The sequence below is a fragment of the Taudactylus pleione genome, unplaced genomic scaffold (genome assembly GCF_031769625.1).
Source record: "Taudactylus pleione unplaced genomic scaffold, aTauple2 ptg000487l, whole genome shotgun sequence".
NCBI lineage: Eukaryota > Metazoa > Chordata > Amphibia > Anura > Myobatrachidae > Taudactylus > Taudactylus pleione.
The window spans coordinates 492,309-564,397 of NW_028284889.1; positions in this window are offsets into that span (position 1 = coordinate 492,309).

Genomic DNA, 72,089 nt, shown 5'->3' on the forward strand with positions numbered 1-72,089 from the left:
AAGCAAGATAGGACTATGAGGGGGGGCGAGTTCAGCAACTCTCCAACTCTCTATGTGTCAAATATGAAATCTATATGCAGTCAATCTCATTCCCTGGTAGCAAGCCAATGTTAGTATTGCCATTTTCGCTTATCATATTGTCATTGGTCTGTAAGACTGTATAAAACCTTTATCTATTACCTTTTTAATACACATAGATAGAATATGGTCTCCATATATTGAGGAGGCATTCTATAGACTGGAACCTAATTTCATCAGAACTGCTAATATTGCCTTGCTCATTGTCAGTTGACAATTCAGAAGACTATTTAGTCTGCTATACAGAGAGACTCTGAAATACTGGCATTATAAAACCCGTAAAGTCCTGAACAGCCCAGGGACACAGATGTTTTAAAATTGGATTTATCCTGACCTCTGAATGGGTTAATACGTTGTGTCTCTTTGTTATGTTTAATCAATTTATTTGTGTCATATTGTATCATTGTATTTAGTCAAATATATTATGGGAATGTCTTATATTGATACTATTGTATCGTAATGTTATTTTAGGCTGGTTATGGTTCAGATATTAGGATCACATTTTCTGCTATATCGCCATCATCTCATTAGCACACTGAGGTTATAGATTGGTTGTTTGGACATTATATATGTCACCTTTATTTCTGCGAAGATATATTCATTATGTGTATTAATTAAAATTTTTATTAAATACTGATTTAAATTTTATAAACATTGGGACAGCGCTTCATTGTTCTATTTCTTCTGCTTCATCTTAATTAACTGCATTGGTGTGAGTGGTGAGTGAAGACGTTACTGCCGCCAGCCTGTATGGCACTGCTGGTCACGTGGGTCACTCCTGTGACAGGGCCCCTATGCAAAGCAATACAACTCAAACACCTCCAAAAAAAAAATTGTCAGATGCGATTTCATTGTGGATGAAGCCGCTGGCTACAGACAGTTCTTAATATTACCTTCCCTCAACTATGCCTCAAACAATAGACAAAGATGGGTGCAGGGTAGAAAGTAAAACAATTAATGCTAAATACTGTTGCTATGCTGCCATTAATGAGTAAATATCAGTTATTCATACATTTATATACCATACATTAGTATTGTCTTTGTATTGTATACCAGTCACCAGATCTGAGATATGACAGGTTCTGGTAACATCTGGGTACAAATTATGCAGCGCTTTCTAGGTATATACTTTGTGGTCAAAGCTTCGAGTAATATGTTTAAGCCCAGGGTTTATGCATAATGATAAAAGGGTAGGTTTTATATCTGAGACCTGTATTCAATTAGAGGTGAAAAGCTGTGATCGGCGAAAAAGTTTTGCCGGTGCGATGTTTTCAACACAAGTATCGCCCTATTCAATTCTGGAACGTTTTTGCATAGGCTAAAACAGGCGAAAAAGTTTCTTCACCCAAAGGTAGGAGAAAAGATGTCAAAATCTCTATTTTGGGCTAAAAAAGAGGGGACTTGGTTTAAAACCCTTTGGACACCCCACCTATTAACTATTAAGGCAAAAAAATGTAAAAAAAAAAATTGAATTACCCCTAAAAATATCATGTCAATTTTGGCGTGAAAAAGTAAAAAGTGATGGAAAATGGGTATAAAGTACTGGGCAGGGCCGTAACTAGGGTAGTGCAACTTGTGCCATGGCACAGGGCACCGCAGGGGGCACTGTTTGGGCCTGTAAATTTTTCTGTTTATTATCACTCTCACTTGTAGCTTCCTCTTCTTTTATCCCCAGCATCTCCTGGTCTCCCCTATCTCTTCCCTGGCCCTTCCCCATGAGGCATTAGCCCTTTTTCGGGTGCACTATATTATGTCCCTATTTGAAAAATGAGTGGGGGCGCAAATGCTCTTTCTGGTACAGGGCACCAAAAAGTCTAGTTATGGCTCTGGTACTGGGTAAGGTATTTTGGGGGGCAGTATGGATGGGACAGGTGTTTTTGGGATTGCAAGGGGCTGCAGCAGGTTTTTTTTTAAGTATTTTAAAATGCACTTTATTAACCCAAAAATATACTAGTACCCATTTTAATGTACTCCCAATTTAACTCCAACATTTTTTTAACACCAAAAAAATGCTTTATCTCATTTCTCCACAGTAATGCAAAGTGCATATAATAGCCCATTGACTCACTTTAGGTACACAAAATACTTTTATTATAGCTATTAATACACTTCTATATTGATTAATAGGGTCACTTAGGCTTTATCGGTGGTGTAGACTGATTTCCCCAAAAAAAGCGATCCTATTCACTAGTCTCGACATTCGTGGCATTCGTACATCTGCGTTTTCACCTATTTTGCAATTGAATAGGGTGAAAAGCGGAAGCATGCAATCAGGGGCACCGGGAGGGAGTGGAGCGGGTACAAATTACCCAAGGCCCGGGCTTGCACCGCTCCCCCACCCTCTTACATCACACAGCAGCCCATCACATGCTGCTGTGTGCTGGGCTGTCCTGGAGACTGCTAGCGGCTGCTATAAAGCAGCCATAGCAGTCTCCTATGCCTGTGGGGGGAGCAATCAAGCTGATCGCACCCCCCACTGGTTATGCGCTGGGCTGAGGGGGCTGCAAACTGTGGAGGGTTTTTAAAGCTAAGGGGGCATGGTCACGCCTTCTGCGATTAGGCCATGCCCACTTTTTACTGGGGCCCGACACGGCTCTTGACGGGCCTGCACGCAATGTGAAAGTACGCAATAACTGTGCCTCAAAACAGGCGAATGAGGCAAAAACATAGTATCAGCAAACTTTTTCTCTGATCGGGGCTTTTCGCCTCTAATTCAATACGGGCCTAAGTCTGTCAGTAGTAGGGTGACTGTAGGGAGTAATACCTTTGGTTGTCCTCTCTCAGTTCCTATCTGTCTTTCACATTACCAGAGTGAATGGTGACCACACATAGTAATATCAGAGAGCACTGTCAGAAGTATGCATAGCGGATTGTGACTGGCGCAGTAGTCCTCCAGATATGGAGTTAAACCCAGGTACACTTGTATTGGCCAATATGCTGATGGTATAGTCTGTGTAATGCAGGTGTTGGTGCTGCTGGCGGTTAGTCCACACGAGGTATGCTTAACCAGTTCTTAGATTTATGTAATCTCACGTATAGAAAAAATAAAGCTATTGATTGTATGCACACACCACTACCCTATAGTATTACAACATAATATTTATTAGCTATACATTAAAATGTCATTATAAGAGTACACAAATATAAATGTCACATACGTAGCTTGTAACAGACAGATGTGGTTTAAACCAATTAAAATGCAAGTGAAATATAAAACGTCAATTATAGAAAGTGAAAAAAGAGTTGAAAATTAGTATTTAAAATAGATGCCCCTTCTCATCCAAAAAAACTGTATCTGCTTATAACATTCCATGAAATGTAACCAATGCCTAAAACAAGAGTGTCTCATACTGTACATTGTAACATTGCAGAGTCATGGGTTTTGATACTGTGTATCAAACTGTTCTTGTCAGTGTATACAGTTGTATTCATATGGCAGGTTTATCAGATTTAAAAATCTTTTTCTCACTTATTTATATTTAAATCACACGTTGCAATGTTCATCTAGTTACTTATAATCAATTTCTACACAGAAATGCTAGTGTAATCTTATACACCCGGAATAAAATGCTCTATATTAGTGCTATATTAATCTAGTACTTTGCTAGTTGTGGGCTGTGGCACCAGTGTTGCACCCTGTGGGTTGTAACCACAATATTATACTCTATGTTAGGGCTTTGTATGCCCAAAAACAAACTGGATATGGGATATGATTCCACTACTATGTCCAATTGATTATGTCTACAATACTATATGCTATATTAGGGCTGTGTTCGCCCCAACAGCAACTTATGTATAGAGTCTGAGTGTAGTGACGTGCTCTATATTTGAGCTGTATTTTGTTGTCTATTGTACCTGGGCTATAGTTGTATTATTACGCCCATTGCCACAGTTATGTTTGCCCAGTATTACCTTACATATGTACCTATCTGGTATCACTGAGTTTCTTCCACTCAACCCCACCAATGTTATGCTCTGTATCAGAGCTGTGGGCTATAATCACAGTGTTATACCCTATGGGCTATATCTACAATGTTGTACACAGTCTTTGGGCTGTGTGTGCCTTGTGGCTAACTGTATGTATGATCCGATCATTGCATTATATCATGTGAAAAGTGACCATACTGTTGTACATTGGTGATTTTTATCATTAAGACATTTCCATGGATTGGTGCAGGAAGTTCCCTCACTTATTTTCTATTTATTGTAATCTGGCAGAAGAACAAGTTAAAACACAAGGAAGTCACAGGTGTAACAGTGGTTGGCAATCTATGTAGAATCTAGTAGCCTGGAGCTTGGGGTAAAGCTGGGCACTGTAGTGAGCTGGGTGAATGCACTGGTGGAAGATAGCCCCAAAGTCCATCTGTATATTGGTGGTGGTGGTATAGGGTACTTGTTGTTACTGGCTATACTGGCATGGTGGGAGCCTCTGGAGTCTTTTCTGTCCTCATAGACTCTGTGGAGTAGCTCATGTTAGAGGTCGGATGCCTCCAGCCTGAGCTAAGCCAGGTCCTAGTGACCACCGGCTCAGCTCTCTACCTATAGGATGCTGGAGGGAGGGCAGTGCAGGAGCACACTCCTTCCAACTCTTCATCCATGTGATATTCAGAAAAGAACAGAGAAAGCAGTCCTGCTAAGGCTGTCAGGAGCAGGAGGAGCCATCAGAGAGTAGGCAAGAACTGAAAACCCTTGCAGTCTATTGATGCAGTGAACAGCCTTTGGGAAACACCCTACCACTTCTACCACTTAGTGCAGCCAACTGGTGACCACTTGCCATCTTTGGCTTCACCTGCCCCCTCCTCCAACATGATCAAATCTATTTAAATAAAATCCTGATTCCCACACAGGAACCAGAGCCCCACAATACCATGCACCCTCAGTAGTTAAACACTTGGCACTGAGGGCCTGATTCCCCTCTCTGATGGTGGGAGGATGTGCAGGAGGTGTACTGCACATGTGCAGCCCTCCGTCTGCTAGTTCGCTGTGAATGTTGAACAAATATACCACAACAAAGAAACTGTAATAGGGAATATTTTGATTCCAAGATTAAACCACTTAACTGGTGCTGTTGCATTGGATGCAACTGCAGCCAACTGTGCTTCAGCTGGCATGGGATGCGACCATGCCATCCCGCTGTGTCCCCCAGTATTAAGGAGGAAATTTGTCTGTGCATGTGCAAAATACTTGTCCATCCCACCTGTAGTGATGCGGCGGTCTGTGACAGAACATCACTGACGGAATTGCGCCCTAGAATGCCGTGTCAACAGTATTCTAGAGCGCATGTGCCAGGGAAAAAAGTGCAAGGAGGGGAACTTCCCCCTCTGAGCACTATTTGGCTGAGATCAGCTGTAGCCGGGGGCTCTGATGATCAGTCCACCATGAACTCTGCTCTGCTGCGCTTTGCAAGATGGTAATTTGGAAGGAGGTATTGCCCCACACAACAATTATTGGTTTGGGGGCTATATATATTGCATATTTATAAATATATACTGTATATATACAGGGTGTTCTTTTGTCCCTGAGTGATCTGTTAACACTGGAGATTAGGAGGTACAATTACAATGGGGGCAAATAGCCAGCTAAGTGGTTAAAGACAGGGGGCAAAATGGATCTTTTGATTGAAAACATTGTTGCCTGTTCTTTAAACTATATTGATCTCAGCTACAAACCTAGTGATTTTTTTACATTTTTTTTACCATTTTTTATTATATGTCCATTTAGAAGTGACAGTGTGGCTGGAGAAATCCACTAATCAGAGTGTTGGCAGCTGTGTACAAGATGTGACTGTCCTGGGAAGCCAAACTTCATCTGCAGTACATTGAGAGACAGTATGGGACAGCATAAGGGGTAAGTACTGGAATTCATTCATTATGTTGTGTCTCTATCAAAGAGTTGGTATATGCATCTTGTTACCATCAAAGATTATGGATGGTGTGCATTTTACAGCCACTGAGGTACTGGGGTCTGGGGACTGTAATGTAAAGCCACCACAGATTTGTGTTTGTCTGCAAAATAAAGGCACCAGAGGTCTGGATTCTATACAGTTTAGTAAAGCCAACATGGATCTGGCATCTGTATTAAAAAGTCACAAAAGGTTTCAGTTCATCTGCATTATACAGCTGCCAGAGATTTCAGTGTTCTGCACTACCTGAAATGTGGGGCCTGCATTATAAACCTACCAGATTTTTGGTTAATCTGCCATGTAAAACCTAGTCTGAGTGGCCCTCAGAATAGGATTGATGTTGAATAGTATTCACGAGCATGCAATGTGTTTTTTGTAATGGTCATTATAATGCTTTCTGTATAGTATAAACCAGTGGTTCCCATACTGTGCGCCATGGCTCCCTGGCATGCCTCGGCACTGTCATTATGTCACTACCAGGGTTTCTCGGCATGGTGGTCGACGGGGATTACCTGTGAGGTCACTGTGGCGGGGGGCGTCTGGCGGTGGGGCTGGTGTGTGGCGAGGGGCATTGGCTGTGCATGGTTCTGCGCGGGCATGCTGTCACGTTGGGCTGGTGAGGCCTGGCAGTGCTTCCGTACCGTTTGGCATGGGCGCCGCCATCTTGCCTCCGCCCATTTGATTTACTCGCCCAATTCTGGTTTGTCACATGCTCTCTCTGGCCAGTCACGGCACAGCACTTGGTATTTAGGGAGGTTCAGAGCCTCACTTCATTGCCAGTGCAACGTGTTTCTCAGCATAGCTGAGAGAGAGTTCCCTGTGCTCACCATCTGTTACCTGTGAAACGCTACCTGCCTGCTTGTCTGCTCCAACCCCGCTGGACTACCCTGCATCCTCCATTACCTTCCCCTTGCCTGAGTACCTGTCTGCTGTTCACCCTGCACCTTGCCTCCACTGACACTCTGCTGGATATTTCTTCCCCAGTCTGCATTCTTCATCAATCAGTCACCACCTGGACAGTTCCCCTTGTCTGCCACTACCTGGACATTTTCTATTAACCAGTCACTACCTGGACATTTTCCATTGCCTGTCACTAACTGGACTTTTTCCTATTTGCCTCACAATAGACCCAAGTGCACTTTAGTGCTGTACCCGGACTTTCTGTTTTACCACAGTCATGTCTGTTAAGTCACTCATTAAAAACTCCACATTCACTTTTAAACCTGCTTCAGTGTCTGCTCCTATTACCACCCTGGTCCACAACAAAACCAGAACCTCACACATTACTGTAGGAACAGTCCAATATCCATCATATAAAGTATAGCCTCATGCCCACCTCACCATACTAATTAAAATGGCAGAATAACAACGACATGCCACTGATCAATATGGCCACAAATCACATACATAATGCACCAACATACTATTATATATGCACATATATCTACCCAGTGCTCAGAGTGGGAAATTAGAAGTGGGGGTTTGGAAATTTGAATAGAAAGGCCAGGGATTGAGGGCCGCCTCAGGCCCCCAGTAGCTTTTTGGATTTTGATAATGTGAGATTAATCCCTGGGTCCGGCAGGTACAGGCCATCACTTAAGAGATCTGCCTTACCTATATAAGGTTTCTTTGCAACAGGAAACACCTGAAGAAATTGTTGCTCCCTGGGCAGATGGTGACTTCAGTTGGTATTCACTATTCATGTAGGAGATCACATGGTTCAGAAGGCGCCTGTTTGCGTAGGAATATAACCAATGTCATCATCATATAGCAGAGATTCAACCAGATAATACATAGTAACAGAAGTTTTGTCGCAGAGATGTGAACTACTCTGATCAAACAATTTTATATTATTAAACTGTATTTGCTAATGCAGTAACAGGGCCGGACTGGCCCAGAGGGGTACAGGGGAAATCCCTGGTGGGCCTATTCCCTCCTCTAGTGGCAAGGCTGCGGACTGTGCACTTTTATGTATTAATACCCTACTAGAGGGTCAGTTACTTGGTGGAGCAGGACCACTGATGAACAAAAGTGCTTTGTTTGTTGCTATAGAAATTACACCACTAGTGCATTAATGTAGAATGTATAGACATGGTCACCATTATGTGCTTAATTCTTATAATTATTATACATATATTACATTATATATTATATCAGTACTCTCTCTCTCTCTCTGTATATATATATATATATATAAAAGTAGACACACTCAGACACAGGGGCCTAGTCAGAGGCATAAGTAGGGTATTTGGAGCCGAGGGCAAGATGAAGAATGGAGCCCCCACCCCTATGTGTGCACGCTGAAAATGAGGGTTGTGGTCACATGCCAGAAGGGGCGTGACCACATGCCACAAGGGGTGTGACCACTGAAAAATGGGGGCATGTCAACATGACACACCACCATTTGTCATCACTATGTGAACATTCCTTTCCATTCCATATGTACTTTAAAGCCCCCAGTAGTAGTACCCCTCTTGTAATGCCCACTGAAGTAGTGCCCCTTATGCAATGTCCCCAGTAGCAGTGCCCCTTATGCAGTGCCCCATATAGTAGTGCCCCTTATATAGTGCCATCAGTAGTGCACCCTTATATAGTGCCCCCAGTAGTACCCTTTATACAGTTCCCCCAGTAGTGCCACTTATACAGTGCCCCCAGTAGTGCCACTTATACTGTGCCCCCAGTAGTGGTCCCCCCATGCAGTGCCCCCAGTAGTACCTCTTATACAGTGCCCCCAGTAGTGTTCCCCCTTATGCAGTGCCCCCAGTGGTAGCCCCCTTATGCAGTGCCCCTTATACAGTGCCCCCAGTAGTGCCTCTTATATAGTGCACCTTATACAGTGCCCCCAGTAGTGGTCCCCCTATGCAGTGCCCCCAGTAGTGGTCCCCTCTATGCAGTGCCCCTTATACAGTGCCCCCAGTATTGCCTCCAGTAGTGGTCCCCCCTATGCAATGCCCCCAGTAGTGGTCCCCTCTATGCAGTGCCCCTCAGTAGCACACGCAGGGGGGGTTTCTGAGCACCCAGGAAGCCCCCCTGACAGAGGGGAGAGCAACCACCATGTTATTAAGCCCCGCTCCTTGTGGCAAAATGCTGCAATTCGCAGGTCAATGGGGACGAGGCGGAGCCAATATGATGCAATATAATTATAATTGCATCATTTGGCCCTGCCCCTCCCCATTTTGCAACGAGGGGGCGGCCTTATTGACATGGAGACGGCACCAGGCACCATCTCCAACCTGCAGCTGCTGCATGGTAAGTGTGTGCATGTGTGCGTGTGTGTGTAATGTATGTGTGACATATATGTGTATATATATAAATATATATGTATATATATAGATATGCATATATATATATATGCAAGTGTGTGTACTGCATATATATATATACAGTCAGGTGCAAAAGTAATGGGACTATCAACTCAAAAGCTATTTCATGGACAGGTGTGGGCTATTCCCTCATTATTTCATTGTCAATTAAGCAGGTAAAAGGTCTGGAGTTGATTCTAGGTGTGACATTTGCATTTGGAATTAGTTGCTGTCGACTCTCAATATGAGATGCAAAGAGCTGTCACTATCAGTGAAGCAAGCCATCATTAGGCTGAAAAATCAAAACAAGCCCATCAGAGAGATAGCAAAAACATTAGGTGTGGCCAAATCAACTGTTTGGAACATTCTTAAAAAGAAAGAATGTACCGGAGAGCTCAGCAACACCAAAAGACCACGGAAAACAACTGTGGTGGATGACAGAAGAATTATTTCCCTGGTGAAGAAAAACCCCTTCACAACAGTTGGCCAAATCAAGAACACTCTCCAGGTGGTAGGTGTATATGTGTCAAAATCAACAATCAAGAGAAGACTTCACAAGAGTGAATATAGAGGGTTCACCACAAGATGTAAACCATTGGTGAGCCTCAAAAACAGGAAGACCAGATTAGAGTTTGCCAAACAACATCTAGAAAAGCCATTACAGTTCTGGAACAACATCCTATGGACAGATGAGACAAAGATCAACTTATACCAGAGTGATGGGAAGAGAAGAGTATGGAGAAGGAAAGGAACTGCTCATGATCCAAAACATATACCACCTCATCAGTGAAGCATGGTGGTAGTGTCATGGCATGGGCATGTATGGCTGCCAATGGAACTGGTTCCCTTGTATTTATTGATTATGTGACTGCTGACAAAAGCAGCAGAATGAATTCTGAATTGTTTCGGCCAATATTATATGCTCATATTCAGTCAAATGCTTCAGAACTCATTGGACGGTGCTTCACAGTGCAGATGGACAATGACCCGAAGCATACTGCAAAAGCAACCAAAGAGTTTTTTAAGGCTAAAAAGTGGAATGTTATGCAATGGCCAAGTCAATCCCCTGACCTGAATCTGATTGAGCATTCATTTCACTTGATGAAGACAGAACTGAAAGGAAAATGCCCCAAGAACAAGCAGGATCTGAAGACATTTGCAGTAGAGGCCTGGCAGAGCATCTCCAGGGATGAAACCCAGCGTCTGGTGATGTCTATGCGTTCCAGACTTCAGGCTGTAATTGCCTGCAAAGGATTTGCAACAAAGTATTAAAAAGTGAAAGTTAGATTTAGGATTGTTTAGTTTGTCCCATTACTTTTGGCCCCTTAAAAAGTGGGAGGCACATATAGAAATTGTTTTAATTCCTACACCGTTCACCTGATTTGAATGTAATTACCCTCAAATTAAATCTGAAAGTCTGCAGTTAAATCACATCTTGTTTGTTTCATTTCAAAGCCATTGTGGTGGTGAATAGAGGCCAAAATATGAAAATTCTGTCAATGTCCCAATATTTATGCACCTGACTGTATATACACACACACACACACACTAGAAACCCTCCCTTAAAAATCCTGCATTTGCCCCTGCCCCAGTAGCGGCTCTAGAGCCGGGCAAGCCGGGCCGTCACCCAGAGCGCCATTGAATCCGGCGGGCACTGAAAACGCCCACCCTCCCTCCTGGCACTATAGTGATAATGTAGCTTCAGGGGGAGGGAGCGGAGGAGGGAAGGGGTGGCAACACAGGATGGCGCTGGGCGCAGCAAAGCCTAGTGCCGGCCCTGCCCTGCCCCTTATACAGTGACCCCAGTAGTGCCCCTTATACAGTGCCCACAGTAGTGGTCCCCCCCTATGCAGTGCCCCCAGTAGTGCCCCTTATACCATGCCCCAGTAGTGGTCCCCTCAACGCAGTGCCTCTTATACAGTGCGCCCAGTAGTGCCCCTTATACAGTGCCCCCAGTAGTGGTCCCCCCCAGGCTCGGCGACAGGGGGGGCACTATGGGCACAGCTGTGCCGGGCCTCGAGGTTGTAAGGGGCTCCGGAGGAATAATACTTAACTTGACAATACTTGATCATGCAATACTTGATCATGCAGCGCAGGTGCATGATCAGTAGGCATGCACAGACTGAGTAGTCTGTGTACTAATGTACCCCGGCCCCCAACACTTACCATGCCCATGCCGAGGCTGCCATGTCGAGGCTCCTCTGTTTGATGGCACTGCTAGAGTGCAGCGCTGGCTGACATCACGTGCAGCGCTGCAATAAACTAAAAAGACTTTATTGCACCGGCCACCGCCCCAGTCGTGGTCCCCCCAATGCAGTGCCCGAGTAGTGCTTCTTATACAGTGCCCAAGTAGTGCCCCCCTATCCAGTGCCCCCAGTAGTGGTCCCCCTATGCAGTGCTCCCAATAGTGCCCCATATACAGTGCCCCCAGTAGTGGTCCACACTATACAGTGCCTCCAGTAGTGCCCCTTATACAGTGCCTCCAGTAGTGGCCCCCCTTTGCAGTGGCCCCAATAGTTGTCCACCTATGCACTGCCCCCAGTAGTGCCACTTATACAGTGCCCCCAGTAGAGGTCCCCCCTATGCAGTGCACCCAGTTGTGGTCCCCATTATGCAGTGCCCCTTACAGACACAGACAACAACCGCCGCCATCTAAACCTCCATCCTCCCGGCCCACTCGGCACTATGGGAGAGACGTCATTATGACGTCTCTCCCTACACCCACTGCGGGAGCCGGAAGACAGAACTCATGAGTGAACTCCAGCCCGGCTCCGGCCATGGGTGCAGCAGCCAATGAGAGTCTGTCTGAATTTCATTGGCTGCTAAAACAAACACATACTGCCAAGTAGTACGAGTGTTTGTTTTACTGTGTAGTGCAGACCGCACTCAGGCCCTCTTTCAGACCCACTCGCGAGCGGCTGTCCGCTCACAAGTGGGTCGATGGTCCACACTGCGCATGCGCACGATGGAGGGAGCTCCGTCGTGCGCATGCGCGAGACCCGATGAGCGAAGGACTTTCCTTCGCTCGGAGTGTCTCATCAAAGGGGGCGTGCTGTCGATGTTGACTGACAGCACGCCCCCTTTGGTGGGCGTGCCGGGGGCGTGCCTGCCAGACAGAGGCATTCCCAAGGGAACGCCTACCGTCTGAAGCCGGCCCCACTGACATCACTAGTGATGTCAGTGGGAGTGATTTTGGCTCTGATAGAGCCAAAATCACTCCTGGCCTTGCGGTTGAAAAACTCAACTGCAGGCTTTTGCTCGCAGTTTCGATGGTCGCAATGGTCAAGACCATCGCGACCATCATCCTGCATGCTCGTATATGCTGTGGGTGGTGACCCACAGCTATACGAGCGTCCAGGAGGATGCTCCATATTAATGGAGGTGGGCCCTGATTCAGAGCGTCCGGCTCTGAAACAGGGCCTCATTGCGGTATGCACTACACTAACTGAAGTGGACCTGGACCGCGGCCGGTGGTGCCCCCCCTTCCCCTGGTACTGTCGGTCCAAAGGCGCCCAGGGCACGAGAAACGGCAACCCCCCCTAGTTACTCCACTGGGCCTAGACTATTCACTTTCTAATGGTTAGCCACACCTCCACTGGCAGCTGACCACACCCCTTAAGCTTGGGTCCTTACCACAGCCTTCTCCCTGTGGGCCCTTCATGCGCCAGTCCAACACTGTGTGGTAGTATTTGTATCAGTAATGTTTCTTTAGAATTAGTTCCTTAATGAAGATTACTGTCCCTAAGCCTTTTCCTTCTAATCCTGCCATATGTGGAGAATCTCCAGCCACTTCCACCAGGTCTCTTCAGCCTTAGCCCCCACTGTGTCTCTCCAGCCTCATTCCCCTGTGTCTCTCCAACTGCAGCCACCCAGTGTCTCAACATCACCACAAGTTCTCCAGTTCCTTCTTCTGTCTCTCCAGACCTCCCAGTGTCTCTAGTTCCAGCCAACGCCATTCTGCATCTCCAGCCCTTTCTGCCTCTCTATCCACTTTCTATCTCTACAGCCACCAGTGTTTCTCCAGCAGCAGCCCCCAGTGACCCTTCAGAGTATCCCCAACTCCAGCCCCCCTCTGTATCTCCAGAAAAGCCCCCAGTTTCTCTTCAGGCCATTAGGGTCTCTCCAGCTCCAAAACCCTTCTATTTCTGCAGCAAAGCCACCCCCCACTCCAGTCCAGCCATTCCCCTTCTGTCTTGTCAACCCTGCAGTGTCACTCCAGATACCTTCTATATCTCCAGCCCCAGGGTCTCTAGGCTCCAACCACTGCATCCCTCGGGTTCCAGCCCACACACACAAACCTTCTTCTGTGTCTACTGGCTGTTTCTTGATCTTGCATCACAAGCACTGCTTTGCAATAAACAAAAAACGTTATTGCACCAGTCAGATACATTGATAGCAGCTGACTGCTCCCTGGTATCTGTAAATGCCTGCTCTCTGCTGAAAGCTACCGCAGCAGTGCCTGGTAGTGGCGGTGTCATACCACTGTATATTGCCCCGCTTTGAGAACTGGATCTACCATAAACATAAAATAGCTCCTTAATTCCACCATACAGCCTAATAATGTCATCATACAGTATGTGAACATAATAGTAATATAACACTACCACGTAGCCTTATTATCTCAATATATGTTCAGAAAATGAAACCATATAGCACTATTGTGCCACCATTTAGCCAACAAGCCTGATAATGTCACTGTAGCCATGCCACTATTGACCCTATACCAAGAACTCATCCTTAAACTGGGTCGGTTGGGATTTTTCTACCATTCTCATTCACCAGAAATAATAGAAACACCAAGCAATAGGCTATGATGAAAACTCATTGCCAGGTGTTTCCTGTAGAAAGTCTGATCTTAGCACTGTGATCACTGACAGCACTTTTTTTGCTTCTTTTGTTGACAGTGTGACATTGGTACAGAATGTGTCATAGTGAGAAGTAGTAAGGTGTCAATTCTCTATATATTCTTAATACATGGAGATTTACTTTGATGATTTTGAATTTCTGGAGATTGAACTTCCACTATTTTAACATTATTGACTTGTCGAACTGATAAAACACTTCACTAGTGCATTTTCCCGCCACTAGATGGCACCATTGTACAGATTTAGCAGCATTGTGGTTTATTGTTCTGCACAGAAGCCATGGTTTATTTTTTTACACTACGGGGCTGAGGCAGAGGTGGGGGTAAAATGGGCGCAAACTGCTCCAAAAAACAGTAAACACAAAAACTACAAGTTTCTGCTGATATGCAGTGTCACAGCACAAGATGCCTCTGGATACGCATGGGCAGCATATGTGCCTAGTTTGTGACAAGTCATCAGCAGCAGCAACAGCATGTATTTGCATTCGCCGTATAGCAGTCATACAAATATATACCTCCAAACAAGTGCATGTGCGTCATTGCGGCTTCTGTAGAAGATGCATTTTCGGGAAAACTTTCTTACAGAACTTTGCCTACGAGAAAACACCTCTTCCGCCTCTCCAGTTACTGCATCCATAATGTACCCCGTTCTGTAGTCACACATTAGCATCTGTTCGCATCCTGAGCATGCACAGTGGAAAAATTATGCAAAATCCGCCACTCTGCCTGGCCTAGTATTAAGCCCTACATGTTCTTTCACATATACGTACTAGTTAAACCAATGCATTAGATCATTGGTTCCCAAACTCGGTCCTCAGGACCCCACACAGTTCATGTTTTCCCGATCACCCAGCAGGTACACAGGTGTATTCATTACTCACTGACACATTTTAAAAGATCCACAGGTGGAACTAATTATTTCACTTGTGATTCTGTGAGGAGACCTGGAAAACATGCACTGTTTGGGGTCCTGAGGACAGAGTTTGGGAACCTGTACATTAGATCATTGGTTCACAAACTCGGTCCTCAGCCAGCAGGTGCACAGGTGTATTAATTACTCACTGACACATTTTAAAAGATCCACAGGTTGAGCTAATTATTTAACTTTTGATTCTGTGAGGAAACCTGGAAAACGTGCACTGTTTGGGGTCCTGAGGATCAAGTTTGAGAACCTGTGCATTAGAGTATTGATACTTGAAAGCATGGAGAACACAATGACGAAATATGCAGAGTGGACAACAAATTAGGGCCTCATTTAGAGTTGGTTTTATACAAAGTAAAACAAAATATCCTGCTTGCGTCTCCCTGAAATTTGTGAGTCTCCTAGATATTTTGGGAGAGAAGGAAAATATAGTTGTGATGCAAAATGACATGTGTAGGTTTATAGAAGCATAATTTAGGGGCCTACTCATTGAAGCTACAACTATGTGGAAAATGCCATTTGGAAAAATATTAGAGTGTGGTGCCAGAGTTAATAGACAATTGTTTTGGGTAGATATGTGCCCCAACCCCCGTGTTTTGATTTTGGTTTTAGATCTGTATTACCTTCATGGTTTGGTTTTGGCAAAACCACTCTCACAGGTTTTGGTTCTGTTTTTTTTTTTTTTTAAATTATAAAAATTGCTAAATTCACGTTATTTGGGCCTGTTTCCTACAGTTTTATTAACCTCAAAAATATTAATTTCCAGTCAATTGTGGTCACCTCACAATATTGTTTTCATCCAGTTTAGGCCAAAAGGTTGCACCGAGTTAGCAGGCTCACTAAGCTAAGCGAAAAGCAGTGGGTGGCACAAACACATGGCAGTTCAACTTCTAACATGGCACATCTAGGAAACAGAGTGGCACTGCAGTGGCAGACAGGATGGCAGTTTAATATAAACTATACAATGCTGTAGAATGTTTTAATTAATAAAGAACTAGATTAGAGGCCTGAAAGGAGTACAAGGAAATGGAGGTGGAGTATGTAGTGGAAGAGAGACTGATTGATTGAGTAATTGATGGATTGATCATTATTTTATTACTGCTATATTATTTTATTACTGTTATAAAAAATACTAGTATAAAAACAAGCACCCAAAATGGATGAAAGAGGTGCATTAATTGATTGATTAATTAATAATTGATTGATTAAGAAAATTAAATTTAAGGCCATAAATGATTACATTCAGAAGACTGACCTGTTGGCCATACTAACCCCCCACTAATTGGGTAACACAAGAAGGCCATAAAAGGGAATCGGTATGATATGCCGGTGGATGAGATGCCAGCAGTTCAAATACCTCTGCCAGAATCCCAATCATGAAGAATCCCGACATGGGCCGGTAAGTACCCTAACCCTCACCCTCTCCCCCCCCTAACCCTCCCTTGGTGGTGCCTAACCCTAACCACCCCTTCCCACACCCTAAACCTAACCCTCCCTGGGGGGTGCCTAACCCTAACCTCCCCCGGTGGTGCCTAACTCTACCACCCTTTCACCGCAGCCTAATCCTAACCCTCCCTGGTCAATGCCTAACCCTAACCCCCCTGAGAGGTCCCTAAGCCTAATCCCCCCCATCTCTGGGCTAACTGTCATACTTACCTGCATATTTACTTTCAGGATGAAGGCGGTCAGGTTGTAGTAGTACATTTATGAGCACCAGAGACTTTGAGTATGAGGGATAATACACACAATAACATTTTCATTTTGATTTAAGACAAAAAAAAAAACTGGCCATCAACTACGACACACTCAGCTCACACTGCATGGAGACACAGCGTTGGTAAGTATGTGAACAAAAAATGCACTGGGGGACAGCGCACACAGCCGTAGTACAAACAATAGCCGAAAAGATATATTTTTTTTACTTTTTAAATTTGCAGCCTAGCTGACAATGCGCGTGCAGTCACAGCACTTGTATGTACGTGAACAAAAAATGTATTGGGGACAGCGCACAGATGTAGTACAAACAAAAGAAGTAAATATTTTCTTTCGACTTTGATGCGCAGCTTAGCTCACAATGCGTGGAGAGACAGCGCTTTTATTCGCAGGTGAACAAATGCACTGGGGGACAGCACACACAGGTTGTAGAAACAAAAAAAAAATTATTTTGCTAAAAAAAAATTTACCTTTTCCACAAATGACAACTACAGAGTAACACTGCTTATATCACAGTGGGGTATGGCCTGCGGAGTCACAGTGCAGGACCACAATATGACAGTTAGACTACTAATACTAATAAGAATTCCTGCACTATAAAAAAATTATAAAAAATGATTTGCTGTCTGCCGGTAGTGTTAATCTAGCTCGGCCAATATTAACAGTTTAACACTAAGGGGACTGGAGTGGGCACAGCACAGCAGCGGCCACTTGAGGTGGATAGGATGGACACAGCAAAGCACACAAGGAGTGGATGGACACAGCAGCAGCCACTGGACACAGGGACTGGAGTGAACACAGCAACAGTCACTGGAGGTGGAGTGTCTGAACACAACACAGCAGCTTCTGGGCACAGGAAGTGGATGGACACAACACAGCAGCCACTGGGCACAGGAAGTGGATGGACACTGCAGCAGCCACTGGACACAGGGACTGGAGTGGACACAGCACAGCAGCAGTCACTGGAGGTGGAGAGGATGTACACAGCACAGCAGCCACTGGGCACAGGAAGTGGATGGACACAGCAGCAGCCACTTGACACAGGGACTGGAGTGGACACAGCACAGCAGCAGCCACTGGAGGTGGATAGGATGTACACAGTAGCACAGCAGTCACTGGACACAGGGAGTGGATGGACACAGCAGCAGCCACTGGACACAGGGACTGAAGTGGACACAGCACAGCAGTCACTGGACACAATGCCATAGACTGGAGTCAGTATGGAATGGCGTCCCAAATCACAGCGGAGAGGGACTTATATAGAATCCAAAACCAGTGAGAATCCAATGCCGGGATGATGGCATTTTGCCTGGATTTGGAATCCGAGCAAGGCAGGAACACACGAGCTGCGGGTCAGATTCGCTCAGATTGAGGAAGTTTGTGTGGGCTCGATTTTTAGGTTGTGCAGGTGGCTCTTCCTGAGTGACATTCATGCATATTTCAGTCTATCTTATCATAGAGGAATAGTCTTTATTCTGTTGAATTAAATGGGAATAACACAACAGAATGTCACACAGAAGCAGCAATCTCCTGAGGCCCATCTCTGGAGGGATGAGTCAGTTGTGCTTGGCACATTTTCTTGCCACTTGACATAAATAGCTTTTCAGACTTCTACTCTAGAATAATTAACATTACTACCACAATTTATCCCATCAACTTTTTCTGATGTTCTGTTCCATTTTCTGTAGAAATAGCAAAGTACTGTAATCCTGTAGAAGGATTACACATACAATGGTTAGTATGCTATGCACAATGAATGTTCTGTAAATGGGTTCAGTGTCAGCTTCAGTGATTACAGTATGACGCCAGAGTGAGAGCTGTTACAGTGTCTTACAAGATCATTTTGTTGGGATTCTTCTTTGTTATTCACAGTTGCATGTTTTCCCAATCTGCCACATACATTTGACAGAAAATGCTCAGTAAGGAGCTGATGTAAGGTGCTGATGTAGTGTGTAGTGTAACGTCCGACCATTTGAATAGCATATATTCCATAGATTTGCACTGCGTTTCCTCAGAATAAGGGCGCACAGAAATGGGGCTATGAAGAGTCGTACAGTATTTGGACCTATTTATCCTCACGACCAAACTGGAGTGGAAATAAATGTTCTCATTTAGGCAAACTCAGTGCACTCAAATGCAGGCCTGCAAATATTATTGTTATCAGTTATTTATATAGCACACATATATTACACAGCACTTTACAGATAATTAGCCATTCACATCTATCCTGCCCTAGTGGAGATTATAATCTATATTCCTTATCAGATGCACAAACACACAAAAAGTTTTTGCATACAGCATAATTTATGCATTTTTGTAAATCGTATGTCTGTCCAGGGGCGTAGCCAGGTGGGGAGCAGGTGGAGCCCCCACAGCTGAGCACCAGAGCCTAATCGGCAGCTATGCCAGTCCTAGATGCACCCAGATCATGAACGTGATGTAATTACGTTGTGATGCTGACAGTCAGACTGGAGGATCTCCAAGTGCCTGCACTGCAGGGGACCATGGTGCAGAGACAGACAGGACTGGAGGGTCTCCAAGTGCCAGCACTGTAGGGGACCATGGTGCGGAGATATACAGGACTGGAGGATGGCATGCATGGGGTACATTGGGGACCATGGTGTGGAGACAGACAGGACTTGAGGATGGCATGCATGGGGTACGTTAATGAATGTGTTTGTGACTGGGGTATTTTTGAGAGCATAGTACAAGACTTAGGACGGGACATTACCCAATAGAAGCCTATGGGCTTTTATTCCCATTTCTTCTGTGAGGGATCCAATCCAATGCACCACTGTGTTGCCCACAAATATTTGCAAATGTGCCTGATAGGTATATTTTGCACTGCTGCTGATGGCTAATCAGAAAATAGCAGCATATGCTATCTATGTAAAGGAACATGAATGTATCTGTATCTATAACTGTATACATATGGCACAGTTCCAGGTCTACTCTGCAATTGGGCAGGAGAGAAGAGAGAGCCCACACGGAGACTGCATACGGGCCCCCTCTTCTCTTAAACCGCCCCTGCACAGGAATGCAACTTGTATGTATCTTACTCTATGTGCAGAAATACACTTTTTTGCAAGAATGTAATTTTATCCCTCTTCACTTCCAACTCTGTATCGACGCCTAAATATATAATAATGAAAATCTGACCATTGCTTCCAATCAAGTTAAAACTACAGTCAAAGAGGTTTTAATTTGTTACGAGACAGTGGGTCTGATTCAGAGCCGGACGCTATTTGCGCTCGCTCGTCCAGAAAAAGGGTCTGGCTATATAAATTGACCGTTCGCTCTTTGCGGTCTGTTGACGCCTCTAGGTCTGAACGAGCCAACAAAACATGCGGACGTTTATTTGTATAAAAAACGCCCCCTGGCCGCTCGCATCATACGTCATCTCCGCTATTTATTAGATTTATCGAGTACATCGAAAGGCGAATGAACTGCTTGCTATTCTTGTGGTTGCATTTTCCTACCGCAATCATGCGAGCAGTTCTGGCTAAAAGACACCCAACTGACGTGGTCGATGATGCTGCTTTCTTAATTATGCACTCCCATTAAACGCCCATTTTGACCGTTTGGCACGCCTGTGTTCGGATCTCCACTCCCTGTTTTTAAGCACCTTCCACTCTTACCACCCACAAACGCCTCATCCTGTCACTCAAATTAGCAGGCATTCGCTATATTGCAAGCACACGATATCTGACCGCACTGACTGGTTCGCGCATGCGTACTGAAACCCATACGCATGCGCAGATGTGCGAACATCGCTCGGAACGAACGAGCGGCCGCTTACGAGCGGCTCTGAATGAGACCCAGTGTACAGTCATCTCCTTATCATCAAACCAAAGAAGATGTTTCCTAGATTTGGTTTATGTTTTCATAAACAGGGAGTAACTATATTGATTGCAGGGGATACAATAGCCATAGGCAAATGTGAAGGGGGGGGGAGGTGTTCTGGTTGCCTGGAAACCCCTCTCCACAGCCCACACCATGACCATTTAATGGCTTATTTTGATCACTGGACCTGTATATGCTGGAATTATGACACACAATACACTTTGTATGATGCATATTAAAGCTGGATATGGGCTAAATATGCCCTCTTCATGGACTGTCCACACTCACTCTAAAACCAAGCATTTGGAAACCCCCCTCTAGAAATTCTGAGTTTGCCACTGATAGCTATGTGGCGCTGGGCTTAGGTACCTGTCTCCACTGCATCAGTGCCAAAATAAGCGCTGTAATGTCACTGCTGGGAGAGATGCTCCCAGCGTTTCACTGACATTCATTTAGGATTCCCCTAAGGGGCAGAGGGCATTTGTCTCCCAGGCTGGTATAAAGTTAGGCATTTGGGGCCACCGGCAGCCACATGCTGCACAAACATGTCTGGCAACAAGGATGCAGACATAGGATGCTCTGCTTACCTCACAGCCCTCAGTCATGTGTCACGTATGTGTCACGTATCTCCTACGGTGCCTTTATCATGAATGCCAATTTCTACAAAAGTAGGTGAAAATGTTAATTTTGGAGAAATTAAGGGATATAAGTAGGAACAGAAATAAAGTGTGAGTAATTCTTACCCATTGTAGATTATAGGTATGTGGGTGAATCAAATTTGTGAGGAGACATCTCCAGAGGCAAGGAGCAGTAACAGGAAAAAGCAAAGGATAGGGTAATGACAGCTGATCTTTGGATCAGCTGTCTCCGCACCAGAACAATGTTGAATTGCTCCGGTGATTTTGTATCCACCGCTACTACTCAGGAGTTGAAGGTAGAGTTCTTAATTATCGGAGTTGGATTCTTCATTATCGACTCCCAATAATGAATAGGCCCCTTTATTTCATTTATTATTTACTTTTTTCTGAGCCATCTAAAAGGATATAGCTATTTTAATAGTTATTTTTTTACCATAATTAAAAAAAAAACCACAAACTGGGTTTTCTGTGAATTATCTTAATTAATTGGTCATAATTATTGGTTGTAATATCGTGAAAAAATCCTCTTCCGTTTTAGTTCAGAAGACAGGCGCTATGTGACAATACCGCTATGGCACCCATTTCTAATACCGCACCTTTGGCTCAATGTCAGCAGCTTTAACCACTTAACTGACAAATTATTTTTCCAAAAACCGCTCCAAAATTGTCGATTTCTTTTATGATTGAATTAGGTCAAGAACATAATTTTAAACTTATCCATCACTATTTTATTTAAAAAAAAAAAATTTTTTAAAACACAGAGGCCCTGATTCTGACCCAGACGCAAGTGGCCGTTCGCTCGTCCGCCGTACGAGCGAAAAAATTTAAATTCAAGCGCTCGCTCGTATGTTAGCTCACAGCTAATCTTCCGCCCCATATTCTCCCAACCCGTCCTCTAGCTAGCGAACGTTCAAAATAGAGACCGTCCGTCTCCTCTTTGGTTGCAGGGAACGCTCGCACAAGTCAATTCCGGAAGTGGCCCTGTCAGTTTTCGATTGCCTGCTATTTCATTCAGCAAACATACTTGAATCGATTAATGGCAATCACTATATTAATTAGCTTAATTGTTATTTACATGTTTGCAATCCGTTTTTTTTTTTTTCAATGTCAATAACCTTTATTATTGTTAGTGTGTGTCATTGCTTCCGCAGAATACATACGGTTGGATCAAGGGGATGGTTGTTCAAAATTAAAAGTTTGTTTGAATGCTACTATTGTTTTGCATTTTTTTTTATAGGCCAATTTTACAACTTTATTTTTTATATTTAAATTAGCTTACGCATGTCACTGCATCAAGCCTATCATAACTCACATATTTGTGATGGTGTAGGTCACATGACTCATACAATAACCAATAGAATGGTTCCTTTAATTTACAAAGTACATTAGCCAATCAAAATTTTTCTAGGACCTTTATTAAAACTGTTTTGTGTAAAAAAAATCATTGCCATCATGAGAGCCTCAGCTTTTTGTATGCGTGAGCTCCTGGTCCTCACTGAGGTGATGGACCAGAGAATCACCGAACATCCGCCCCCCATCACCAACCTCCGCAAGCGTATGGCCTACGCGGAGGTGCGCCGCCTGCGTTCCATCGGCTATCGCCGAAATATCGGCTAACTGGAACGCAGGTGGTCGGATCTGAGGCGCAGATCCCCACGCCTGTTGGCCAATTTGTGTCTGCAGATACATCAAAGTAAGTGTTTTTTTTTTTAATTTTAAAATTTAAGCATACCTGCGTGTGCATGTTTACCGTATAGCCGTTTCTTTATTTTGGACCTACCTGCGTGTGCATGTTTACTGTATAGCCCTGTTTCTTTATTTTGGACCTACCTGCGTGTGCATGTTTACAGTATAGCCCTTTTTTTTATTTTATTTTTTTGGGGTCTAAAATTTTTGCACTAAAAATGAAAAATTTTATAAAAATTATTTTTCAACATCATTTAGGGGTTGAGCGCAGACTATGATGGTGCAGACGTCGGGCTCGTCCCCTATCCCCCCCTCCCACCCAAACATCCTCTGCCCACTCTTCCCCAAATTCCCCCTCCACCCCAGACCTGGCCGACCGTGTCCCCTCCCTCTCCTCACATTCACATCCCTCCAACTTCACCCTCCCCTCCACCCCCCCTCATTTCCTCACCCTCAACTTCCTCCCAAATCACCCCTCCTCCATTCGTGATCCACTGGCCCACCTCTGATGAGGAGGATTTTGGGGCTCCAGCCCCAGTCAGCATTTTGACCAGTATGTTTCCCTTTTAAACTATGGTTGTTTTTTCATTATTTTGATTTTGGTTGATGTTGTCCTTTTGCCTGTGCAGTTCAAAATTGTAAAGTATTTCTAATGTTTTTTATATATATCTTTGTGAAACAATGTCCAGGATGTTTTCCCCTTACACATATGACACATGTCCAAACACTCATACTTGTGTCTTTCTTGTTTACGGTACCAACAAATGTCGTATTTTTGCGTAGTTGTAAATCTAGTTTTTTTTATTTTGTTTCTTATTTTTTGTCCATTTTTTTTGTACAATCTTTTCGTTTTGCATTCCTTTTGTTTTGGTCATGTTGTTTTTGGGTTTTTTGTATAGTCTGATTTTTAATTGTTTTTTTAACATCTAAATTAAGGTGTCATTTTAGTAATCCACACATTTTTTTAACCCACAGAGGACCAGAGGCGTAACGCTGAAATTTCTGCTGGCTTGGTGATTCTGAGGGGCCATGTCGTTGCCATGCTTGTGGCATTGAGACCATATTTTGGAGCTCCTGCGCCACTAATTTGTTTGATTTAGCCCAAAAAATTTGTAAAAATATAACATTTATTTTGATTTATTTGAGTCTCATTCCTTGTCTGTAAATCTTAGATTGTTGAACCTTACATAAGTCTACTCTTTTACCCTGAGTTTTTAAGTAATGTAAATTTGATTGTAGAAAGCTCAAGTAAGTATGTAAGCTGGCACATTAAACAACTAACAATACCAATAGTTTTGTAGAATTAACGGCAAAAATAGTTTTTTCTTTTTTGGGGGTAATGTAAAAATTAAAACAAACCTGCTTAGGCCTAGATTAGAAAACATACTGATTCACCATAATACCTTTGGTGTTTGTTTTTAGCCACAAAGCAGGGTAAAAACGTTTACAATTTAAGAAATTACAGGATTAGCAATTAAGCAAGTTTGCATTTTTTGGACCAGGTTACACTTCCTTGTAATTTACCAAGGAAATGTTTGTTTAACGTAAAAAAAATTTTTAATGTACACAAATAATAAACACCAAGTGAATTGTCACAATCAATTCACACATTGAAAACACAAACAAAAGTCCAAACAACCCAAAAACCCCAAAATTAAATCAAGAATCTGGAACTGTTTGAAGAAGTAGCATGCCAACATGAATCCACAAATGAGGAGAAGAAATCATTGTTCCCGAAGTTATATACAATGTGTCCACATGAAGTCATTTTTGTTGATCAGGTAGTATGCATCGTTTTTTATGGTAATTTTATGGAATAAAACAAAAACAAAAGCAAAAAAAAGTTAAAAGTGTACATTAAAATATTACATGTCTACATTGTGTCAATGAAATTAATTTCTGGAAATAATTACCTAAAAAATCTGGCAACAAAGTCATCGCGTATGGCCCCCCCACATACTGACCTCCGACCAACCTCGGGGGGGCAATCCCCAGGCAAGGCATCCTCTGGCTGCATTGGGACACCACTCCTTATGGCGATGTTGTGAAATATCCCACACAGGACCACAATTTTCGAAACCATAGCCGGCAAATACATGAAGTCGCCACCAGAGCGGTGGAGGCATCTGAATCGGCCTTTTAAAAGGCCGATACAGCACTCCACCACCTGCCTGGTGGCTGTAAGTGCGGAATTATACTGACTTTGTGGCTCTGGTGTGGGAACCAAATAAGGAGTGAGCAGCCAGGGCGTGCAAGGGTAACCACTGTCTCCTGTGAAAATATAAAAAATAACATCAGGACCATTGGGTACCAAGCTTTGCATTGTTTTCAACAGAAGGTGTCAACTTACCCAGAAGTCATGCATCACCAGCTTGTAGGTTGTTTAATTTGTGCCAAGCCCTGATTGCTGGATGACGAAGGAATCATGTGCACTGCCTGGGAATTTGGCATTCAGGGACAGGATCTGGAGGGAGGCATCACATACCACCATTACATTCAGTGAATGAAAGTGCTTTCGGTTCCTACATATTGCCTCCAGACTTGCTGGAGGCTGAAGTGGTATGTGAGTACCATCCACAACCCCTGTGGGAAGCCAGCAATTTGTTAAATATTAGCCTTCACCACATTAAGGGAACCCATATCCAATGGCATTTTAATAAAATGATGGAGGTGTTTAAAAAGTGCATCCATCACTGCCCTCAGGATCCTTTAAAAGGAGGATTGGGATATTCCTGCCACTATTCCCACGGTGGTTTGAAAGGATCCAGAGGCAGAAAAATGTAACACCGACATTAATTGCGTAAGTGGTGGTATTGCTGTAGGACTGTCAATTTGCCGTTCAAGATCACTCTCTATTAATGAGAGAGTGTCTATGATGATTTGTGGCGGAAGACGGTAGCACCTTAACACCTCATCATCTGGCATTCCAAAAAGGGTGACACGTGTTCTATATATCTGGGGCCTTGCATGCCTATGAGGCCTCCGCCTGGGACGAAGTTGAGGTTGGTCGGGTTCTGGAACCATGGAAAATATAATACGACCAACACCAACCTGAAATGTTAAGCCAGGTAGTTATTTTTTTCGACAAATGTGTTAAGAAAAATATACTTATCTTTGCAAAGAAACCAAAAGATTCTTACAGGCCTGGGTCGTGTCATGTGAAAATCAACCTACATTTCAAAAGTAGAAAAAAAAAATTAGATTTATGTAATAAACTAGGATTTCAACCAAATATAGTTTTAGATAATTTAGAGAAGGAAGCACATATTAGTTCGCAAAATGGTACGCTACATTTAGAGTTAACACAGGATTTTACACAGAAGAAGCACATATTACTTCGCAAAATGGTACGCTACATTTAGAGTTAACACAGGATTTTACACAGAAGAAGCATATAGTTCGCAAAATGGTACGCTACATTTAGAGTTAACACAGGATTTTACACAGAAGAAGCACATATTACTTTGCGAAACATATGCTAAGACCAACACATGTAATTTGTTAAGTAATAAAACCAAAAACACTTACCAAAAACAGACAAATATCCCAAAGTTAGAAATGGTCACTTGGGTTCCAGCCAAAATAACTGTTTAAATTAAAAAAAAAGAAAAAGAAACACAATTTAAGAATAAATGTTTTTGGGAATTATTGAAATACTTACTCAAAAATATAAATCAAAATAGTAGAATAAAAATGCAAAAGTGCTAACTTAAACAAAGAAAGTAATAAAAAAACGCTCTGTCAAAAACAAAAAAAACACTCCTTCACGAACCAACAACCAAATAACCAACCACTACTCCGAAATACCTCCAACAATCCAAAAATGCCACCTCAAATGGAGTCACACCAAGCCATAAATAGTCTTTATTTTCCCACTCAAATTAAGGACGGACAATAGGAGCGCACAATGAATGATGCAGACGAATAATGCTGACGCATGTATAAAAACGTCACTGAAATCCCAAATCGGTCTGCTGTAGTGAGTCCAAAATGACTACAGAGCAGCAAAGTACTGGCCAAGAGGCGCCAGGTAAGTATTTGTATTTTTGGTGGAAAATGATTGTTTAACAATAATTTGGTAAACATTTTACATTAAAACTTTTATTGTCTTTTTAAAAAAAGGTGTTGAGGATGCCATGGAAGAGGCTGCTGGGCCTAGTAGGCCAACTAAGCAAAAAAAAAAAAGGCAGCCACAATTCACAAGGAAGGAGATGGAGGTTTTGGTGCAAATGTGCAATGACACCCTGCCACAGGCACCAAGGAATATGGGTGCAAGCCAGAGATGGAAAATGTGGGACGACATAGCCAGTGCTGTCAATGGGGTGAGTGAGTTGGAACGTTCAACCTGGGAGGTCAAACGCCGGTACGTAAAAACTACATTTGACTAAAAAGTGTTTACAGGTCAAAATACTGCAGTAATAATGCCAACTTTTTAAACAACAGAGGGAGCGACTTCAAATATCGGCTGAAACAAAAACTTGCTGATAGGGCTAGGCATGCAAGGGGGACAGGTGGGGGTCCCACCCCTGTGTCACTTGAGCTCACGGATTTGGAGGAGCTGGCACAGGGATGTATGCAGGATGAGGAGGTGTTTGGCGTGTCGAACATGGATACTGACATGCCAGACTTTGTGGCTCCTCATGTTAACCAAGGTAAATGTTGTAATGTTAACAACTCTGAAATGTGTTTTGGAAAATATCTAGATTATAATTTTACTCTTTTCTCTTTTTTCTCACAGAGATACAGGCGGATGAGTCTGCTCCAGAGGTGAGCTTTGGCCGCAGAATTTCTTCTGGCTCTGCAGGGGAGGAAGCAGTAGATCCGGCTGGGGACCCTGTGGAAGACAGTCCAGGGCCTTCCCCTTTGCAGGCAGTGGCCCTCCTCAGTGATCTCAATGTTAAAACGGATAAGCAGACCGAGATTCTGCTGAGGATGAACGCCAGTCTGCTACGGGTGGCGGACGCTCTGGAGGAAAATGCTGCGCCCAACATGCGAATTGCAAATGCCCTGGAGCAGCTCGTTCGCCAGCACATGTTGGAGCCGGCCTCCCTTCCTGTCGGAACATCAGGACCCTCCACATCTGGCACAACAACAGCCATCCCTCCAAATGTGCCTAGCCCTATGCCTAGTCCAGAGGTCACAACATCTGCCTCTGGACAGGCCAGGCGAAGGACCTCCCGGACCCGTTCCGGCTCACTCCAACCCCTGGCCAAACGGCCTAAAAGGCGATGACAGCACTGGCTAATTTCCCCACAATCCATCTCTGTGTTTGCCCCATATTCCTTAATGCCCAAAACCTCCCTCTCCTTTCTTGTGAATTGTTTTATATTTCTGTATTTGTTTGTGTTTCAAATGCCACTTATTTTGTGTTTGTGGCAAAAAAAAATTTTTTGGTTTATTTACGTTGTTAAAAATTTGATTCCGAAAAAAATAAATAAAAATAAAAACATGTAATAAAATTCAGTTTAAAATCTGCTCAATTCTATTGTTGATTTATTACAAAACTGGTTAAAAGGTAATCCCTCAAACAAAATTACAAACAATACAACGGAAATAGAAACATTTTTTATTTTTAAAAAAATCAAGGGTTAAAAAAAAATATGAGTTTTAAATAACACTTAGAAAAAAAAAAGACGATTGGTTTCTTTGCCCAAAAAATATTAGCAAAAAATAAAACATGCGTACAATATTGTTTAACGAAAAAAAACACTTACAAATATTTCAAAATACCACAAAATAAAATAAAAATTGTTTGCTAATTGATTGTATTAGGCCGAAATTAGCAGCTGAATAGTTCACCTGCGTTCGGTTTTTAGCTACTAAAAAAGGTCTATTTGCGAAACACCTTACAAGCAGTTTAGCAATTAAAAGATGATTGTTTCTGTGGCCTCAATAGATAAATCGACACTCCATCGATGAGCCCAGGGTAGGACGAAGAGGACTATACCAGACCACAAGCTGAGCGAGCAGTCTTAATGGAAATTGGATCAGACAGTGACGTATCACTTGTTCCATTCACATTGGCCGCTCGCATCAGATAATTTATGTACGCCCAAAAAACACCTCGACACGCCTGCGTTTTCCCATCTCCACCCCCGTCACCGCCCCAAAACGGACAGTTCTGTCAATCACATTTGACATGTCACTTCCTGTTCGCTGTTCGACGACCGACTGAAAAATTACCGCAATCAGCCGTACGCACATGCGCACTGTTACACCGACGCATGCGTGGTTGTACAACATCGGCTGACTACGAACGAGCAGCCGCTTACGAGCGGCTCTGAATGAGGGCCAGTATACCATAAAAATAGCAATTTGTATGTTTTACTGTAGTGGTGGCCATTGACAGCTGTACCATCGATGGTTCAACCATCGTTAGAAGCCATCAATTGTTTAGCACTTGGTCGAGGAGATCTGTGTAGACCACAACTACTGATGTTTCCTAAACATCGATTGAGGGTTGCCATTGATGGTGCAACATTGATTGCCACCATCAATGGCAAACCACTTGTTTTCAGTCAGACCATCGATGGTTTGCAAACCATCGAAGGTCGGTTGCCATCCCTAATCAGAGGCTCTATGATATGTATCAATCTATATATACATATATATAATATATATATATATATATATACACATATATACATAACATATACACATACACACACATATATATGTATATGCACATATATATACACACACACACATATATATATATATATATATACACATATATATATACATATATATATATACACATATATATATATATATATACATACATGCATATATATATATATATATATATATATATATATTAGGGATGAGCGGGTTCAGATTTCTGAAATCTGAACCCCCCGAGCCCCCCCGATCCGAGTCGTATCCGAGTCAGGCTTGACTTTTCCCGCCTGACTCGGATCTGAAATCGAGGTAAAACGTCATCATCCCGCCTTCCGGATCTCGTGGGTTATGGATTCTATAAAAGGTACCCGCGTCGGCGCCATTTCTCACTCCGGCTGCGGACAGTGAAGAGGGAAGGTGAGAGCTAGGGCTGGTTGGGCTGTGTTGTGCTGCTGTTGTCCATAGGGGCTGTGACCACTCTGTCCATAGGAGCTTACTGGGCTGTGTTGTGCTGCTGTTGTCCATAGGGGTAGGCTGGGCTGTGTTGTGCTGCTGTCATAGGGGCTGGCTGGGCTGTGTTGTGCAGTCAGTTGTCCATAGGGGCTATGTCCACTCCAAAGTCTATAGGGGCTGGCTGGACTGTGTTGTGCAGTGTCCCATAAAGGCTGTAGTCCTAGAGGGGTGCTGTAGTGTTGTCCAGGGGGTGATCTGTGCATCAGGGGTGCTCCCCCAAAGTGCACCCAAAAAAAAATTATTTTTTTTTTCTGTGTTTGTGATTGTGTGCGCAGTAGGCGCACGTGCATCAACAAAGTAACGCCAAGTGTGCTCCTGTATCATAAGTAAAGGGCCGGCTGGCTTGTCCGTTAAAGGGTGCTTTAACCCCCAAAGTGCACTCCAAACAAAATAAAAAAATATTTTCTGTGTTTGTGAATTGTGTGCACTGTGGCCGCACGTGCATCAACAAAGTAGCGCCAAGCGTGCGCCTGTGTCATAAGTAAAGGGCCGGCTGGTTCGTATGTTAAAGGGTGCTGTAACCCCCAAAGTGCACTCCAAATAAAATAAAAAATTATTTTCTGTGTTTGTGAATTGTGTGCACTGTGGCTGCACGTGCATCAACAAAGGAGCAGCGCCAAGCGTGCGCCTGTGTCCCATAAGTAAAGGGCGGGCTGGCTTGTCTGTTAAAGGGTGCTGTAACCTCTAAAGTGCACTCCAAACAAAATAAAAAATTATTTTCTGTGTTTGTGAATTGTGTGCACTGTGGCCACACGTGCATCAACAAAGGAGCAGCGTCAAGCGTGCGCCTGTGTCATAAGTAAAGGGCCGGCTGGCTTGTCTGTTAAAGGGTGCTATAACCCCCAAAGTGCACTCCAAGCAAAATAAAAAATTCTTTTTTTTTCTGTCTTTGTGAATTGTGTGTGTGAAATAATCTTCTTTTTTTCTGTTTGTGTGTGAATTGTATGCGCAATTAGCCGCACCTGCATCCTCAAAGCAGCAGCGCCAAGCGTGCGTCTGTCTGTTAAAGGGTGGTGTAACCCCCAAAGTGTGCTCCACATAAAATAAAAAATTCTTTTTTTTCTGTCTTTGTGAATTGTGTGGGCTGTAGCTGCACCTGCATCCTCAAAGCAGCAGCGACAAGCGTGCGTCTGTCTGTTAAAGGGTGGTGTAACCCTCAAAGTGCGCTCCACAAAAAATAAAAACTTCTACTTTTTTTCTGTCTTTGTGAATTGTGTGGGCTGTAGCCGCACCTGCATCCTCAAAACAGCAGCGACAAGCGTGCGTCTGTCTGTTAAAGGGTGGTGTAACCCCCAAAGTGCACTCCAACAAAAATAAAACATTTTCTTCTGTGTTTGTGAATTGTGTGCACTGTACGTGCATCAACAAAGGAGCAGCGCCAAGCATGCGCCTGTGTCCCATAAGTCTGTTAAAGGGTGGTGTAACCCCCAAAGTGCACTCCACAAAAAATAAACAATTCTTTTTTTTCTGTGTTTGTGTGCGAAATGTATGAGCAGTAGCTGCACGTGCATCAATACAGCAGCAGCGCCAAGCGTGCACCTGTGTCATAAGTCAAGGGCCGGTTTGGACATCTGGTCCGGACTGAAGGACATGCCAACAATTTCTGACAAATCTACTGTCACTGCATATGATACTGTCACCATTGAGAGAATGGTGGAGGATTACATCGGGGACAGCATCCAAGTAGGCATGTCAGACAGTCCGTACCTGTACTGGCATGAAAAAAGAGGCAATTTGGAGGCCCCTGTACAAACTGGCTCTATTTTACCTGAGTTGCCCCCCCTCCAGTGTGTACTCCGAAAGAGTGTTTAGTGCAGCCGGGAACCTTGTCAGCGAAAGGTGTAGGAGGTTGCTTCCACAAAATGTGGAGAAGATGATGTTCATAAAAATTAATTATCAACTCTTCCAGGGAGACCAGCCTCCAGAACGTACAGAGGGACCTGTGGTGGTGGATTCCAGCGGGGACGAATTAATACTCTGTGAGGATAAGGATGTACACAACACTGAAGAGGGTGAGGAATTGGTGGATGAGGAGGATTAGGACGACATCTTGCCTCCGTAGAGCCAGTTTGTGCAGGGACAGATTAATTGGCAGCTTGTTTTGTGGGGGCCCAAGCGAACCAATCATTTCAGCCACAGTCGTGTGGCAGACCCTGGCGCTGAAATGATTGGTTTGTTAAAGTGTGCATGTCCTGTTTATACAACATAAGGGCGGGTGGGAGGGCCCAAGGACAATTCCATCTTGCACCTCTTTTTTTTTCTTTGCATTATGTACTGTTTGGGGCCTAGTTTTTCCAGCTGCCATCCTGTCTGCCACTGCAGTGTCACTCCTAGATGGGCCACGTGTTTGTGCCGCCCACTCGTGTCGCTTAGCATAGTCATCCAGCTACCTCGGTTCAACCTTTTGGACATAAAAACACTATTGTGAGGTGTGAGGTGTTCAGAATAGACTGGAAATGAGTGGAAATTAAGGTTATTGAGGTTAATAATAGCATAGGAGCAGAAAAACCCACAAATTCTGTGATTTTAGCTATTTTTATGCTTTTTTTAAAAAAAAGCAGATCCAAAACACAAAACCCAGAACCCAAAACACGGAAGGGTGGATTTGGCAAAACCAATCCAGATCCAAAACACGAAGAAAGATCCAGATCCAAAACCAAAACACGAAAAGTGGCCGGTGCACCCCTAATATATATATATAATATTATGGCCTGGCCCTTATGCAAATGGCATAATGGGGGAGGAGGAGGAGGAGCTGCTGAGGCCGGAGGGAGTGGCCCGGATACATAGCAGAGAGGCGGTGGATAATTTATAATAATTATCGCAGTGGATAATTTATGCACGCCCCTGCAACGGCATTCAAACGCACTGGCACACCTGCATTTTGCCGACCACCCCCCGTCACCACCCACAAACGGCACTTCCTGTCAATCATTCTGCGATGGGTCTGCGTAGTCGCTGCACAGTTGCTGGTTCACGCACGCGCACTGCAATACATACGCAGTACGCAACAATCGGTGCGTATTAGCAGTGGCGATCCAAGCTAAATCAGGCCCTAAATTCTTGGTATTAGAACTTGCTAGTTTCACAGTGAATATGTCAATTTCAGCAACCTTTGGATGTCTTTTAAGCTTTACTCATGTGATAGCCTTACACAATGTATGGTTGTAAATGATCTACAGACTTCAAAAACCAAAGGTCATATTTAGTTCCCTTCTCTCTGCTGCATTTGACATTGCTGAGTAGATTTTTGCACACAGAGATTCTACAACTTCTGTGCTTTCATGCTAGAGCTGCTGTCTGGGCACTCTTTCTCTGTTATAAGTCCCAATGTTTGCTGTTCTTTTACACCCTTCTATGTACTGGGTCCTCCAATATACTTATTGTACACTCTCTATGGAAGACTTTGGGCCCCATTTTACAGCATACCTTAATACCAGTGCCATATTTTGTTTAGTGTCGCAGTGATACTAACCAATATGCCACTAGTATTCCACACTACTCAACCGTCCGGCAAGGTCCAGCAACGCCCCCTCCTCGGCAGCATCCTCCATTCTGTTGCTGACAGCCTATCACTGCCAGCGATGGGCCGCTGTGTTATACACATGCACATAACACCCGGAGAGGACACAGCAGTGCCTGGAAGGCTTCACTGAAGCCGGAAGGCTGTTGCTGGGTAACCACTGCCTGCAATGGGACCGTATCGCTCTCACCATCTATAGATGGTATACATGATACAGTGACAAACAGCAGTAATCTTGGTTTACCGCTGCTTGTTAAATAGTGAAAGGAGGACATAACCCCTTTAGCGAGTGATAGGTTATATCCCGTTGCTAAATGGGGCCCCGTATTTGCTCATTTCAGTATTATCTGCGATATATCTATCAGATTAGTTAGCTTGTAAAGGGACACCTCAGTCTGCCCGACATGTCAGGCACATCGTCTAGTGTGTACCCACTATGCGCACCCCCGCTGCCCGACATCAGTGAGCGACCCAGCAGCTGACACCAGCAAGTTCAATGGTGCCGGTGAACGACATATCGGATGGTTTGTCACCGGATCATGCAGTGTCTACTGATCACCCGAAATGTAGTTCAAATGCACCATCGGGCGTCGCATCAGGTGGTCGTCTAATGTGTAACCACCTTTACAGTGGGAGATGAAGGAGGGAGTGGCGTGCGCCCCAGCTCCCACTACGCATGTTAGAATCAAGACAGACGTTAGGAGATGATTATGTAGATATGCTTCCCCTTAAAGGAATTACAAAAGTGATAGTAAACTGCTCTAAAAATGGAAATTAATTAACTTATTTTTATGAATTCATATTACAAAAGTACATTGTACAGTATGTATATAAATTACCTTAAATTATATATAGACTTGTATATAATCATATTTACAGTTCTTATAGCACTGTACTGTAGCTCAAAATGTTACACATTTTTAAAATTAAATTCATTATGCTAGTTACAAGTTACTTTAATAACTCAAATATAGCATTTGAAACAGGAACAGTGCCTGAAATTGCCAGGGGAATCATTTGTGGACTAAATAGCTAATTTATTTCTACAACGTTACAGATACTGTATTGTTAAGGAACATGAATTATACATATTGTAACTGTCAAATGTCAACAACAGAGTGTTTCTGGGGTTTCATTGTGCAATTTATGGGAGTGTTCATATGTAAAAACCAGACTTTATTGAAATGTAATGATTTTCATAAATCAAAATTATTTATGAGTTTTGTTACGCTTTAAGGGGTAAATTTACTAACAATCGAGATAGGTCGAGATGACCATCTCGGGTGATTTATTGATTATTTCCCTGCTTGCAAATTTACTAAAGGCAAAGTCGGGTGAGTTAGAGAGAGATTTCTCTCATCTCCCTCGTAAAACTCGGGTGAGATAGCAATCTCAAATCTTATCAGCATCGGGCCAAATCGGAAGTACTTTTCACTTAAAACATACATCTCTCAAATTTACCAAAAATCGGGATGACAAGCTCGGGTGAGATAGGAGCAAACTCTCTTGCAAAATCACTTTTCAAACTCTCAACCCCCTGAGCTGCAAGATGGTCAGAAACATACACAAATCATTGTGATTTGTGTATGTTTCTTTCTGTAACTGTAAAAAATAGGGATAAATTGTGAAAAAAAATTACGTGAGGTCCCCCCAAAAAACACTAACCAGCCTGTCCAGGTTCTTAACACTACAGGGGAAAAAATGTGCAGGGACAGAGCTGGTTTTAAATATATGGAGAAAAAAAATGACGTGAGTTCCACTGTATATTTAAAACCAGCCCTGGACCCTTTCTAACGGGGGGCTGATGCCACAGCCAGGGGTGCCCTTTCACTGGGCCCCCCAGCCGCAGCATCAGCCCTGACCATTAGTCAGCCCAGGCCAGGGATCCCTGGAGAGTTGGTGACCCCCCCAATAAAAAGGTCGCCCTCTCCAGGGCACCCCTGGCCTAGGCTGATAGCCCGGGGCTATCCCCACCACCCCTTATTGGTGGGTGGCGGGTTGATTGTGTTACTCACCTTTTTGTCCCACGATGTTCTCGACAGAAATCCAAACGGACCCCAGATACAATGTAACAGCATGTTACTGCATGCTGTTACATTGCGCTACTGTCTGCTCGTGGGAACAAGCAGACTTCAGTCGCGTGCCGTCGGCCAATCAGCGGCGGCTAACATTAGCGGCCGCTCATTGGCTGGGACCCACGTGGGCTTAGCCAATGAGTGCGTCCTCCACGTGGGACAAGTGGACGTAAACATTTGTAAACAGGTGAGTATGTATGTGTATGTATGTAATAAAGCTTTATCTTACAGGTGTGTTGTGTGTTTTTTAACCATTTCTTTACAGGTGAAGTACAGGCACCAGTGGGCCCTTAATGCCCTGCATGCTGGTACTTGTGGTTCTCCAAGTACCAGCATGCGGGGGAGGCTTGCTGGGACCTGAAGTTCCACTGTAAAGACAATGTTGATACATTCATTTTTTACACTTCACCTAACACAATCAACACGCCACCCACCACCAAGGGGTGGCGGGGATAGCCCCGGGCTATCAGCCTAGGCCAGGGGTGCCCTGGAGACGGTGACCCCTTTATTGGGGGGTCACCAACTCCCCAGGGATCCCTGGCCTGGGCTGACTAACAGTCAGGGCTGGTGCTGTGGCTGGGGGGCCTGGTGGTAGGGCACCCCTGGCTGTGGCATCAGCCCCCCCCCCCCCCCGTTAGAAAGGGTCCCGGGCTGGTGTTAAATATATGGTGGAACTCACATCATATTTCTTCGCCGTATATTTAAAACCAGCTCTGTCCCTGCAGCCTTGTGCTGGTTCTTACATTACAGGGGATCCCTACACATTTTTTACCCTGTAATGTTAAGAACCAGGACAGAGTGGCAAGCCCGAGGCTGGTTAGTATTTTGGGGGGGAACCTCACGTCATTTTTTTTGAGACATTTTTCTAATTTTGACAAGGGTTAACACACAAGCACCTAACACATATCTCACTGATATGTGCTGGCTGCTAGCTCGGGAGAGATTTGCAGAGAGAAAACACTGCAATCTCGGGTAATTAATCTCCTGCAAAACGAGTTACTTGGGAGAGATATCTCATTCTGCTTCACCATCGGCAAACTCGTTTATCAACAAATCGCCTGTTGGTAAATTTGATAAAAGAAAAGGGATTAAATCACCCGAATATAGGCGAATTCCAGCAAGATAAATCACTTTGAAAATCGGGACCATCTCGAATCTTAGTAAATTTACCCCTAAGAATTTGTTCTGCTTGGCCATTACATTTCTGACCAGTCTTTGAAATCAGTGCCTCCTGCTAAATTAAGGATACATTGCTCCCTCTTTAGAATGAGGAAAAAAATGGCTGAATTCCCAAAGTAAATGATATTTATCTTATGTCTTCTTACTCAGGTGCCCAGGAAGATAAAGAAATTCATAAAGAATTCTTAAATTATGGTACACCAATCGGGCCTGATTCACACAAAATGAAACAGATAAAAATATACTCTTTAAAAATGGAACATAAAAAAGAGCTATTGTATCCCATTAAAAGCATAGGATGAAGAAACAATCTCCGTACATAGAAATAGCAAGTACAGTATTTTCACAGATAGAAAAATTATTTGCACCCTCCCCTAAATGCCCCAAAAATCACTTTCTCAATTTAATTATCTTGGTTAAAACATGTCATCCTATAAAACCTCTCATAAAATACAAATAGCTTACACTCAGCAGGAAACACCCAATCCACCCAGCTTTTCCTATCAGAGGGTACAAACTTTTGCAGCACTACAAACACCACTTATAAATCCATACTCAATCCATAAAATGGGAGCACTTGCACAAAAATTGCCATGTATAAATGCATCATTCTGAAATTAGCCAAAGGTTCATATATGAGCCTTAATTAATTATTGGATTTGTAGTTTTATTTATATTTATATATTTTTTTTGTTTACTGCCAATAACAGGTAATAGAATTTTTAGATGACAAATGTAAAAAAAAATCTGTAATAGACCAAAGGATAGTGCTAAGACCACTTGTATGGTGTGACATGACCCTTCTCATTTCAAGCATATCTCAAACACCAGCTGCATGTTGTGATATGACCCTATTCATCACATGGGGTTACACTAATACCAGGTACATGATGTGACATTAGCCTACACATCTTTAAAAAAAATTTACTTAGGGCCTGATTCAGAGCCGCTCGTAAGCGGCCGCTCGTTCGTTCCGAGCGATGTTCGCACATCTGCGCATGCGTATGGGTTTTAGTATGCATGCGCGAACCAGTCAGTGCGGTCAGAAATCGTGTGCTCGCAATATAGCGAATGCCTGCTAATTTGAGTGACAGAGTGAGGCGTTTGTGGGTGGCAAAAGGGGAAGGTGCTTGAAAACGGGGAGTGGAGATCCAAACGCAGGCGTGCCAAACGGTCAAAACGGGCGTTTAATGGGAGTGCATAATTAACAAAGCAGCGTCATCGACCACGTCAGTTGGGTGTCTTTTAGCCAGAACTGCTCGCATGATTGGGTAGGAAAATGCAACCACAAGAATAGCGAGCAGTTCATTCGCCTTTCGATGTACTCGATTAATCTAATAAATAGCGGAGATGACGTATGATGCGAGCGGCCAGGGGGCGTTTTTTAGAAAAAAACGTCCGCATGTTTTGTTCGCTCGTTCAGACCTAGAGGCGTCAACAGACCGCAAAGAGCGAACGGTCAATTTAAATAGCCTGCCCCTTTTTCTGGACGAGCGAGCGCAAATAGCGTCCAGCTCTGAATAAGGTGCTTAGTTCCTTTGATTGATCTTTTTCAGTGAAGCCACATTATTCCTGTGGATATATAGAGAGCAAATTTCCATTATTGCAGGTTTTTAGTTTTATTTACAAGCTATTTAGGTACCTCTAATATCCTTTGATTTCCATATTTACCACATGCAAATTATTTTGTCTTGTTGTATAGTTTGCACATTGCAAGTGTTATAACTAGTACAGTTAATCCAATATTAAACAGGATTATAAAGATGGGTACACGCCTGTACAATTGTCGAGTCATTCTTTCAATTTCCAACCTGTTCATGTAATATCTCAAGAGTGTGTCCGAATATCTTCCATCATGTTAAGAAAACTGGTCGCATCGAAAGATCAGGTTTTTTGTGCAGTTTAATTTGCATCAGATTCAATTGTACAATATTGGACAAAAAGTGTAGTGTGTACTCACTGTTCACCGTGTCCAATGCTTCTGTCCATACTCCTAGAGTAGCAGCACCACCTTTGTGTCTTTCAGCTGATATTTTAGACAGATGAGTTTCCTGGAGTGGTGAGCTAGTATAGGTGTGTACGCATGAATTGGCACTTTGAATGGGACTTCCGAAAGTAGGTGTAATCAAAAGGAAAATTGCATGAAAAGTATGATTGTACAAGTGTTTAACTGGCTTAAGTGAGGATTGTTTTTCTTTCATGTGATGTTGGAATAATTTCATTGTATTTGCTGAATATTGTGTGCTTGGTGGTATGGATTTTTGTTTCTTTAGCTACCCACACATTGATTTTACCACCAATTGTCATTATTTTATTCTTCTATTGTCAAATGATACATTTCCAATGTTTAATTGTCTGAATGATAACCATTAATTGATTTATGCAAGCATATATTTTAACGTGAGTATACAACCTTTGATTCAAAGGTAGCACATATAAGACTTGATTCTAAGTCGCACACAATACTGATGCTCGTGGAGTCAGGGGAGTAGCAAGGGAGGTTCCAGTGGAGCATGAGCTCCGGGCGCCAAAACGGACAGAGGGCGCCATCCAGGGTTCTGGAATTCATGGGGCATTGCACAGTAAGACGGCCGCCTGTTAGTTTTATTTCGGTTTGTTTGCTCTATATCCTAAATAAGTTACGGATCTGAGATCCGTTTCTTCATTTTATGCTCCCTCAAGCTGCCCAGATTGCCTCCCCTCCAGCTCTCCCGCCTCTGTGATCATCACCACCCCTCTCTAATAGACTCTTTGCCCCTCCCCTCTCCTCTTTGATCCCCTCCCTCCTTCTCTCCTCATTCATTCATTGTGCTTCAATGGATTTAAAAGTGACACATCTGAAGTAAAGTCCTAAACATCAAAGATTAGGTATGAGATTAAACAGTCACTGCTTTGCTATTTAAACTAATGAGATGTTCCCAGGCATGACCACACGGTGTTATTTGAAACATCTTTTAAAAAATATTAGGAGACCTGAAATAATAATAATGGTGGTAGACAGAACATGACATGGTTAGTAGTACTCACATTAATACAGGTGCAATGTATATTTGCGAAGTAGGAGCATAGCTGAGAATGGAGCTTCCCATAGGTGTTCCCTCTCCAGTGAATGCTACTTTGGGCAGTAATTGCAGTAATAAGCTGTGTACCCTGTGGAATTTCACGCTTGCACATGTATTCTGTCAATTTAAATTATATGATCACAATATATAATACAAACTCCTCTATTATAATATATAATACAAAATCCTAAGGAGCTACCCCTTATGTCAGATAGCGCATCACCAAAGCATTCTATTCCCCCAGTGGAACCTCCATGCCCCAGCATGATACTACCACTGCTGTTTATCTCTTCACTTCAATATTCCCCTGCAGGCTTGCCATACCCCACTGGCATAGTTCAGTACAGGGGGGGTGGAGACATGCACTTTCTCCGGGTGCTATGGTTCCAGGCTACTCCTCTGCGTGCAGTTGAGCTATTTCTGCTACTGCATGTGCGCAAATACCACTAAAATCTCTTGCGGCGTATGCGTTACACAGTGTGTACACACAGAGGCGCAGTTGTGATTGAGATGCATGATAACACAAATGTCTTGGAAATGTGCTGGGCATTCTTGGAAAGTGGCTGGGAGGTGGCAATTCAGATACACGGAGATGGTCCATCTGATGGGTGTGTTATGGGAGTGTCGTAGGTGTGTCACTGAGCTGATTGCATACACAGATGCCTAATCACTCACATTGGAGGCCAATCTCAGATAAAAACCTGCACTTAGCAGGGGACTGGTACAAGTTTTGACCGATGTTGGCGTCTAAAGATACAGCAAGTGGTGTTACAGCATCTGAAGATACTAAAAGTGGGCATCTCAGTCAGAGCCGGATTAAGGGGGGGCACAGGGGGCTAGTACCCCTGGGCCCCCCTCTCTCAAGGGGCCCCCTTTCCGGCCAGAAGTACTTGCACTGCTATCCGCAGTGGTGCCCCACCGATGGAGACATTTTTTTTTTTTAGATGATGCCGACACCTTCGTCTCCTTTTCGCACTGGCTGGGGACTGTGCCTGCAGTGCTTGATCTACACTGCCGCACATGCGTGGCAGCTCCTCAGAGCTCTGGCAGAGCTCTCTGACTGTATGCAGTGAAGCCTTCCTGAAGCCGGGGCCGGATGTGACTTTTCTTCCTCAGTCAGCACAGCTCCCAATCACAGCCGGCTCCTGAGCACCGCTGATGGTTAGGTCGGATCTAGCATCAACCCACTGCGGATGCCAGTTCCTCTGTGTCTACCCTGCAGAGAGATTGTGACTCACATGCAGCAGCCCCTGCAAGTCAGCAGCCAGTGTCGGTGGGAGGCGGTACACAATGCCATTTTACTTCAGGAGGTGAATAATGTGGGCACGGTCAAAACGGGCGTTTTAAGGGTGTGCATAATTAACAAAGCAGTGTCATCGACCACGTCACTTGAGTGTTTTTTAGCCTGAACTGCTCTCATGATTGCGGTAGGAAAATGCTACCACAAGAATAGCGAGCAGTTCAGACGCCGTTCGATGTACTCGATTAATCACATAAATAGCGGAGATGACGTATGATGCGAGCGGCCAGGGGACATTTTTTTCAAAATAGCAACCGCATGTTTTGTTTGCTCGTTCAGACATAGAGGCGTCAACAGACCGCAAAGAGTAGGGCACTTCATTTAAATATCCGGCCCCTTTTTTCAGAACGTCCGTCCGCAAATAGCGTTCGGCTCTGAATCAGGCCCTCAGGCCCCTAGTGGCAATTTTTCAACTTCACTATATTAAGAAAGAATATTGTATGAGGCTGATGTGGATGGGGGTAATGAGGTCCATGTGACTTGATTTGTTTTTAACACCTAACTAATTAAGAGTTAGGAGTACAGTAAATAAAAAGGAGCAATTTGCACTTTAGCAAAAACATGTTACACTTTAGGTGGGAAAGATTTAAAATTCAGAGAAATGTATAGTTGGGGAGAAGGGTGTCTTAGCTTTATTCTACATTTCAGTGTAAAACAAAGGTTGGCCAGTATTTGTTAGCTATATGCAAAAGCAGTCAGTTTTTTCCCTGGATACAAGATGATACATGCATTTTCAACCTCTGCATTGCAACATTGGACCTGATTCAGAGCCGCTCGCTAGATGCAATCGCTCGCCCCCAGCGTATGCAAATTCGGCAAAGTGACGGCATGACAGGCCCTCGCTCGGAAAGGCATAAGCACGCCCACTTTGTCTGTGCGAGCGATCACTTTGTGTATGCAGACGCCCACTAGCGCACGTCATCTCCAGGAAGTTTATTAAAACATTGGTACATCGAGGGCCATGGGAAGGGCTCGCAGCGCTTGTAGTTGCCTTACCTTACCGCAAGCACTGCGAAGATTTCTGTGTAAAAAAAAGGCTGGTGACGTGTACTATGACGCTGTCTGTTAATTATGCACGCATTAGAAGAGGCGTTGCAGCACTCAGGCAAGCCTGCGTTCGCACCTCTACTCCCCCGTTATTAGTGTCCTGCCCCTGTTACCACCCACAAACAGCCTCGCCTGTCACTCATTACACTGGGCTGTCTTCCTTGGCGAGTGATCTGATTCCGATCGCTCTGAGTAGTTTGTGCACGCACAGTACGAAGCGTGCGCATGCACGGTCCCTTAACATCGGCCGCGTACGAGCGAGCGGCCGCTTGCGACCGGGTTTGAATGAGCTCCATGGTTTGCGCTCAATGTCAGCTGCACTGCATGGTCGGAAATAAATGGAGATTTCTGCTATTATAGAAAGCTGGTCACACCTGTTCAGCACACCACCCCTATCCATGCACTTGTGAAGTAGCCATCATTACTATCAGCACCAGGGCTTAAAGTGGTCCCTGAGAGGTGGTGGAACTCATCAAACAAGTATTTGTCACTTGGGTGTCCCACATTTTGTTTTTTGGTTTTTTTGCAACTGCTATGTATCCCTCTGTGCTTGAATCTTTTCTTACCTATATGGTGGTTTCTCTGCAATGGCGGAACCTCTGAAGAAATTGACCATCTCTAGGCAGTGTCTTCAGCAAGTATGCATATAGGAGATCATGTGGTACATATCCCAATGTGTCTCTCCAGTAGCCTCTCACCTCCCATGTGTCCCACCAGCAGCCTCTCACCTCCCCCTGTGTTCCACCAGCAGTCTCTCACCTCCCCCTGTGTCCCTCCAGCAGCCTTCCACCTCCCTGTGTCCCTCCAGTAGCCTCTAATCTCTCCCTGTGTTCTTCCAAGCAGCCTCTTACCTCCCCCTGTGTCCGACCAGCAGTCTCTCACCTCCTACTGTGTCCCACAAGCAGTATCTTACCTCCCCATGATCCTCCAGCAGCCTATCACCTCCCACAGTGTCCCTTCAGCAGCCTTTCCCTGCTCCATGTCCCTCATGCAGCCTCTCACCTTCCCCTGTGTCCCACCAGCATCCTCTCACTACCAACCTCTCTCCTCCACATGTCCCTCCAGCAGCCTTTTATCTCTCCCCGTGACTTTGAAACAGCCTCTCACCTCTCCCTGTATCCCTCAAGCAGCCTTTCTCCTCCCACTTTGTCCCTCCAGCAGCCTCTCACCTCCCTCTCTGTCCTTCCAGCAGTCTCTCACCTCACCCAGTGTACCTCAAGCTGCCTCTCACCTCCTTTTGTCTGTCCAGCAGCCTCTCACATCCCCCTGTGCCCCTTCAGCAGCCTCTCACCTTCCCGTGTCCCTCCAGCAGCCTCTCACTTCCTCCTGTGTCTTCTGCACACAGTGTATCTGCTCCTCTTTGCAGCCCCTGTGCACTTCAGTGGTGTGACATCATGACATCACAGAAGCTGCCCTGCAGAAAGGTGCTACCGGGACCTGAGGAGGGGGAGACAGGCCGAGAGATACAGCATCACCTACATCATCTATTGTGCTCTCTGAGAAGAGGAATCCCTGGCGTAGTACGTGCAGTGACTGTGGAGGATCGCTGCAGAGGCAAAACTAGTTCTGCTTACCAATACAGGTGGTGAAATGCAGTTCCAGCCCACTTTAACACCTGATCAGCACACATTTGCACTAGCCTTATCTTGGATGTAAGTGATTGGTCTGATATCAGGTGGATTTCAACATAAGCTCTATTTGGAATAACCTGCATCCTATCTATACTCCCTTAGAACACTTATTATACATACAAAGGTGTCGTCGCTTCCCAGTTACACCCACTTAGCTGCATGAAAGGAGATGCAGCTGAGGTACATACTGTGATTTACCAACAGTGAGACATGTCTTGCTGTACTTTAGCCTCTGATAATTCTATCAATGCTGGTTGCTGGTTTCAATTTGCTGTGGACGATTTTAAATTTTCCAATACAATCTAAACAATTAGCTTATGATAAGTAAGAGCTTATTGTTTACAAACACTCTAAGTGTATTGTCATTGCCATCACAATTAAAACAAACATAATAATCAATGTCAAGATTGATAACCATGGGCATAACTATAGTGGGTGCAAGGGGTGCCATTGCTATGGGGCCCAAGTTCCTGAAATTACCCGGCCAAAAAAAGGGTGAAAAGTCAGTGGTGATCTCTGCCTCTCCCTCTCAGTACAGCTCCACACTGATATGATTCATTTCTCACACTCCTGTTTCATGCTCAAAGACACAGCCGAGCTAAGAAGTAAACCAGACACTGTTGCAGAGAAAGCTCTTCCTTGTTTACAACCTTTAGGAAGCTGGGGGCGGGAACTGAGCTCTGAGTTTAGGACAGTCCCAGAAAGGGACAGTATGGGCATTTCCTGCATTAGGAAGTACTCCCTCAGGTAGGAGTTAGTTTGTCCCTGCCCCCTGTGTGGGATAAAGTGAACTGGAGGCACTGTGTGCCATAATATGTACTGGCAGCACTACTATGTGGCATATTGTGAACTGGGGGAATAATATGAATTGGTGGAATGTTGTGGTATAATCAGGGCCGGTTCTAGACCTTGTGGATATCAGGGCAAAAATTCTCATTGGCGCCCCCCCCCCCAAAAAACCCCCCAATTTTTTGGCATAGATGGCGAGTGCGCTCCCAAAAAGGGGGCATGACCAATCGGGGAGGGGGCATGTCTTTGCAGAACTTCGCCAACTGATCACACTTGGCGGCATGCCTAGCATTTTCGGAGGTGTTGGGCTTCCCCCACGCTCTCTCCTCATGGTGAATAGATGCCATGGTGATCGGTCATGGCAACTTTTCCCACCTGTGGGGCACTGCGACCCGTGGGTGGGTAAGGCTCAGGGCAGGATGTGTTTGCAGGAACACTAGTAATGCCCCTTACACAGTATCACACACAGTAATGCCCCTTACACAATATGCCACACACAGTAATGCCTCTTACACAGTATGCCGCACAGTAATGCCCTTTATAATACATTATGCCACTCACAGTAATGCCCTTTATAATACATTATGCCACACACAGAAATGCCCTTTATAATACATTATGCCACAAATGGTAATGTCCCTTACATTATGCCACACACACTAAAGCCCTTTATAATACATTATGCCACACACAGTAATGCCCCTTATACATAATGTCACACTGTAATGCCCTTTCCACTATTATGCCACATTGTAATGCTCACCCTCTCCCTCCCAGTGACTTGCCCCCTCCTAATCCCCCCAAGCGACTCACCTCCACCTAATCTTTCCTCCCCCTCCAGCAACTAACCTCCTCCTGTGTGTCTCTCCTGGCTTATGGCTGGTACACACTAAACGATATGTTGTCCGATCCAACCAGATCAGATTACATATCGGCAACATCGTCTAGTGTGTATACTCAATGTCGCTGACAATGTGCGTTCCCGCGCATCATCAGCGACATTGCCCATCAGATCTGCATGCAGGTCCCACGGGCAACATCATCAGCGAAGGCCATGCTGCTGAATGCAGCATGGCCCCCACCATCACAATGTTGCTCCCGACATCAGCAAGTGTATATGCCCTTGCCAATGCCAGGACCCCAACCAGGTCTCTTCACACGACAGGTCGGCTGGGTACACATTGTTAAATGTGTACCCAGTTTAAGGCTGCTCCTCCGTGTCCCAGTCCTGCAGGCTGCTCCTCTGTGTTCCAGTCTTCAGTTCTCTTCCCTGCATCCCAGAATGCCAGGAGCGGCCACGACGATGTCACGTGGTTCTGGGAGACAGTGGGTGGGCCTGGAGGGAGGGAAGCGGCGGTCATCATGGTACCACTGGATTGATGGGTTAGATGCCGGCGCCTCGGCGGCAAGAGCAGATGGGTGCTGTCTAATTACATGGCACCGGCGAGGAGCCCCGGGCAATAGCCCCGCTGCCCACCCCTAGAACTTAAACTGGGTTTAATGTGAACAAGGGCACTACTATGGGGCATACAATAAACTAGGGCACTATTACTGTACAGTGCATAAAATGAACTAAAGCAATATTACAAGGCATAAAATGAACAAACAGTGTTGAGATAGGTGTCTCTCTAGAAGCATTGGGAAGGGGCCCCTTCAAAATTTTGCTATGGGGCCCATAAAGTTCTGGTTATGCTTCTGTTGCTAACTGCAATAAAAATAGCCCCCATTTAATTCGGCCCTATTCACAGTTATCAATTGTCTTCTTGGTGGGGCCAGCAAATCATTTTTAAAAAGCATCATTATAGTGTTCTTGTTATAATCTGCGCTTAATGCATGCATGCGTTCTAAATATTGATTGTCAAATTTGACTTCATCTTCAGAAATTGTCACCATCTTCTGCAAACACAGACTGCTGATCTTTGGTTGGGATTGACACGTCTGTCACCCTTAACTGTTTTATTGACTTCTAATAGGGATGACTCACAAGTACATGTAATGATCAGTGATTGCCACTGACACTTACTAAGGAAAATTGCTAGTGGCTTGTTTGAGCATTTTCATTCTCCATTTTGGTCATATAGAAATCTAGTTATCAATTGACAGAAACCTGCTTTGTATCTGACTGTTAATGATCATCTCTTTCCATTCAAATAAGCATCATCTTCCAGATGTTGAAAATTCTCACTGCACATACAGATGCGCCCAGTTATATTGTGGCTGATCGCACCACAAACGTGCGCACGCTTCGCGCCATGCAATTCCCCACACCTGCATGCGGTATGGCGTGCACTGCGATCGCACTATGCATTCCTATGGAGTCACGATGGCGTACACAGTGCACATATCCGCAACACAGGTGCGCGTCTCGCACTATGTGTGGCTCACATTTCACGCTATGTGTGGCGCGATTCGCTGTGCCAGTGGCAACAATATAGCTGGGCATGTGATTTTAAATTCAGATTGTTTTCTATGTTGTTATGACCTGATTTTCCTAAATCGTGACTACGTAAATAATATTTAGCCTAACTGATGAAGGTGAGAATAAAGAAATTTATGTTGCATTGTTGTCAGAACTACCAAGATGAGCTTCCACTCCATGATTCATATGTTTGAGTCATATCTAGAAATACTCAATTTTGACTTAAAAAGATTAAATTGACAAAGTGCCTTTTTCTTATTGCAAGTCATTATCATGTTTCAAGTATATTAATGTCATAAAATGTATATTTTATCTGATAAACTTTACTTCTTTCCTACAACCAGGAAGAATGAAAAAAAAAAAAATTTGTCTTATAAACAACTTTAATAAATACTGCATTATTGTAATTATAGGGTGAGAAAATATAGGTGTTAATCAAGCAAACTAAAAAATCACAGTGACAAATGCAAAGTATGTAAACTAAATAACACTTTGATAACTTCAACAGATTGAGTGACTATACGGCTTGAGTACTACACCCCCTGAAGAAGTCTCTCAGGACAAAAAATTTAGATGTCAAAGATGTTTTAATATTCACTGCTGGATTTATGCCCTGGATGTTATCAAGCAACTTAGTGTGGCACTGGGACTCCATCTGTATAATAAAAAAATTCATAATTAATCCAAGGTAAGGTTGCATTTTAATTGCTGATGTACATGCAGCTGATGATGATGAATATTTTTTTAGTTATTATTATTATTATTATTATTATTATTAATAATAATAAATATATTAGAATTTAGTATTTGTATCTGACTGTTAATGAGCATCAAGAGATTTATGCTGAAAGGGTAAAGGGGTTCCTCCTACTGCGCCTCTTCCAATATATCTGATAATGTGCTCACCAATCCATGTAACTTCCTTAAGAGAGCATCCTGAAACAGACTTTTTGAAGATTTCTACTAAGCTAGATAAATTCCCAAATAATTCTATTTTGGTAGGAAGCCACTGAATATTGAATTTAAACACAGTTAATTTACATTACACAATTCACCATTGGATGTTCTTTATCTCATACTATTTACATATATTATTTTAATTGGACAGTACATTGTATTTATTTTTCACACAAAAAAATGCCATAGTTCTAACTATTAAAACATACTCTACTTTAACTGTGAGCATTGTTTCTTTCACTCGTGTATAAAGCGCAATACATGTTGTCCAATTTATTGGTATATAGGTTATTCCAATTGTGACAACATTGTCAGTCTCATACGGATCTTTTGCACTCCAAAAATGATTACAACAGGTGTGACATTCATTTATTATAATCAGTATACTTAAAACAGTAAAATTGAAAAACAATGCTGGCAAAACAGCTGCTCTCAATCACGTTAAATACTCCAGAGAGAATAGGCATCAGCCGTGTGAAGACATAAGCACCAATAATATTTGTGCTGACACTTATCATGTCTGTGTGTGCGTTTTTCAGTCATATGGGAGGCAGGATTAATTTAAGCTCGCCTAATCATTTGAAAAATGTTAGAAGAAAAAATAAGTTTTATCCAGTTTAATTGTAATTGATGATGCAACCTGGTCTGGATAGGAAATAAATATGCAACAGATACAGAAATAGTGGGGTTTCAGTAAATAAAGGACCTAGAACCTGCTTACTTGAATATTAAACACAGAAAAAAAGGGATTTGCCCTCCAGTACACTGCAGCAAAATCAACGAAAAATACTTAAATCCTACATGATAATAGATATTCAGAGGTATAAGTTACATACATTTGCAAATATATGAATAAGCGCCAGGCCATCGTCAAGGCTCCTCTATACTGGCGTCCCTAACATTAAGGGGTTCACGTCCGAGAAGCAAGGTACCCCAAAAAATTCCAGGTAAGGACCATCCCCAGGGCATCACACGAAAAGGGGAAAAAAGGTGATAGTGAAGTGTAAAGGATAGATGTGTAAAGATAAATCAATAAGTTTTAATGAAATGTGAAAGAATTAAAATGACATAAATAATAGACAATTAGAAATGTGATAAAAATTATCTATGTGAATTAAGTGGTGATGCCCTGAAAAAGGTCCAGCCAGAACAACTCCGGGGGCCCCACTCCCAAACGCTCACCTCAACATAATTATTGCTACATAATAGTAGCACCCACTCTGGGTCATATAATTACAAACTGGTGAACTGCATAATAACAGCACATGTATAAGCTGAGAGCTAACTCACCTTGAATATTAATACTTGAATATTAACACTGATTATGTTGAATGAAGAAAATAATTGAATAAATAATTATTATGTAAATGCTTGAAAATATAATTGCAATGTCAATGAACAGTCCATTCATAATAATGAAAGGAGGATTTATGGTCTTACCTTGTTAAATCCTTTTCTTCGACTAGATAGTGGGCACAGGGAATAATAATAATAATAATAATAATACTAATAATGGCTTTTTTATGTAGATAACATTGATTTTCTAGCTAATATCACTTTCTTCTTCCTCCACTAGGGGGCACAGGGATCACTCTGGGTATAGCATGGATAGGAAGAATCTGGGCACCAAATAGTTACTGATTTTATTCCCAGCAGCCCCTTGTCTCACTCTCCACTATATCCTGTCCCCTGCCACCAGGCAGCAGTTTAAGTTAGCAAGCCAATAACAGGAGAGTGGAGAAGAAGAGGGATAAGGAAGACCGGTACACACTCAGTAAACAAAAAAAATCAGAGAAAGGTGCGCCAAAACTGGCATCTGAGGAAATAAATCCTGCAAGCCAAGTGCATCAGGGTGGGTGCCCTGTGCCGTCTATGGAGTTTACGAAAAGGATTTAACAAGGTAAGACCATAAATCCTCCTTTCTTCTTCCTCCACTGGGGGGCACAGGGATCACTCTGGGATGTCCTAAAGCTGTCCCCCAATGGGAGAGGATGCTCTTGGACTGCACTGGGAACCCCCTTTTTTCCCGAAGGCAGCGTCCGAAGATGCAAAGGTGACAACTGCATAGAATCAAATAAAAGTCTGTGGGCAAATAACCATGTGGCATCTGTACAAATTTGTACCGAAGGAATGCCACATTGAGTCTCCTACAAAGGTCCCACTGACCTGGCATAATGAGCAGTCACCACAGGTGGGACAGGAGATCTGCCTCAGAGTGTGGCACATAGCAAGCAGGGCACCAGGATAATCTGTTCAGAAACCGGCCAGCCCCGCTTTGTAAAATCATACAGGGCCACAGAGAAACTGATCTCCGGGTATGTCAATGGAAAAATTACCGGAGAGTCTACATTTGTAAATGCGTCCTCCGGTGAGGAGTCCGGAACGCGGAAAACTGGATCAACACAACCCTAGGTAGGAGAGGAACCAAGACACAACTATGGGTAAGAACCCAAGCAAGGCCACAGAATGGTCTGATCGAAGGAAAACATCATAGAGGGGGGGCAACAAGAGTGCTGAAACAGACACCCACCATGCCAAGCAATGGCAAGTAGTAAGACAGCTGTCTCGGTAAACCAATGAATGAGAAATGTGCACCACAAACAAGGAATCAAGGACTTTTACAGGAGCTTTACAAAGAATCTGAAGAACCAAGGAAAGGTTCGAAGGAGCCACCTGGTAAGTACAAATGGTGATAGCACACAGATGACACCCTGAAAAAAAAGTCTGAACATCTGGTAGGAGTGGAAGCAGTTGTTGGAGGAGAAACAACAGGTCAGAATCCTGTATTCACAGGATGAGGGCCAAATGCCCCAATTCACAAAAAAAAGAGGATTCAAAATAACCACTCCCCAAGAGGTCCTCTAATTCAGTAAGAAAATCTGACCATAGTGGGCCATTCGGCAAGTAGCAGAACCCTCTGGAAAGGAACTCTCCTAGCTTTTAGGACGGGTGACAAAAGCCACCTTCAGCAAAGTGAGGTAGGCCAAAATCTGATGGAAGTGCAGGCTCGGAGACCAAAAACCGACCTTAGAACAAGACGCATAAAGAGCTGACTGAGAGGCAGAAAAAGCTGCGTACTACAGCCACCGTGGGTAAGCTAAGCCACGAGGATCACCATGCTTCCTTCTAACTGCGATCGGTGGAGAATGAACAGTGGAAAAAAGATAAATAAGAATGGAAACTTCCACTGTACTGCCAGAGCTACCAAAAGGAGAGCTCCGGGAACTCTGGAGCTGGAACAGTATCTCCGTAACTTGTGATTATGCAAGACACCATGGTCTCGATGTCCATCAAGCCCCAGCAATCACAAAGCTCTGAAAAGCATCAGAATGTAGAGCCCACTCACCCGAGTGAATGAACTAGCAGCCCAAGAGTCCTATATATGAAAAGATGCTCTGAAAACCTCTAGTCTGAGGGAATAATGGAGCGGAACGACCCCATGCAGAAGCTGAGAATCCTAGAGCGCAGAGAATGTGGATGGGCTGGAACAAGCAGTACGGCATCTGACCAGTAAGAGACTGGTAAAGTAACTCGCACTTTCAGAGACAAGGAGCTGGACAATAACCATGGAGGTCAGAGGGATGCAAAAAGAGTCTCCCAGAGTGCTCTTCCTGGGAGTGCTTGGGAAACCCGCTAAGGCATATATGAGTCCCTTATGGGACTCAAACCTCGGCTATGTTGGTCCCAAGACGGGAACACTACCCCTGTGTCAGAAATGGGATTTGAACCCACGTTTCCAGAGGAGACTATGCCCTAGACCACCTCACCATCCTGACCCCATATTTGGGATCCCCAAGTGGAAATCCATCTCAACCTGTGGCAACAGACCTGTCAGCTGTATGGCAGACTAATGTCAGGGCCCATAGAGGAGGAACTCCTTAATCTAAAAGGTAGAAGGCAGAAATTTTATCTGGGTACTACCTAGAGGCTGTCCAACCCCAGACCACGAGGACCTTCTCTAAATACAGAAGAGCCTCTAGTACTTAGAATCCGTGACAGCACGCCAGGAATGTAGCCAGAGGACTGTCCTGGGCACCACGGCAGAAGTCCATGCTTAAAAGGTTAATGGGGGTAATTCAATGCAATGTTGAATAGCCCCGGGAGGGAACTCTCAAAGCTATTGTGTCACAACCAGAGTTTCTCGGCATGCCGGCCGGCATATATTACCTGTGAGGACGCTATGGCGAGGGGCGTCTGGCGGTGGCGCTGGTATCTGGTGGGGTGCATTGGCTGCGCGTAGTCCTGTGCGGGCATACTGTCACTCTGGTCTGGTTATGCCTGGTGGTGCTTCCGTTCCGCTCTGGCATGGGCGCCACCATCTTGCCTCCAGTCATGTGACCTAGTCGCCCTAGCCTGGTGTGTCACATGCTCTCTCTGGCCTGTCACAGTGCAGCACTGGGTATTTAAGGGAGTGCCGAGCTTCCTCTCATTGCCAGTGCAACGTGTTTCTCAGCGAGAGCTGAGAGAGAGAGTTCCTGTGCTCATTCACCTGTCTATTGGGATCATTACCTAGCCTGCTTCACCCTATCTGTTCCAGCCCCGCTGGCTCCTGCCTCCTCCTTTGCCTCTCCCTTGCCTGAGTACCTGTGTCAGCTGTTACCCTGCACCTTGCCTTCACTTGCAGTTTCCCCAGACATTATTTCTCAGCTTGCAATTCACTTCAGCCTGCCATTCACTTCAGCCTGCAATTCACTTCAGTCTACAATTCACTTCAGTCTGCAACTCATTTCAGCCTGCAATTCTTTTCAGCCTCATAAACCCTGGAATACTGGACTACCTTTTGTTATCACTACCTGGACTTTTTCCCATTGCTTCACTACAGTTTCCCAAGTGCACTTTAGTTCTATACCCGGACTTTTTGTTTTTCCATATTTATGTCTGTTAAGCCACTCGTTAAAAACTCCATGTTTATTTTTAAATCTGCTTCAGTGTCTGCTCCTTTTACTACCCTGGGCCCACAACAAAACCAGAACCTCACAGTTTGCACTGGCCCCATGGACCCGGACATGGGACAGGAGTCTGGAGCGGATTTATTCCAATGTATTGCAGACCGCTTGGAAAACCTGGTAGCCAGGGGTGTATCTTGGGGTCCGAGCGCCCCTGGCAAACTAAGGGACTGGTGCCCCCCTCCAATGACTGCTTCTACTTGAAAAAATTCAGACACCTGTACAAATAGGGAGAATATTTTTTTTTCTCTTTTTAATATATATATCTTTTACAGAACTTACTCTATTGCAAACCACTATTTACTAATGCCAAAATACACAGGAAAAGCTTGAAAACATAGCATCAAAAACAAACATGCATTATGGGTAAAATAATTTACATATATTCAAATTAAACTGTACACTGCATTATGCTTTTTTAACTCTGCCATATAATTCACTGGTAAAACCGCCCACATGGGTCCATTGCTATCTCACACACAATAATAAAAACAGCCCATAAGGATTATATCTTAATCCTGACACCTGAGTATCCACAATCTATAAAGATCATGGTCAATACCCCATACTGAGGAAAAGTTAAATGTATTAGTACTTACACTGGGGGTAGTTCAACTTACACGCCTGTAGAAATAGGAAGACAATATATATATATTTTTTTATATTTTTTCAGTTATAACACTTACTACATGCAAGCACTGATTATTAATTTCTATATGTCAACAACACAGGAAAAGAGGGCATCAATAACAAACAAGGTGCATTGTGGGCAAGATAATTTGCATTTATGCAAATTATCTTGCGAATAGAACATTGTGGTTGATGTGGTGCTTACACTCGTTTCCTGCAAGGTTGACATATGGGAATTAGTGAGTGGAAGTGGGTATTGTGGGAGAAGAGATATATTAGAAAAAAAAAATAAAAAAAAATTAGTCTCTCTAATTTTAAATGTTTCATGTTATAAAGGGACATATAAGAAGCCTGATACACATTAACAATCAATGGAGGCCACTGATAAGAGCAGAGGAGACAGAAGGAGACCAGGGATCATTTACTAATGACAGCTGTCTGCCGGACACTGCGCAGAGCAAACAGGAGACCAGTGATCATTTGTTAATTATGTCAGGTGGCAACGGCGCCCCCCCTCGGCCGGCGCCCCTGGCGAGGGCCATCCAGGCCAATAGGAAGATACGCCCCTGCTGGTAGCTATGCAACATCAAATGGCTCAGTTTCTACAAGAAATGCCCAAACAACAGGATAATCTGCAAACCTCCTTGTCTACCTCTAATGTAACTATAGTTACCTCTACTACGCCACCAGACAATACCAGTTACAGGGCATCCCCTTGACTACACCTTCCTATGCCAAGTAAATTTGACGGCAACCCCAAGCTCTGCCGCGGATTCCTGAATCAGTGCAATATACATTTCACCCTATAGCCTGACAACTTTGCCACTGCTAGAACCAAAGTGGCCTACCTGGTGTCTCTATTGTCTGGTCCCACCTGGGATTGGGCTTCCCCACTCTGGGAGCGTTCAGATTCTCTACTGGACAACTATACCGACTTCGTAACATCATTCAGGAGGATTTTTGATCAGCCTCATCTAGCATTATGTCACTGAAACAAGGAACCCGTCCCGTCAGCCAATATGTAGTACAGTTCCAGATTTTGGCATCTGAGCTCAAGTGGAATGAGGAAGCCCTCACCTCAGCTTTCTGGCATTGGCTTTCCGACCGTCTGAAGGATGACTTGGTCACCGGTGACCTTCCTACTAATCTCAATGATCTGATTTCTCTCTGTAACAAGGTCGATCTCCGCTTTAGAGAATGTCAGACCGAGAAACAAAGAACTGACAGTACTAAGTCCATCACTTTTCCTTCCTCTAGCCGTCCATCTCCTCCTCCCACCTCTTCAGAGAAGAATGCCAGAGAAAAATATCAAAAAACCTCTGCCTATACTGTGGAGAATCGGGTCACCTGGTGGCCTCCTGTACCCGCAAGCTGGGAAACGCCCATTCCTAACTGACCCTGGGGACATCAAGTTAGGAGTAATCTGTCCGTCCCCAACTTCCAAAGACTTTGTCCTGATCTTGGCCATAGATGTCAAGCCTAAACTTGCCTTTGTCACTGTTCTACTAGATTCTGGAGCAGCCAGAAACTTTATGACCTCTAGTCTCGTTGATAAATTACGAATTTCCTGTTCTACCCTGGATCATTCAATCTCTCTGACTGCTGTAGACGGACATCCTCTGGCTAACGGAGTTGTCACCAAGGATACTCAACCAGTGCTAGTCTGCATTGGAGCACTCCATTTTGAGTATCTAAAATTTCTTGTGATTCCTGAGGCTTCCCAGGAAGTCTTCTAGGGTTACGCTGGTTGCATCTGCACAATCCCAGGATAGACTGGTGCTCTATGCAAATTCATTCATGTGGAGTTGAGTGTCACAGATTCTGGCCCTCATTCAGAGGCGGTCGGAGGATGCAAGCAGTCGCTCAGAAACTGGGCTGCCGCTTGCATCCTGACCGGCCGCCTCTGTTTCGGTTGTTAGGCTGTGGGTTTACACCCACAGCTCTAACGACCGCTAGGGTGATGGTCGCGATGGTCATAGACCATCGCGACCATCGAGGCTTACGACGAGACCCTAGGGTAGGGTCTCACTTGTCGTAAGCCCCGGAGAGCTTCTGGCTCTGAGTGCCGGAAGCTCTCCACTGACATCACTAGTGATGTCAGTGGGGCCTCCCCCAAATGGCAGGCATTCCCATGGGAACGCCTCCGTTTGGGCTGCCACCCCCCTGGCCCGCCTTCCAAATGGGGCGAGCTGTCAATCAACATCGACAGCTCGCCCCCTTTGGAAAGAGACCCGCTAAGACCGGCGCTGTCGGTCGTAGCGGGTCTCACGCATGCGCACGAAGGAGCCGGCTCCCTCGTGCGCATGCGCACTGGACAAACATCGAGGCGGCCGAGCGGTCGTGGACTGTATGGCCACCTCTGAATGAAGCCCTCTGAATGAAGCCTTGAATGAAGCCCTCTGTCTTTCCAAGATACGACCTATGAGGAAAACAGTCTTGTTAGTACCTCCAGCTATTCCCAAAGAGTATCAACTGTTTGCTGATGTTTTTTCTGAACAACAAGCTAATATCTTACCTCCTCACAGGGAATGGGATTGCCCCATCGAATTGCTGCCTGATAAGATACCTCCTCGAGGTTGCACCTATCCTCTATCCTAGCCAGAGACCGAAGCAATGTCCGAGTACATCCGGGAGAATTTAGAGAAAGGGTTCATTCATCCCTCTACGTCTCCTGCTGGTGCTGGATTCTTTTTCGTCGGGAAGAAGGATGGTGGGTTAAGACCATGTATAGATTATCGAGGCCTTAATGACATAACAGTCAAGAATCGATACCCTCTTCAATTGATTACAGAGCTATTCAACAGAGTCAAGGGATCCATCGTTTTTTCTAAATTAGACCTATGAGGGGCCTATAAGCTTATTGGTATCCGTGCAGGAGATGAGTGGAAACCCGCTTTTAATACCAGAGATGGACACTTTGAATATCGCGTGATGCCCTTCAGCTTATGCAATGCTCCTGCTGTCTTTCAAGGCTTCGTCAACGAGATTTTCTGGGATTTGTTGTATGTCTCCGTAGTCGTTTATCTGGACGATATACTGATTTTTTTCCTCCTCTCTAGAGGAGCACCATAAACATGTGAAGGAAGTGCTGTCTCATTTAAGAAAAAAACATCTCTATTGTAAACTAGAGAAATGTGTCTTCAGTGTACCATTCCTTGGTTATGTCATCTCCGTTTCCAGTCTGGAAATGGACCCCAAAAAGGTTCAGGCAATTCTAGATTGGTCCCGACCCCAGACATTGAAAGCCATCCAGAGACTGCTTGGATTCACCAACTACTATAGACGCTTTATTAAAGGATTTTCGTCCCTGTTGGCTCCCATCACAGCGTTGACTCGTAAAGGCGCTAATCCTACTCTATGGACTCCTGAAGCTGAGACAGGCTTCCAGCTTTTGAAACAAGCTTTTATCACTGCTGGAGTGTTAAGACAACCAGACATGGATAGACCTTTTCTGTTGGAGGTAGATGCATCTTCGGAGGCAGTGGGAGCAGTTCAATCTCAATGGTATGAGGATAACCGAGTTCACCCTTGTGGCTTCTTCTCCAAGAAGTTTTCTCCTGCTGAAAAAAAATACGCTATTGGTGAACAAGAACTTTTGGCAGTTAAGCTGGCAATTAAAGAGTGGCGATACCTGTTGGAAGGAGCTAAATTCCCTTTTACTGTCTTCACCGACCATAGAAACCTCCTCTTCCTCAAAAATATCCAGTGTGTAAGTCCTCCGATGGGCAATATTCTTTGCTCAATTCCATTTTACTCTGACCTTTCACTCTGGAGCCCTCAATCAGAAAGCAGATGCTCTGTCTAGATCATTTCCCTGTGACAACAATACTGAAACCTCGCGCAGTACCCCTGTGCTGGAATCAAGGGTGTTTGCTACCACACAGCTACAGCCTCCTACTGGGAAAACCTTTGTGGCCCCGGAGTTAAGGAAGCAGCTGCTCACATGGGTTCACTCCTCATGCTTCACAGGTCATTCTGGTACTTGGATCCCTGGAATTTTTGAAAAGGTCCTACTGGTGGCCCTCGATGAAGACTGACGTATTGGAGTTTGTCTCTTCATGTACCCCATGTGCCCAGCACAAATCCTCCCGTCAAGCCCCAGCGGGTGAGTTGTTGCATCTACCCATTCCATCACGTCCATGGACGCACCTCTCCATGGACTTTGTATCGGACTTACCAAGTTCAGAAGGCTACACCACTATTTGGGTTGTGGTGGATTGATTTTCGAAGATGGTCCATTACGTCCCTCTAAAGAAATTACCCACAGCTTCTGATTTGGCTCATTTGTTTGTCCAGCACATATTCCGCCTGCATGGACTCCCTGCGGAAATAGTCTCAGATCGTGGCGTTCAATTTGTGGCAAAGTTTTAAAGAGCCTTATGTTCCATTCTGCAAGTAAAACTCAATTTTTCCACAGCCTACCACCCACAGAGTAATGGATCCACAGAAAGAGTCAACCAGGACCTTGAGACTTTTCTAAGAATATTCATGTCATCATCCCAAGACAATTGGTCGGAGTTACTGCACTGGCCCGAATTCGCGCACAATGCCTCATATCATTCCTCTACGAATCAAACTCCATTCCAGGTGGTTTACGGTCTTCACACTCGAGTATCTGAATTCCGGAGCCTGCCGGCTTTTGATGTTCCAGCCGTAGAGGATACTGTACAGAGATTTGCGTCCATATGGGCTCGAGTGCGCACTGATTTGGAGAAGACGTCCTCTCGCTACAAACTACAAGCAGACAGGAGGTGAAGGAAGGTACCTTGCATGAAAGTTGGAGACCAGGTTTGGTTGTCCACCCGGAACCTACGCCTCAGAGTCCCTTCCATGAAGTTTGCCCCACGTTACATCGGACCCTTCTCCGTCACAGAAATCATCAATCCTGTGGCTTATCGCCTTCAGCTTCCCTCTTACTTAAGAATTCCAAACTCCTTCTACATTTCCTTACTTAAGCCATTAATCCTAAACAAGTTCCTCAAAGTTTTCCCTGTTTCCCCTCGTATCCAGACTGCTAGAGGTGTGGAGTTCGAGGTCTCCCAGGCTCTGGATTCTCGTGTCCGCAGGGGTCGATTACAGTACCTTCTAGATTGGAAGGGTTACGGCCCGGAAGAACGCTGTTGGACTGATGCCCGGGATATCCATTCTTCCGCACTCATCAGGAAATTCCATTCTGTCCATCCTGAAAAGCCTGGTGAGTGTCCTGAGGCCACCCATAAGGGGGGGGTACTGTCACGGCCAGGGTTTCTCGGCATTCCGGCCGGCAGGTATTACCTGTGAGGACGCTATGACGAGGGGCGTCTGGCGGTGGTGCTGGTATCTGGTGGGGTGCATTGGCTGTGCGTAGTCCTGTGTGGGCATACTGTCACTCTGGTCTGGTTAGGCCTGGTGGTGCTTCCGTTCCGCTGGCATGGGCGCCGCCATCTTGCCTCCGGTCATGTGACCTAGTCGCCCTAGCCTGGTGTGTCACATGCTCTCTCTGGCCTGTCACAGTGCAGCACTGGGTATTTAAGGGAGTGCCGAGCTTCCTCTCATTGCCAGTGCAACGTGTTTCTCAGGGAGAGCTGAGAGAGAGAGTTCCTGTGCTCATTCACCTGTCTGTTGGGATCATTACCCAGCCTGCTTCACCCTGCCTGTTCCAGCCCTGCTGGCTCCTGCCTCCTCCTTTGCCTCTCCCTTGCCTGAGTACCTGTGTCAGCTTACCCTGCACCTTGCCTTCACTTGCAGTTTCCCTGGACATTATTTCTCAGCCTGCCATTCACTTCAGTCTGCAATTCACTTCAGCCTGCAACTCATTTCAGCCTCACAAACCCTGGAATACTGGACTACCATCTATTATCACTACCTGGACTTTTTTCCATTGCTTCACTACAGTTTCCCAAGTGCACTTTAGTGCTATACCCGGACTTTTTGTTTTTCCACATTCATGTCTGTTAAGCCACTCATTAAAAACTCCACGTTTATTTTTAAATCTGCTTCAGTGTCTGCTCCTTTTACCACCATGGGCCCACAACAAAACCAGAACCTCACATATTGAATTCAACACGATGTTTGGTCGGGCTAAAGGATTTCTTCTCGCACCCTCCTGGGATGCGAGAAAAAATCCGACAAAAGTGCCGGCCGCGCGGCTGTTTTCCTACTTAGCGCGGCGCTAACAGCCGGCACTTTAGTCAGAGAATAGCGGTTCTCGCGACTAAACACCCAGCATTCTCCGGCTTAACAGCACGCTTAATTGAATAGCTCCGAGAGTTCCCTCCCTGGGCTATTCAACATCGCATTGAATTGAATCGCACTCAATATGACTAAGTTAACGACCTCCTAATCAAATAGGTAGTAGCCTGACTGTCCCACAAGGGACCATACTTTGTCCCTGAACTGAGAACAATCTGTCAGGCATCTGCCCAGCAGCCCCTAGCCTTAGCTGCCCAAGCAAAAGCGAAGGACGCCACTAGACTATATAACTCTGGGGAAATTATACAGCTCAGCCCAGGATAGCAGATCTAACAAGTCAGGCAAAGAGAAACAACCGGGGATTGCAGCTTTGACAGATCCATTGCTGGTAGCAGATAAACTAAAGCAATGTGCTTAGGTAAACAAAATCCTCCGCTAGTAGGTCCTAAGGCTACCTAAAGAAAGGGAATACCATTGTCATACCCTCAGCTTTAAGTACCTGGGCTCTAGACCAGAGGAGTGCTATGTTCAAAAGTACAGAAATAATCCGGAAGCCTCCGTCATTATCAGGCTTACCTTTTAAGGGCCTGGATACTCCAGCTTCCTGCCCCGAGGATTCACAACCGGACAGGACCTAGCACTGTCATGCCCTGCTGGCTCGCATCAGCCACTCCTGTAAGTGAAGGAGTACTGCATCTACCTGGCTCTATGGCAGGTGTGATACTCCTTGTAGGAAGGAGACCTGCGCATTCGCCCACCGGACCATGGAAGACTAACTGGCCGGGAGCTGTAAACTGGTAAGTTAACATCCACATTACCTTTAATTGGAAGTCCGTGATGGCTTCCTTGACTGATAACCATGGTCGAAGGAACCCTCATGCAGCGTATCTTTGAAACACTGGGCACCAAGGCCTGTGATAGGGATTCCTTTGCCATGGTGGATACAGAACACAGAGGTCTGTGGCAAAAGTACATTAGTACACAGCTCTAGAAAAATGTTCAACAGCTACGTAAGACAGGAGTACCCACCTCCCTGGTGCTTCAACCTGGGAAGCCATTTAAAAGCAGTCCAAGTGTAACCCCCACACAAAAGTTATAAAAACAGTGATGTGTAGCTTATGGGGTTTTGCTGTGAATATCCCACAAATAGAGAAATAAGTAGGGCTATAGAGAGAAAAACTCATCATACATCATACATCATACTGATGTTAGGTCATTTCTCTATGACTGAGACATTAACAGTCCCATCAACAGATATAAACATATCCATATACATACAGTATATACACATATATAGATATATACTGATACATACATATACACATAAATCCACAAATTATTAGGACAGAAATATAAAGTATGTCAGGAAAGCTGCACACATAACATTCAAAACACAGAACCAATGGACAATAATAGAGCTCAACAAACCAGCCCTAAATAAGACAGGAAGGAGTTAAATGTATACCAGACTAGCTATAGTGAGGTATACATTGAGACCGGAGATGGGCTGAAGCGTGCATTTTGAAAAATGGCTGCCCAGCATTTTTCTATAGGAGGGTAGAGCTTTGAGAGTAAGAGCAATCACACTGGGACAGGCTGTCTGCTATGAGTGAGCTCGCCCAGTTGCAGGGGATGGGAAAAGCCTGACTCCCTCCTCTACTATGGACCCCAGGAACATGGCCCTCACTGCTGCCAGTGACAGCCTGTTAGCCAGTACCCTGGTGGTCTAGTGTATGGAATGGGGACACCCAGGACCAACACTACCAGTGTTAAGCCATGAGCATGCAGCTCCCCTGTCGGCGCTGGGGTCGTTGGAACGGCTGTGACGGCATCCTAGACAACGCCCTGCACTGCCCACTCGATGTTATAAAAAATATTACAAGAATAAATAAAATGAAATAAAATAAAAGTAACTGGGGGCCACTTAAAAGTAGCCCCCACAAAATGGTGTCCGCTTCTTCTCGGCACCAAACTAAAACTGCTGGTCGGTGGCTTGGAGCGGGGTATAGTGGAGAGGGAGCAAGGGGGGTGCTGGGAAGAAAATCAGAAACTATTTGGTGGCCAGATTCTTCCTCCCCAGGCTATACCCAGAATGATCCCTGTGCCCCCTAGTGGAGGAAGAAGAAAGTGATATTATCTAGAAAATCAATGTTATCTACAGAAAAAGGACATTATTATTATTATTATTATTATTATTATTATTATTACCAGTTATTTATATAGCACACACTTATTCTGCGTGACGCTATCACACTGCCTCCCAGTATGGGTCCTTGGGGCACACTATGCTAACGCCACCAACACACACTCCTCGCAGTCGTCATCAGAGGCGATGTCTCTGAAAATTTTTGCGACTTAGTAGTCCACAGGCTACCTAGGACAATGCCATCTGGAGCTGGTAGCCTATCGGGGCCAAGCTCCGGAATGCAAAGCTAAATCTGACAGCTTCACAGCCCCCTTTAGAAAACTATGGGAACCTCGGCTGCTGTTGGAAATGGCGGGACCACAGCAAATATACATTCTTACAGTTGGGGGATTCTCAATATTTCCGGGTATGCCCCGAAAATTGGTGTTTTCAGGAATAATATTTGATAATGTGCATCTGGATCTCTTAAATCTCATTTAAATAATAAGTTCCCACAATACAAAAATTCATTATTGCATAATAGTGTTTAGTACATAACTAAACACATGTGTTAATTAAAACGGTTCTAGATAAAGTGTTCAGAGACATCAGAGTAAGAGGACATCAGAGCTGTATTTATTTCATGTGATACATTTTGAAATTGTAGTAGTTTAACTATATTGTCTTTAGTGCATACATTTTTTAAGTATAAGGCATGCCTTACTAACACGAAAGGCGTCCTTCTGATGTGACCAGTGTCTAACCATTGTCACACAAGGAGTATGGACACAAAAAAACTTTTTTCCAAGTCTAAAAAAAATTCTGCAGATAATAAAAGTGTGAAGCCAATCTAAAGATATTGTCCTAGAATATAAAAGCCAATTTTCGCATTTGATGCGTTATAATAACTATTAGCTCTCATTCAGCAAGCAATGATCCATTCTAATTAGCTGTAGTAATCAGAAAGACACACATATTTGCAATCCAGTACATAATCTGGATAGGTCCTGACCGGCACATCTGGCTCCTACAAGAATGGAACTTACCAACTATTCCTAGGCTAATGTGAGGAAGAAAGGTTTTTCCCTGGCGCTGGTGTCAAGACACAATTTAAGTTGCCTATAGCACATAGTGATGCCTACAAAAACTATTTGTGCGAATATATCCTTGAATTTGCAAAACGTAAATAGGGCCTCTATTTCAGGGTATTACAATAGCAGATGCATACAGGAGATACTTTTTTATTCTTACTCTTATATTATGAGCCAAGAATATAATGAATCCAATGGCCAGGGCTGCGGGGGATAGCTTTGGGCCCAAGCCCTGGCCTGGAGAACCCTGGATAGGGGGGACCGCTCTATTGGGGGGGTCCCCATCTCCTCAGAAATCCCTAGCCTGGGCTGACTAATTGGGGGAGTGAATGCTTTGGTTGGGGACCCTGTGAAGTGTGTCCCTTGGCTGCAGCATTTCTCCCCGCTAGTGGAGCCCAGTCCTGGTTCTAAAAATATGGGGGACCGCCACGCCATTTTTTTCCTGTATTTTTAAAACTAGCGCTGGAGCCAAAAGGCAGGTGCTGGTTCTAAAAATACAGGGACCCCTATGGTTTTTGTCTCCCCTATTTTTTTAATTAGCCCAGTGCTGGGTTAGATCGGGAGCCCACGCCATTTTTTTTTAAATCTTTTATTTGCTTTGTAACAGTCAAAAACCTGCATGAATCACATTGATCTGCGTATGTTTCTGCTACACATGCTGCTCAGGAGGTAGTTTATTTTAAATTTCTATTTTGGACTGAGTTTGCTTAATTTACACCCGTGTTTGTAATCATGATTCTTGGCATTTCTGTCTATGGAAAGTACTTGTGAGTTTGGCCAATGGTGTTATTTCTATTTGTGTTTTCACCCATGTTTTGTAGAGAGAATCATGATTTCACAGCCATGTTACCTTTAGTAAACCCTGTTTTTGAAAACATGGCCAAACACACTCGTGAATGTAATCCCGGACTAAAAAGATTTTTAGAAAATTGACCCCTTTAGAGTGGTAAATGCAACTTGTAATGCTTCATTGCCCATGAAAATGGGCAAAATGACACATCATATTATAAGCAAAGAAAAATCAGTGCATCTGCGAGGTTCGTAGCTGACTATAAATTAAGTAAAGTGACAGTTTTTAGAAGAGATGTTGCCCATAGCAACCAATCAGATTCTAGCTATTATCTTCTAGATGGTGCTAGTTAAATGTTAAGCAGAATCTGATTGGTTGCTATGGGCAACATCTCCACTTCTAAAAACTCTCACTTTAGTAAATATACCCCTTAAGCTGGGCATACACTATACAATTTTCTGTCAGATATCTGTCCAATCTGGCTGGTTGGAATGAAAACCTGGTAATGTATGGGAGCAAATAACAATAGAAATTTGCTTCAAAACACTAGTTAAAGGGACCAGATTTTCCTTCCCACCAGACAGATTAGACAGATATCTGGCAGATAATTGTAGAGTGTATGCCCAGCATTAGTGTGAGAGGCAAGTGGAAGGTCAGGTGCAGCTGACAGGTGCTTTAAGTAATGGAAAAAACCTTTATACACAAAACCCTGGAACCCAGGCATTCTGGATAAATGGTTCCATAATTATAATTTAAAGTCATGTAGTTATATGGTTCTGCTATACTTTTGTAAAAAAAAATATTGGTAATGTATAATACAAATACACTAATTGTGTGTTCTGTTACCCGCAGCAGTACAATCACCAGCTCTGGAGCACCACGAGGCTTTGAAATAGACGTGACCTTCAAAGTTCAAGATCTGTCATCATAAAACACCTTCTTATTGCAGTTGCATAAATAAAATAAGAAGATGCAGGGCACATACTAAGCGATGTGTAAAGCGTTCAGGAACAGCAGGATGCTGATTAGGACTCTTCAGAGGACACAGGGTGTATTAAGCCAGTTATTTGTTATTTATACATTTGTGCTGGGAGTTTTGCTCTGTTGTAAGTTCATAGTAAATGTGTTTGTTACAGATGCAGACAGTTGATTTAAGAAACACCTTCAAATATCCATTTATAGATACAATATGGAGGAATGTCTAGTGCAGATGAACACAAAATAAAAGTAAAAAATATATACTATGTATTGCAGGGGCAATTTAAGAGAGGATGAGGCTCATCTGCAGACTCAGTTCAAGACCCATAGGTGTCTGTATAATGGGTGCAAGGTGTGCGGTGCACACGGCCTCCTGGATCCAGGTGGGCCCACACTGTACACCCTGCACCCATAGGTAGTTATACTTACCCCTCCGCCGATTCCCGAAGTGTTGTACCGCAGCACCAGATCGACGCTGCAGAGCAGCAAACACTCACTGGGAAAATGGCGGCGCCCATTTTCCCAGTGATCTGCGCATGCACAGAAAAGATTACCCTGGTAAAATAGGCGTGGGCGCCATTTTCCTGGAGACCCGCGCATGCGCTGTAGATTCTGGCTTGAAGCCAGAATCTAAAGCACTCAGTGCCGCTGAGCTGCCATCAGAGAGAAGGGGTCCCAAATGGAGGCTGCACATGGGTCCCCTCCTCTCTTAAAACCCCCCTGTCAAGACCCCTTCTCTCTGTAGTAGACTCTAACATTAGACCAGAGTCTACTTTGCATGCGCAGGTCTCTTCTAACATGGCGTCTGCACCATGGTCCCAGGGACTTCTCTACTGGGCATCCACATATCTCCGGGGAAATGACTACCCCGTCATGTTCCTGGTAATTTGTGCTGTTTCTGCAGCACCGATGAGGAACTCTGGAGAGTTAAGTATTAAACATGGGTGCAGGGTGTACAGTGTGGAGCCCCCAGGACACAGGGTGTTCCATGTGCATTGCACACACTGCACCCATCATAGATATGCCAATGATGTAATGTAATAACACAGGGAAGGTTTGGATAAGTGGTATCCTCTTTAAGCAGATGGGAATGATGTATTTCATAATTATTTTCTTTATTCCTGTATCTATAGAAGCTTATTCTGTGGGAGTAAAGCAAAACAAGAAAGTAACTGTGCACCACAGCAAAACCATATTGCACTGCAAGTGGGGAAAATTTAAAATGTGCAGAGATATTTAGGTTTGAGAGAGGTGTCCAAACTGACATCTAAATTGAATATGTATAAAAAAAAAAAACTGCCCAGTATTTGTAGCCTACATGCCTGAGGGCGCCGGGCCCTGATGGGCGTCCCGCTGAGGCTGCCTTCTAGAGGGGGCATGGTCTTGCTTCTCCTGGAAGCCACTCGAAGACATCCGACGAAGGCTGTTTACCCCAGCGGCGGGCACCCATCTACTCCCGCCCCCCCTCCCCCAGAGAAAGCAAAAAAAAACCATGCAGCTAGACCCGAGAGCCACAAGAGACAAGCTGCAGCACCTTAGTCCAGCTCATGTGACCGTACTTTTCGCCAGGTCCCGTTTTCGCCGATTTCTATTTGAATACGGGGAAAAGCGGGCACGTGCACGATACTTTTTCGCATTGAAAACCAGTGATGTCGGAAAAAAGTCCGGTATGCAAAAAGTACGGGACTTTTCGCATGGAATTGAATATGCCCCATGGTTTGTTCCAGATAGGCTATAAAACTACTTGCTTTTTTTTGCTTTGTTCTTAACTCAGGCCCATAATTCATACTTGCCTACTGTACTTTTGCACTGGAGAAGCCCAGAGGAGGAGAGATGCAGCTAACTGGAGGTGGGGACCGGGCCTAGCGCAGCTTGTCACTAGTCGTGCCCTCTTATGGAGAATGCCTCATATCGTGGCCACGTATCCTCTCCATTTACCCATGATTTGCAGCATTATCCTCCTCATAGTGCCTACTTCGCTAGAAAGGATGTGGGAATGCCATCTAGGGGTCTATTTACTAAGCAGTGTTAGGAGACAGAGTGAAAATTAAAAAGAAAGTGATAAGGTGCCAGCCAATCAGCTCCCAACTGTCATTTTTCAAACACAGCCTGTGAGATGGCAGTTAGGAGCTGATTGGCTGGTACCTTATCACTTTTCACTCTGTCTCCTAACACAGCTTAGTAAATAGACCCCTTAGTCTTTTGGGGGTTCTGAAAACTGCACGCAAATTCGGGAGTCTCCTTCAACTTCTGGGAGAGTAGGCAAGTCTGCCATAATTTGAGTAAGATCACACAAGAGACACAGCACTAAGTTTTCAAGGCATCTAATTCACTTATTTAAAGTGAGTTTATCTGTTCATTTTTGCACATGATTTACAAACATCTACTCTATGAATGCTTCTCTTATATTTTATTATTTATTTATTAACAGTTTCTTCTATAGCGCAGCATATTCCGTTGCCCTTTACAAATTGAAACAACATTAATGTAACAAAACTGGATAGTAACAGACAGACATAAAGGTAAGAGGGCCCTGCTCGCAAGTTTACAATCTATAGTGATTTTCAGGCACACTTGAGAGGATAAGACCTAAAAAGTGAGCTTTAGGATATACTTCGCCAGATGTTTTTTTCTCACCTTCCTGAAATACTTTTAAGGGGGATGAGTGCAATGTATATTACTTACAACTCCCCCACAGTGAGGGTTTGTGTATCAACCTTCTAAAGAGTACAGAAGTGGACAAGCAGAAAAGTTGCCTATAGCAACCAATCAGCATCGAGGTAGCTTTTATTGAGTACATTCTATAAAAGAATAGGTAGGAGTCGATTGGTTGCTATGAGTAACTTCTCCACTTTTCCACTCTTTGCAGAGTTGTACACAAGTCCGTTTTGCAGTTAGATCTTGCAATCTTGAGCACTGCACATGCTCTGTAACCAAGTGCATACATTTCAGAGTCATAAGTATCTCAGTCATATTTCCACTTTTGGCTGAATAGACAGAACTCAGTGGCAATAGGTCGTTCACATGTAGGCTGTTTAGTGAGGGCATGTAGATGGCTATTTCACAAGCACATGGGTAGGGGCCAGGGATGTGCAGGTAGGGGAGGCAGAGCCTCCCCTCTCATACTCCCTCCCTTATCATACTCCCTGTCATGCTCCAGAGTTTTGATATAAAAATCTGCACTTAGGACCTGATGTATCATGGATCACAACTGCAACAGCGCACGCAGTTTGACCGATGGTGCATACTGCGCATGCGTTTGCACTACAGTGCGCGTGTGTGGTAGCATTGCGATCGCACTGCGATCACCTATGCAGATACAGGCGTGCCTGTCCATTTGAATGCTGTTGCATGGGCGTGCATAAATTAGCCACTGCGGTGGCATACACAGCTTGTGTACTCACTGCATGCAACAAGGTTAGCAATTTCTGAGTAAGTAATTGTGCGTGCGGGGCCAATGTTAATCGATGTTCCAGATGTATACACAGGACTGCAAGGTATTACGGATGTGAGATAGCGGTAATGGGCGTCTGGAAATTCCAAATATTCCTTGTACCATTTGGAGCCACTTTGTAACCAGTCTACACCAGTAACTGCACCTTAGCACTGGTCAATTGTTTCTTCTAGCCACAAATATATAAATTGCATTCCTATGTGGCCTGATGACCTGTAATATTGTCTTTTGTATATGAATGCCTTGTATTGTGCTTGTGTTTCTCAAATTAATTGCAGAATTTATTATTAATTTATAAATTGATGTTTGTCGTACTCGTGATTCTATACTGTACTTATATCTCTCTTTTCAGTGATTTATGATACTGGACTGTTGAAAACACCCACTGAATACCAAGCAAAAAGGAAACATAGCTTTGTGTTGTGGTCTAACCTACACTGGGTGTTGCATTGCTAAGTGGTTGTATTTTATCTGCCTATTCTTATATGTACATCAGGGCCAATGCTATGATTTCTTTAAACATTAGAGTGTAATCCAACCTTAACATCATTATTTGATATTTAGTGTGTGGGGGCAGTTGAATAAATAAAAGTATGTAATTACTTTCTCTGCCTACAGCCAAATTCATTGCAGTGAGCGCCTATCATGGCTGGTAATCATAGTGGCAAGTAGAGATGCTCAAACCAGTTCATGAAACTGGTACAAGAATTAGAATATTTGCTTGAATACTGTATCTCTTTTTATTGATCATTCAAGAAAGATGGAAAGGATCAGTCATACTTTTGATTGAACAATTTCAAATCACTTTGCATATGTGTGAATCAGATTAAGTATGTTCAAGATTAAGATGATACGTTAGCAAATGCAGAAATTTGAACATAGCAATGTTTGCAGTTTGAACTGTGAACCCCGAATGGCGAAACCTGGCCAAAGCGAATGCAAATTTCAACCGACTAATTACAATCTGGATCATTTGGTGATTTACCACAAACATGTCCATGACCAACAAACTGGTAAAAACAAAATATTGAATTTCTAACTGGTTTTACATTTTGGAACATCTCTAGTGATGACTGTGTAGCATAGGAGCATGTTGCCCCAACCATAACCAAAATATTTGCAGCATCTGTTGGCATTCTCTTCCCAGCAGCTTCATATTGTTATACTGTAGCTATGGAGGAGCAGGAGAAGGCAGAGACACACTTTTATTCACTTTACTGACATTCTCCTGCCAAAAAGCAAGAAGTAATTTTAGGTGCAGATAACTTATTCTTATGATCTGCTAGGGGTGGGCAATAAATGGCACTCCAGCTGTTGTGGAACTACACATCCCAGCATGCCCTGCCACAATTTTGTTATCAGGGCATGCTAAACTGTTGCAGGGCATGCTGGGATGTGCAGTTCAACAGCAGTTGGAGAGCTACTTATTGCCCACCCCTGCAAGTCTAACCTTGCAAAATGTACATAATGTAACACTAGACACAATGGCCAACATATTATCCCCTGGATTGTGGTAAAGCACCAAATGTCCTGTAAGTTACCTTATATTCTAGTCTTTTTTCCCCTTATGTATGTCCACCCACATTAAAGAAAAATCTGCAAGCCTAATGGTTGGTGGAACTGATGGGGCATTTCTGAATAATGTTGCGAATGTAGTTGGTTAGAGAATGTGGTGCTGCACATATCAGGGTCTAACAGTAATTTTTATAGATTAGTTTGAAAAATGAATAGGAGAAAAGGAACACAGTATCTGAATATATAGTAACCAGTTGTCCTTTATTTTCAGGGACAGCCCCAGGTGTTAAAGGTCTCTCCCTGGAAAAGTGTCATTGTTTTTCAATATTATGCAACCCCCCTTTATAGGTTATTATATAAGTGCCGCCACAAAGCTTATTGCAAATATAAATATATTTAGGGCTTCCTTGGGTAGGCCCAATAACATACTCTAAGTCAGTGGTGGACTGGGCCGGGGGGCAGGGTGTCATGTGCCACCCGGGCCGCAGCGTCATGCGGGCCGCGGGCAGTCTGTGTCACTGTGACACAGACTGCACCGCGTGTGTAGCGGTGACCGGACGGAGTTCGGTCAGCTCTACACAAGTGACAAACACACAGCCGCAGGCACTGGCAGCTGTGTGTTTGTTTTGATCAGCAGCCAATGAGAGTCTGTCAGACTGTCATTAGCTGCTGCTGCGCCCACTGCAGGAGCCGCTCCATCTTCCGGCTCCCGCAGTGGGCAATGGGAGAGGCGTCATGATGTCATGACGTCTCTCCCATAATGCAGAGCGGCCCGGCCCGGGAAGGACAGAAGGAGGAGCGGATGGTGGACAGCGGGAGCGGGTATTGAGGTAAGTGGGTTTTTTTTTTATTACGTGTATCTACTGGGGGAGGGGCGGGCACTACAAGGGGGAGACCACTACTGGGGGCACTACAAGGGGGGGACTACTACTACTTTGGGCACTACAAGGGGGGAACCACTACTGGAGGCACTGCAAGGGGGGGACTACTACTACTGGAGGCAATACAAGGGGGGGCTACTACTACTGGGGGCAATACAAGGGGGGGAACTACTACTACTGGGGGCACTACAAGGGGGAACCACTACTGGAGGCACTGCAAGGGGGGGTAATACAACGGGGCAATACTGGGGCAATACAACGGGGGGCTACTACTACTGGGGGCAATACAAGGGGGGGACTACTACTACTGGGAGCACTACAAGGTGGGGACTACTACAACGGGGCAATACTGGGGCAATACAACGGGGGGCTACTACTACTGGGGGCAATACAAGGGGGGGACTACTACTACTGGGAGCACTACAAGGTGGGGACTACTACTGGGGGCACTGCAAGAGGGAGACCACTACTGGGGGCACTACAAGGGGGAGATAACTACTGGGGGCACTAAAGGGGGGGAGACTACAAGGGGGGCACTAAAAGGGGGGACCACTACTGGCGGCACGGCAAGGTGGAGACCACTACTGGGGATTATTACTGAGGGCACTTCAAGGGGGGACTACAACTGGGGGGACTACTACTGGGGGCACTACAAGGGGGGGAACTACTACTACAAGGGGGGACTACTACTGGGGGCACTACAAGGGGGACTACTACTACTAGGGGCACTACAAGGGGGGACTACTACTACTAGGGGTACTGCAAGGGGAGGGGACAACTACTAGGGGCACTGCATAGGGGGGAGGGGACTACTACTAGGGGCACTACATAGGGGGGAGGGGACTACCACTGGGGGCACTGCATCGAAGGACCACTGCTGGGGGCTCTATAAAAAGGGCTATACTGGGGGTACTGCATAGGGGGGAGACTACAACTGGGGCCACTATTTAAGTGGCACTGCATAAGGGTTACCACTATTGGGGGCACTGCATGGGGGGTGGACTGCTACTGGGGCACTATATAAGGGGCACTGCATAGGGGGTACCACTACTGGGGGGCACTATATAAGGGACTTACTACTGGGGGCACAAGGGGCACTGCACAGGGGGGACCACTACCCTTAGTGTATTATATAGCAAAGTTTGATGGCATAAACAATACAATAATACAATAAATACCCGGCATACCGAACCAAGGTAAGCCGGGTGTCTTAGCGTCTAGCCACCTGGGTAGGGAGGGTTAGGTTTAGGGAACCCGGGTGGACTTAGGGTTAGGCACCCCCGGGAGGGTTAGGGAAAGGGGGGGTTAGGGTTAGGCACCACTAGGGGAGTTAGGGTTAGGCACTCCCTGGGAGGGGTAGGTTTAGGGAGCGGGGAGGAGGGGTTAGGTTTAGGCACTAACGGGGGGAAGGTAATTATTGCTGTGACAAAATTGCATTTACTGA